The sequence below is a fragment of the Equus quagga genome, chromosome 17 (assembly GCF_021613505.1).
Source record: "Equus quagga isolate Etosha38 chromosome 17, UCLA_HA_Equagga_1.0, whole genome shotgun sequence".
NCBI classification, from domain to species: domain Eukaryota; kingdom Metazoa; phylum Chordata; class Mammalia; order Perissodactyla; family Equidae; genus Equus; species Equus quagga.
The window spans coordinates 15,060,166-15,132,254 of record NC_060283.1 but is presented as its reverse complement, the minus strand read 5'-3'; the positions used below and the strand labels follow the sequence as shown (position 1 = coordinate 15,132,254).

General features: G+C 44.9%; 1 protein-coding gene across 1 annotated transcript; it reads left to right on the top strand.

Annotated features, from left to right (window-relative positions):
* The first annotated feature begins 46,699 nt into the window (after window positions 1-46,699).
* Window positions 46,700-55,625, top strand: LRRC55 (leucine rich repeat containing 55). Its single transcript, XM_046643258.1, has 2 exons — window positions 46,700-47,441; window positions 51,404-55,625. The coding sequence occupies exons 1-2, from the start codon at window positions 46,721-46,723 to the stop codon at window positions 51,637-51,639; spliced, it is 957 nt and encodes a 318-aa protein (XP_046499214.1). The 5' UTR covers window positions 46,700-46,720; the 3' UTR covers window positions 51,640-55,625.
* Window positions 55,626-72,089: the final 16,464 nt, after the last annotated feature.

Sequence of the window (72,089 nt, the reverse complement as noted above, 5' to 3'; positions counted from 1 at the left end):
ATGCTTTTTCCTTGCCCTCTGCCTGGTCATTATTGAGCCTCGTTATTTTAGTCAAGAGGAGAGCAAAACCAAAACTGGCTTTAGCTCCCCGTGAGCAAGAAGCTGACAGAGGAAACGATCAAAGCTGACATTTACTGTATGCCAGCCACTGTTCAGAGTGCTTTACAGGGATCATGGCATCTCGTTGCAACAAACCCAGAAGGTAAATGCCATTATTAAAATTGTTCCCCATTTTACTAAAAACACATTGAGGCACAAAGAGACTACAAGCTATTGTTTAAGTAACTCTACCCGGTTGGCAGAGATGGGATTTGAATCCAGGCCATTTGATGCCAAACCCAAATTCTTTTTTGTTTGTTTGTTTTGGTGAGGAAGATTCTCCCTGAACTAACACCTGTGCCCATCTTGCTCTATTTTGTATGTGGGATGCCGCCACAGCATGGCTGATGAGTGGAGTAAGTCCATGCCCAGAATCCGAACCCGCAAACCCAGGCCACCAAGCAGAGTATATTAAACTTTAACCACTCTGCCACCAGGCCAACCCCACCAAACCCACATTCTTAACCCTTAGGCAACACTGCCTCCGAGGAGGTACAGAAGCCCCACAGATTCAGAGTCTAGTCCACTCTGTTTCCTGTTAAGAGAAGATAAAAAGCCCTAAAGATTTGCTTCATTTCTTTGAATTGATTCAATTTGTTGGCTAATGTGATATCTGTCCATCCCTAGATTCTGCCTTTCTTTTGACCTCAGCTTTCAGAAAAGAATGCAAGGAGTAGCAATAGTCCATGCATTTATTTTCATCAATTATCACTAAATTAATACTTATCTACAGCATTTCCAGGAAGCACTTCCATATCCATTGTTGGGTATGATTTTTCACACCAGCTCCCTGCAGTACACAGAGAAAATATTACAAGGTTGATCTTACAGTTGAGGAAACTGAGACTCTAAGAGCTGAAGAAGTTTGCCTAAGACCCCATGCCAATAAGTAAATTGTGGATCTTGGATTTGAACCTGGTCTTTGAACCTCAGTGAGAAAGTACTGAGGGGCTCAACATGATCCAGGGCACTTGCTTCCAAAGTCATTCCCAGGCTGGCAGTGGGCAGAGTTATGAAGATATAGGTGTGAACTCAGACGAAACTGACCTGGAGAGCCTGGAACTAGGAAGGGAACGCAGCATGACAACTGGAGGGAAAGGAGAGAGGAGTGTCCCACTCTCTCTCTTCCTTTGTACTAGGATGGAGGGTACATCAGGAATACAAATACTCTTCATGCACTTGCTATTATTATGTTCCTTCTCTCTAACCTTCTGCCTCTTCAAGTCATTATCCATCCACCATTGTAGCCACCGCCCAAGTCATGGGACAGTTTATGCATTCACCCACAAACATTCACTGAGTGCCTACAATATGCCAGGTCACACTTATTAGACACTAGGGAGACTGAGATGGATAGGTACAAATCATTGAACTTTAGAGAAGGCATGACTGACTTCAGGCTCAAGAAAGACTTGCAGAGGTGGTATATTTGATCTGAGTCTGGACGGGTATGGAGGGGCTGTCTAGAAGGATGACATAAACAAGAAAAAAGGTTGAGCAACGAGTATTCTTGGCAAATGGAACATGCTCAGAGATTTGGGATGCTTTCTGATTGAAGCATGTGATGCACAGAGGACAAGTGTCAAGAGCTGAGGCAAGAAAGGAAAGTACGGCCAGATCTTGATGGGTCTTGAAGTCCAGCTGAAGACATTGAACTTCACCTTCCAGGCACTGAGGGAGTTTTGACTGTTGAGGACAGCTTCCTTTATACACTAGGGACAGTTTGGAACCTATCTTTGTTCTCCTTCTCTTCCCATACCAAGTCTTCTCAAGAACTCAGAAACTGATGCAGAAATCCTCATTGTAATTAGAAAGAAATGTGAAGATCAAAGGAGAGAAAAAAAAATATCACTCCCCTTGGTCAAAAAGGTAATCATAACTTAAGGAACAGGGGCACCATGCCATGAGGTCAGGATGCCAACAGGAGTAGGCAGAGGTCTCCATCTCTTGCCTACAGCCAAGGAAGCTAACAGAGGTGGGTCTGTAAGACAGACCCTCCCCCCTCCCATCCCTCAGTGTGACTCTGTGCGTGGAAGGAACATGAGTGCTCGTCCTCACATCATTGCTAATGAAATCAGTCTCCCCATCTGAAAAAGTGAGTGAACAGGGGGTGCTGAGAATCTCAGGACATGACTGATGCCCTGAGCTCTCCATCCCCTCCAGCCTTGGGACAGCGGTTACACTGAGTGCTATGCACAAACCCGGCACAGGGAGGCAGTGTGGACCCACAGTCAGCCACAGCCCAGACACCTTAGAACAGGGAGCTGGGACAAATAGGCAAATGGACCCAGATAACAAAAGCAGGAGTAAAGGGAGGGGAGTTTCTACAACAAATTTATTGAAATTTGCTCTTACGATAAGAAGTTGTCCTCAAGGAAGTAGCCCTAATCTATGAACCCAGTCCTTTAAATCTTACAACAGACTTGACAAGCAGAAATCTGGTGAAAGTCCTCAGTCCTTCCTCATTTCCTGGGACTGCTGGTTAATACCACTGCCACCTGGTCTCAACCTACTTTACCAGTTTTCTTATCCCTGCTTTCCCTCACAGGCAGGATGCTCAGGCCAACTTCTCTTCCCCATCCAGGCCCTTGTCTGTGCCTGTGTCCACATTGTTCTCTTCACCTGGAACAGCCCTTTTCAAAACACCCCTCCTCCATTTCTGATCTAATTCAACTTTCACCAACACTATGAAGCCTTTCCTGACCCCTTACAAGCCAGAAATCACCTCTTGTTCTTTCTCTCTCTCTTTTTCTTTCCCTCTCTCTCTTCTGTGCCTCCCACAATATTCTCTGCCCCTCTCTGCCACCTGCCACCCTCTACCTTATGTGGCAGTCATTTGTATATACGGGTAGAAACACTATTTTAATGTTTCCACAGAGTATCCTGAATGTGAGCTCTGCTCACATACTACCCTATGAATGTACAAAAAAGGAGGTGAACTTCTGCCTGAGGAATGGCCAGGGATGCTCCTGCCTGTCAGGTGACCTTTAGTTTTCTAATCTAGAGAAGGTTAAGATAAAGAGGTAGGTCAATTAGGGACTGGTTAACTAAATTATTGTATATTTATACTACAAAAAACTACACAGCTTTTTAAACGAATGAGAAAGTCTATATATGCTGGTATGGAATGATGCCCAAGATATATACTTTTAAAAAACAAAAATAAAAGGCAAACTACAGAATAGTATAATGATATGACCTTATGTATTTAGGAGGAAAAAAATAACAAGATTTTCTTTTCTTTTTTTTTTTTTTTTGAGGAAGATTAGCTCTGAGCTAACTACTGCTAGTCCTCCTCTTTTTGCTGAGGAACCCTGGCCCTGAGCCAACATCCGTGCCCATCTTCCTCTACTTTATACGTGGCGTGCCAAGCAGTGCCATGTCCGTACCAGGCATCCGAACCAGCGAACCCCGGGCCGCTGAGAAGCAGAACGTGCGAACTTAACCGCTGCGCCACTGGATCAGCCCCAGATTTTCTAGACATACATATAATCATACATACATAGAGAAACTCTGGAAGAATAGTCAAGAAATACTAACAGTGGTTAAATCAGAGAAGAAGGGCTAGAGTAGGAAAAGAAGAAATACTTTTCCTTTCTGATTTACATCCTATGATATTTTTACTTTTTGCAATTGATTCATTCATTCCATAAATACTTGTTTAAAACATTGTTCTAGGCACTGGAGTACCTGGATATTATTAAAGGACCTTTAATCTTTCTATAATAAGTAAAGTAATTTAAAGATGGAGTGAGAATTTCAACCTTGTCCCCCTGCTGAAAACAATGATAAAATTGGGCAAAAGTATATGAGTTAAACATTTGCAGATATTACACAATAGGCAACAGAGACCTATGATCCTTGAGAGGTGAGCCCACAATCACCCAGCTCTCGGACTGCACACATTTCCCTACTTTGGCGCAGGGAGGTGGAGCCCAGAGGGGGCTGTCATCTCACCAAGCTAAAAAGACAGATATAGGTGTCCTGGGCAACTGAAGCATCTGGAATTTTCAAGGTCAATGAATCTGCATAGGGAATAGCCCAGATATCTATATGGGAGCTCATGGAGAGTATTCTTAGTGACAGGCTGGACTGTGTATGCACAGGGCAAGACACTACAAGGCTGAGCAAAAATTGATGACAGGCTAAGAGCTGAATGGGACTACCAAAGTGGAGGAAACTTACTGAAACCTCAGGCATTCGATGAAGACCTCAAAACAACCCAGGCCTTAGAAATAAGGATCATCCCTTAGAGTTAAGTCCAAAAATGAAATAGACCTAGCCTAAAAAGGAATAAAATCAAGCCTGCCAGGATCAGATAAATTCACCAGCAATTTAACTACCTCCAATCACAAAAATCAACACCCTATAAGAGAAAATGAGAAAATGACATAATATAAACTCCACATAGTGTCATCCAAAATAGTTTACAATAAAAGATTACTATGCATGTGAAAAAGTAGGAATATGTGAACCATAATCTAAAAAAACAATTCAAATAAACCTCAAGAGGACTCAAATGGTGAAATTAGCAGACAAGCACTTTAAAACAGCTGTTATAAATAGGATTTAAAGGAAAAGTTGGTTGTAATCAGTGAAAAGCTAGGAAATCACAGTGGAGGAATGGAAACTATTAACAAATAGATTCCAGGACAGAAAAGTACAATACAACACTTGAAATAAAAACTCATAGGAATAGAGAAAAAACATTTTAAAAACTGTACAGAATCCCAGTGGCCTTGGGGGTCACTGTTCATCCTCCCTTATGAACATAGATGCAAAAATCCTCAATAAAATATTAGCAAACTGAATTCAACAATACATTAAAATAATGATACACCATGATCAAGTGGGATTTATTCCAAGGATGCAAGGATGGCTCAATATCTGCAAATCAGTCAATGCGATACAATACATTAACAAAATGAAAGACAAAAATTATATGATCATCTCAATAGATGCAGAAAAAGTATTTGACAAAATTCAAAATTCATTTATGATAAAAAAAATTTTTTAAACTCTTAACAAGGGCTTGCCACAAGGCATAGTAGTTAAGTTCAGCACACTCCGTTTTGGTAGCCCAAGTTCATGGATTCAGATCCCAGGCACAGACCTAGCACTGCTCATCAAGCCACACTATACCCGCATCCCACATAAAATGGTGGAAGATTGGCACAGTTGTTAGCAACAATCTTCCTCAAGCAAAAAGAGGAAGATTGGCAACAGATGTTAGCTCGGGCCAATCTTCCTTACATACAAAACAAATTAAAAATAGAACTACCATATAATCCAGCAATTCCACTTCTAGGTGTTTATGTAAAGAAAATGAAAACTCTAATTCAAAAAGATATATGCACCCCCATGGTCATTGCAGCATTATTTACAAGAGCCAAGATATGGAAACAACCTAAGTGTATATCAATAGACAAATGGATAAAGAAATTGTGATATATATACAACAGAATATTATTCAACCATAAAAAAGAATGAATTCTTGACATTTGAGACAACATGGATGGATGGATCTTGAGGACATTATGCTAAGTGAAATAAGTCAGATTAAAACAAATATCATATGATCTCTCTTTCTTGTGGAATCTAAAAAAACATTCTAAGCTCATTGATACAGAGAACAGATGGGTGGTTGCCAGAAGCAGAGAGTGGAGAGTGGAAGAAATGAATGAACTGTTTCTGTGTTTTTTTTAGTTTAAATAAATTAAATTAAATAAATATTTTAAAAATTAAAAAGTGTACAGAATCCCGATGACCTGTGGGATGATATTAGGCAGACTGATTTACATATAAATGGAGTTACAGAAGGGGAGAAGAGAAAGTGGACCGAAAAAAAAAGTCTGAAGACATAATGACCAATATTTTCCCAAATTTGATTTTTAAAAAAATCAACTTCTAGATACAAGTAATTCAGCAGTCTCCAAAGAGGATCAATACAAATAGAACCATATCTACACATATCATAGCCAAACTGCTGAGAACCAAAAAGAAAAAGAAAATCTTAAAAGCAACCAAAGAAAAAATAAGGAATAACAATACAAATGTCAATTGACTGCTCATAATAAACAGTAGAGGCAAGAAGACAAGCGACTGATAACTTTAAAATACGGAAAGGAAAAAAAATGTCAGCCCAAATTGCATATGCAGTGAAAATATCCTTCAAAAATTAGAGTGAAATAAAGTTATTTTTAGGTGAACATAATGTGAGAAAATTCATTGACAGCAGACTTGCACTATAAGAAATGCTAAAGGAGGTTCTTCGGGCTGAAGAAAAATGACACCAGATGGAAACTTAGGTCTATAAGGAAAAAATAATAGCGCTTTACTGTGCGGTAAATTACTTATGTGTATTTAATATATGTGAATAATAGCACAGAAGATGGGTTGGGGTAAGTGATAGTTTACTGTTGTAAAGTTCTTGCATATTACATTAACTGGCAAAATATTAATTCAACGTAGACTTGATAAATTAAGGTTACTTGTATTGCCTAAGGCAATGCTAAAAAAAATACAAAGAATTATAGTTAAAAAGTCAACAGAGAAATTAAAATGGACTGCTAAATAATAATTGATTAACCTAAAGAAGGCAGGAAAGGAGGAAAGAGGGAAAATAGACAAGAAGGGAGACTTAAAACCAATCATATCATTAATTATTCTAAATGTAAATAGACTAAATGTTCCAGTCAGATGGAATGTGGGACTTCTGGTACCACAGAATGAGATCAGCAAATCCCCTCCCTAAAAGCAACTATAACACTAAAAACAAAATTCTCAAAACAGCTATTTCAGGGCACTGGAAATCAACCAAAGTCATACAACAAATTCATGAAAAACTACTACACTTTGAGTAAGAACTGTGGGCGTCTATGGTTTTCCTGCTTGAGACGGCTTTCATCCTCCCCTCAAACCCAGCTTGGTCCGTGAGGTAGTTAGCAAAGAGTGGGTGTGGCTGTGAGAACCAGCAGTTTTGCTGCCAGAGGGGCCTCACTTGGTTTGGAGAGGAAGGCAAAAAACCCATGCCCACCAGCATTCTCAGTAAAACTAGCAATCTTGGTGGCAAATGAATGGGGAAGCCCAGTGGTTCTACCAACCTGAGACTCCAGTCCTGGTTGAAACAAGCAACAGACCGGAGGATGAACTAGAAATTTAACAAAGTGATCCAGGAATTAAGACAGCCCTAAAGGGGCTTGATAAACCCTCCATATATCACTGGCTGACCAAGAGACTGAGCACACAGCAGAGAAGATACAGGATGGCCTAGTCAGCTAGGCCAGGGTATACTTGAAAATGGCTTGAACTTTGATCAGCTCCCCAACCTACACAGGCACAACAGAACTGTGTGGAAGCCTTACTGGCTTGAGAGGTTCAGTAGGCTGAATAATGCTCCCTGATCCCACAAAGATGTCCATGATCTAATCCCAGAACCTGTGAATGTTACCTCACATGGCAGAAGGGACTTTGATGATGTGACTAAGGTTAAGGACCTTGAGATAGAGAAAGATTATTTTGGATTATCTGAGCAGGTTCAATCTAATTACAAGAATCCTTAAGAGCAGAGAATATTTTCCAGCTGGGTCAGAGAAACGCGATATGAGAAGGACATGACCCTCCATGCTGGCTCTGAGGTTGGAGGAAGTAGGCCATGAGGCAAGGAAAAGACAAGGAAATGGATCCTTCTTCCCTAGAACCTCCGGAAAGGAATGAAGTCTTGCCAACACCGTGATTTTAGCCCATTGAGACCTAAAGACAACTTCTGACCTACTATTTGTAGGATAACAAATTTGTGTTGTTTTAGCCACTAAGTTTGTGGTAATTTGCTATGGCAGCAACAGAAAATCAGTTGAGCACAGCCTGTATCAAAAATTGGCTGACCACTAAACCGTGAAGAAGCAGAAGCAACCCCTAGGAAGCCAGGCTTAAAATGAAAAACAAGATTTTTAAAAAGTGAACAGAGATATCAATAGCCACACATCACAGGGGAGACAGAATCTACTGATTTAGACCAGGTAAGTTAACAAACAAACAAGCAGCAACAACAACCTTCAAGAGAGATCAGAATCAGGAGTTGCTACAATATATTACCTAAATTATTCAATTTTAAACAACAAGAAATTGAGACATGCAAAAAAAAATGGGGAAACGTGACCCATACTCAGGAAAAACTTCAGTCAACAGTTGTCTCTGAGTGGACCCAGAGGTCCACTTTCTTTAAAACAAATAAGTATATTTAAAGAATTAAAGGAAACAATGTGTAAAGAATTAAGAAAAATATGATAATGACTCAACAAATAAAGTATATTAAGAAATAGATGGAAATAATTTAGGGGCCAGCCCCATGGCAAAGTGGTTAAAGTTCTGTGTGCTCCACTTTGGCAGCCCAGGTTCATGGGTTCAGATCCCAGGTGCGGACCTACTCCACTCATCAGCCATGCTGTGGAGGCATCCCATATACAAAATAGAGCAAGACTGGTACAGATGTTGCACAGGGCTAATCTTCCTCAAGCAAAAAAAAGAGGAAGATTAGCAACAGATGTTATCTCAGGGCCAATCTTCCTCACCAAAAACAAACAAACAAAATACATGGGAATTATTTAAAAGAACCAAATAAAATTCTGGAATTGAACAGTGCAACAACTGAAATGAAAATTTTTCTAGAGAGGCTCCACAGCAGATTTGAGATGCAAGAAGAAAGAATCATTGAACTCGAAGAGAGATGAAGAGAAATTATCTAATATGAAGGACGGGGGGGGGAAACATATTTGAAGATTAATAAACAGAGCCTCAAAGACCTTTGTGACATTGTATTATTGTCCTAGGGCTGCTATAACAAAGTGCCACAAACTGGGTGGCTTAAAACAAGATAAATTTATTATCTCACAGTTCTGGAGGTTAGAAGCCCAAGATCAAGGTGTCACAAGGCCATGCTGTCTCTGAAGACTCTATGGAAGAACCCTTCCCAGCTTCTAGTGGTTGCCAGCAATCTTATCCTTCCTTTTGCAGTCATGTCACTTCAATCACATAATATTCTCCCTGTGTGTCCTCATATCACCTTCTCTCTGTGCATGTCTCTCTGTTCAAATGTCCCTGTTCTTATAAGAACACCAGTCATTGGATTAGGGTCCACCCTAATCCAATATGACCTGTCTTAATTTGATTACATCTGCAAAGACCCTATTTCCACATACGGTCACAGTTTGAGGTTCCAGGTAGACGTGAACATTTGGAGAACACTATTCAGCCCAATCCAGACATCATCAAGCATCTCAGCAAGCTGTCAGGCAGGCCCAATGCAGCAACACAGTGGCTAACAAGGCTGCAGGAATTCCTACTGTAGTTTACCACAGTCTCATAGATTATGCCAGTAAAGTGCCAAAAAGCCCAAATGTATTCAGACAGTTTATTATTTATACAGAAACAAGGCCAGCTTAGTGTCATCTCCCTATGTCCCTAGTTCCACAGGACATCACCAAACTAGAGGGGCTAATGACAGGCTGGTCAGGCAGTGGGTAGATCTGCTACTGAGGAGCTTTCTCTAAACCACAGCCAGCAATTTTATGAACATACAGAGAAGCCTGCGGCTCTACCCTAAGGGGGTCAAAGTAGAAAGTCTTGTGCTCAAATGAAACGCACAGATGGGTAAGAAACAGCTTTGTGGATTTCTCCTGCAATTAGGGAGATGCATGATAAACTTCCTCGTGGCAGCTCCCTGCAGGGCTGTTTACCCTCCTTCATTCCACTAGGAATAGCAGGGGGTTCCACCAAGACTTGGGTCAGACTACAGCTAAACATTGCCTACGTGGCCTGTGTGGACATGTGGTAGGATATCAGAGCACCACAGCAGAGCTGACCCTCTACATATAGATATAATAGGAATCTCAGAAGAAAAGGAGAGAGAGGAAGGAGTGGAAAAAATATTTGAGCAAATAAATGAGCAAAAGTCCCCAATGAATGCCAAGAGGATAAATACAAAGGGATTCATATCTAGACACATTTTAGTCAAATAGTTGGATGCCAAAGACAGAAAATATTGAAAGCAGCAAGAGATGTTATTAAACTCATCACATATAGAGGAACAGCAATATGATTAATGATGAGTTTTCCATCAGAAACAACGGAAGCCAAAAGGTTGTGGAAAGACATATTCAAGATACTGAAAGAAAAAAAAACCATCAACCAAGAATTCTATAATCAAGTAGTCTTTCAATATTGAATGTGAAATCAAGACATTCCTGGATAGATAAAGATTGAGAAAACTCAGTGCTAGCAGATCTGTCTTATAAGAAATATTAAAGGTCGACCTTCAGGCTGAAAGGAAATGACCGCAGATGCTAGCTAGAATCCACCAAAAACAAAATAAAAAATAATAAAATAATAAAAATAATATTAAAAGTTAAGAGAAAAAAATTTGTAAATATGTGGGCAAATATAAAAGACAGTTTACACATATTTTTCTCCTTTCTTCTCTTAACTTCTTTAAAAGACATAAGATTATATAAAGCAATCATTTTAACACTGAATTGTTGGGTTATAACATTTATAAATGACATATGTGACAATAATAGCGCAAAGGAGGGCAAGTATTCGATGTTATACTGGAAAAAAGTTTTGATATTTTACCAAAATTAAGTTAATATTAATCTTTAATTAATTTATTATGTTATCATGGTTATGAATTAAGATGAATGTTGTCATCCACAGAGAAACTACTGAGAAAATAAGTTAAAAAACATAGCTGAAAAAAATCAACAAAGAACTCTGCCAGTTAGGAAGCAGAGATTGACAGACCAGTGAAATAGCAAGATCCAACTATATGCTGACTGCAAGAACTGTGCTTGAAATACAAAGACACATATTGTTTAACAGGATGAAAAAGATACACAATGCAAATGCTAACTAACAAAAGCTTTTGTGGCTATACTAATATCAGAAAAAATAGACCAGAGTACTGTATTACCAATTCTCCCACATATTAATAAGAGCCCAGGTGTTAAAGACAGTGAGACTGGCATTCGAGCCCTGCTGAGTCAGACATTAGGCAAAAAAATGATAATAAGAGCTATAGTATCCCAAACACTCTACATGAATTATCTCTACTCCTCACAAAACACTATAAGATCAATATTATTATCCCCATTTTTCCAAATGTATAACAACCTGGTAGATAATAGATGCAGAATTAATTATAGTAATAGTAATAATTATTGTTATTCTTGTTTGTTCAATAAATTATTATTACATACAAAGTACCATCCTAGGCACTAGGAATATCGTGGTAACTAAGACAGACAAAGTCTCTAATCTCATGGAGTTTATTTCTAGTGAAATGGAAACAATCAGAATAAAAAAGTTTAATCAGATAGTGGTAAGTAAAATGCAGAGATTTAAAGTAGAGGGATACTCTACAGTGATAGGGTGGGCAATTTAGATTGAAGAAGTGATATTTAGGGGGCCGGCCCCATTGCCAAGTGGTTAAGTTCAAGCGCTCTGCTTCGGTGGCCCAGGGTTTCACTAGTTCAGAACCTGGGCACAGACATGGCACTGCTCATCAGGCCATGCTGAGGCGGCGTCTCACATAGCACAACCAGAGACACTCACACCTAGAATCTACAACTATGTACTGGGGGGCTTTGGGGAGAAGAATTTAAAAAAAAAAAAAAAGATTGGCAACAATTGTTAGCTCAGGTGCCAATCTTTTCAAAAAACGTGATATTTAAGATGAAATCTAAATTACAAGAGATGAAGATGAAGGTTACAAGAAGCCACATGAAGATGAGGAAGAATAGTAGTGCCAGTAGAGGTGAATCTAAACGAAAGGAATGTGGGTGGAGATAGCAGTGCAAAAGTGTGGGGCAGGAACAAGCTTGGCATATTGCAGGAAGGGTCACTGTGGCTGGAGATGTAGTGTGGGTACCAGGGAGAGTAGTATATGTGATTAGAGAGCTAAGTGTGCAAGGCTCTGTAAACCAGAGTAAGACATCTATGTTATTCTATGTGATAGGAGACAGATTGGAGGGTTTCAAGTCAGTCAATGATATAATGTGATGTACATTTTTAAAGAACACTCTCACTTCAAAGAGGAGAAGAGAGCACAGGGCAGCAAGAACAGATGAAAGGAGATCACCTGGGAGTCATTGCAGCAGTCCAAGAAAGAGGGGTGGCAGTGCTTGAAATAAGGTAGTGGTTAGGTAAATAGAAGTGGAAAAATTTGGGATGGATTTTGGAGGCAGAGATAATTTGGTGATGGATTAGATTTAGGATTGGGGAAGAGAAAGAGACTAATCAAGGATGAGACTCTTAGGTTTAGAGTTTGAGGAACAGGGTGGATGATGATGCTGTCTACCAAGAAGAGGAAGACTAGGGGAGGAATAGAATTGCTCAGGGCAATGAGAGAGACGTGGGAGGTGGAATCAGGGGTACTGTTTTATCTATGTTAGACTGGAGAGACTTCTCAGTCTTCTTAAACTATTTGCTAAGTCTAGTCAACAATACAAAGATGACCAAAACAAGATTCCCATCTTCCAGGAATTCACAAGTCTAGAAGGGGAGAAGTATGGATACATAAGAATCCAAGAAAAACTGCAAGTACCTTTTACAAAAGATAATATGAAAGTATGGAAAAGAAAGAGATAGGATCCAACAGGTGGGCAGGGCATAGACATCTGGGAAGACTCCATGGAGTATGGAGGCTCTGAGTTCAAACCATAAGTACGGACGAACTTGAACAAGCATCACTGGAGCGTGGAAAGATTCTAGGCAGAGAGGAAAAACTTAAACTGAGTTTCTCCAGAAGTGAACCACACTCAAGGAAAGCTGAGCAAACAGGTGTTACTAAGGTTTAATGTGTTTTAGGGGAGGGTGATGGAAGACCCTGGAAAAGTAGGTTAGAATAAAATTATGACAGACTTCAAAGGCAGGCTGGGGGCATGGGTTTTATCTTGTGGCCCAGAGTGCATGGTGAGATATAGAGGACTTTTAAGTAGAAAAGTGGAGATATGCATTAAGGTCACTCTGGCAACAGTGTCTGACAAGTGGTGGTAATGGATGGCAGAGAGGGGAACAGGGAGGAAGAAACAAAGCAGGAAGCCAGTTCAGAGATTATCCTATAGTCTAGATGAGGGGTAAGGAAAACCTGAAGAAAAGCATTAGGAATGAAAATGAGGGGAAGGATGAGGCACCACGGAGGCTTAAAGATAGGATTTGGTGATTGATTAGATTGTGGGAAAAGAAGTCCAAGATAACTCTGGGATTGAGCAGGAGTGTCTGGGAGAATCCTGGTGCCAAGAACCAAGATAAGGGACCCGAGAAGAGAAACAGGATGGGGGAGACAAGGAGGAGCAAGGGGCATGATGAGTTTGATTTTGATCATGTTTGGTTGGATGTGTCAATGCAACGTCAGTTTCTAGGTAGAAACAATCACTCAGTAGGGGGACATTTTGGCCCATGCTCAAGAGATGAGTCTAATCTCAAAGTAAAGATTTGAGAGTATTTGGCACCAGTCATAACAGCTTATTGTGCATCAGGAGCTGAGTTAAATCCTTCACATAATTATCTCATTTCCTCCCCCATAAACAACCCCATGAGGTGAGTTCTATTATTATTCCCATTTTACAAATGAGGAAGTTAAGAGTTCAGGGAAGTTAAGCCCCTTGCTCAAAGTTACACACACTCAAATGGTGAGGTCAGGATTTGAGCTCATGCACCTGGGTGCTGCCCTACGTGGCAAAACCAGGGGTAAAAAGGAGGTCTGGGGTCTCACAGGTGACCCTCATTGACACTGCTCAAATGTCCATGGAACTTCTGGACCAAGCGGACCTTAGAGATCACTGAGTCTCAGTCTCCCAGCTCACAAATCACAGTGACTGAAATCGATTTACCCAAGATCACGATGACGTTCCAGCAGGCTCTCTCTTAACGGTTGGTATAAAATCTGAACTCCAAGTTTCTGCATACTCTGACCTCTCCACCTCTCCAACCTCATTATTTCATTCCTGCTCAAGCCAAGCCCACTCTCACCTCAGGGCCTTTGTATTTGCTGTTCCCTCTGCCTGGAGTGCTCTCCCTCACATATTCTCATGGCTCCTTCCTTCTCAACAGTAGGTCCCAGCTCCAATGTCACCTCCTTCCAAACTTGTGCTCTGGCAAGCCAACCCAATGTCACTACCACCTATCCACTCCCTGTCATTGTGCACGATTTGATTTTCTTCATGGCAGTCATGGCGATCTCAAAGCACCTTATTTATTTATTAATTTTCAGTCTCCATCTGCCAGAATGTACAGCAACCTCTACTGTATCCTCAGAACTTGGAACAGAATTTAGCAGTGTGTTTGCTGAATGGATGAAGTGAGAAAGAAAGGAGGGAAAGAAGGACAGAAAGTGGGAGGGAAGGAGGGAGTGAACTCTCCTTTGAACAGAGGGAGCGGGAGGGAGTTTGTCTACTACCTTTATTAGTGAAGATCCAGACATGCCTCGTTTGAGCCCCCACCTCCTCCACCGGGATATTGGTTCCCCACAGACCAGCTGAGAGAATCAGGGCCCGGGGAAAGCCATGGGCTCACTTTTAGAATGAAGAGAGTAAGATCATGCCAGATACCACAGACAGGCCTGGCCAACTGGGACCAGAGCCCCATTCCCACACATCTCGCTCTAAGTCTCCCTCCATGCACTCTCTCCTCTTATCTCCTTCTCCTTCTCTCTTTAATGCCCACACCCCCATTCCCCATGGGCCACCTCACCCTGCACCTTATCTGCCTCCTCTCCTCCATCAGCCTGCTCCCAACTGGGCTTCTCCCTTTTATCTCCCCCTTCCACTTATCTTTTCCTTGCCCCCAGACCACCCACATCTGCCTCCTTTCAGCTCTCCAGCCCCTTATCAGATGTCCCTCTCTCCATCACTGTCCCCTTATCTGCTCATCCCCTTGCCCACACACACTGTTATTTTTGTCTTCCTGATAGAGGCCCACAGTAAACAGCAGAAGCTCAGAGACTTGCATTCCAGGCTCTGACGGACAGGCTGAGGGAGTGAGTGGCAGACCGTCAGAGTTGGGAGAGAGGGCGTTCCTGGGAGCACAAACTCTGACTTCACACACAAACCAGGATGCAGGCTTTAGAATCAGTTTAGGCTAGAATCCTGCCTCCGGAGCTTGAACTGTTTTTCCACCACGTACTTCCTGAGAGATGTTGGGCAAATGACTTCAACCTCCCTGAGCTTCATCTGAAAAACAAGGCTGAAGAATATCTCCCTCCAAGAATCCCTGGAGGCTAAGGATAGTGCATAACAAACACTGGACGTGGTTTGGAGGCTCTGTGCTTCTGAAGGCATACCGAGGTCCCTGTATTAATTCCTGGACACCTGTGTAAGATCTAGCAACCCTACATTACTGTTGACATTCTACAGATGATGGAACTGAGACCTAGAGAGGTCGACTGACTTGCCCAAGGTTACAAAGTCTGACCCCAGTTGGCCTTCAGGGGATCCCTCCACCCTTCCACAGAGTGAAGTAGCTCTCAATAATACAGGAGGAACCTCTCTGCACCCCCACCCCACATTGTCTGCCATGAATCTAAATTCCAAAGCCAAATGAAGCCTGCGATGGCCTTTAGACATCTCACCTGGCACATCTGCTTGGTTCTCAGGACAAAAGGTGAAGGTGAGAACTAAGCTTCCTCTAAAGAAATGGGAGGATCCAACTTCTTCCATTAGGACCTCAGGAAATGACTTCAGCAGTCCCACTTGGCCAGCTTTCTGGTGTTAATCATTTTCTCACACCCAAGAACACCTCATCCCCACCTCCTGAGCCATATCCACCTCGTGAGCCCTACTCTTCCTGCCTATAATTAGGGATGTCACCCCGGTGTTGCTGTGGAAAACAACACTGAGAGCCCTTCACACACCTGCTCTGGGAGGCAGTGGCAGGCCCAGCCCTGAGCTCAGCAGAGAACCAGCTACTGCCAGCTTTCCCTGCAGGGACAACAGGCTAGCAGAAAGCGTACGTGTCATTGCACTGCATAATGAAGCAGCAACAGGCAGCTGGACTTGCTGATCACACTTCTGGGGCCAGTCTTGGGTACTAGAGAGAAAAGGTCCTTAGGGACCACCTACTGCAACCAGCCACATTGCTTTTTGGATGAGGAAACTGAGGCCCAGAGAGGGGAAATGCCTTGCACAAAATCACACAGCGCTAACTTGCTGGTATGAGAATCCAGGTTTGCTGCCTCCCCAGCCCATGTTCCCCATTCCCTGCCCCAACCTACATCTAGGACAGTAGTTCTTAACCAGGGTCATTTTACCTCTCAGGGAACATTTGGCAATGTCAGGAGACATTTTTGGTTGTCTCAACTTGAGGGGAAGGGCGGTTAGAAGGCAGGGTTGCTGCTAAACCTCCTACAATGCACAAGACAGCAAAACTCATCTGATCGAAAATATCCATAAGGCCAAGATTGAGAAATCCTGATTTAGAAGCACTGCCACAGAGGCCTGTGACTACCAGTCACATCAAATGCCCTTTTGCAAGTGTCCATCAGGCCCTCTTTGGCAATTGTTGGATTTGGACTACAATACTGGGGCAGCGTGTATTGACAACACTGGCTCCCATGTGGCCCAATGACTCTTAAGGAAGATCATTCTGGGAGTCATCTCTCCACTTCTGGACTCCAGCAGCACTTTAGCAATACCCCTTGTGACACTTAGAAGAGCCTACTTTGCATTAGAGTTAAAAGGCAGTATAATTCGACGTCAAGTTTATGGGCTCTGGAATCTAAAGTTCTGAATTCAAATCCTGGCTACCTACTTCCTAATTGTGTGACTTTGAACAAGTTACTTAATTACTCTAAGCCTCAGTTTCCTTGTCTGTAAAATAGGAGTGAGGGTGGTAATAGTGCCTGTCTCATAAGATTGCTATGAACATATCATTACTTAATCCATGTAAAGCAATTATAATCCCTAACATGTGATTAGTGAGCAGTGAAAGTTAGTGGTTATAATTACCATACAAGAATTAATCTTGCCCCTAATTAGACCATGATCTCCATCAAGAAAAGATTCTACAGTCCCACCCCACTGCCGCTTTACCTAACACATCACCCTGCAAATTACAGTGTTTTTTTAAAGAATGAAGGCAAATGAGAAATGGAAAGAGCAAGGATATTTAAGTATCCTCGATCATGGTCATACACGACATGTAATCTCCTTCACGTCTGCCCCTGCTCAGTGTCTTTAAAAAGTTGCCTTGGCCCATACTGATACACACACACACACACACAAAAAAACATTTGGTGCATCTCCCATCTGGTCTGATCACTGGGACACAAATACTTTTCTGAGCATTCTTAGGTAAGGAAGGAATTCCCTATAGCAAGATTTCTCAACCTCATCACTATTGACCTTTTGGGCTAGATAATTCTATGATGTGGGGGGCTGCCCTGTGCATGATAGGATATTTAGCTACATTTCTGGCCTCTACTTACTAGATGCCGTCAACATCAGCCCCACCTCCCCATTGCAACAACGAAAAATGTCTCCAGACATTGTCAAATGTCTGCAAGGGGGCAAAACTTTGCCCATTTAAGAACCACTGGTCCAGGCCGTACATTCTCAGTGGGGGCAATATCACCCCCAAGGGGGGAAAAATTGGTTCTTGGGGAACAAAAAACTCATCCTTTTTATAAAACACAGATATACATATAAGGCACATATAGTGAAAGCTCTGAGACCTAGAAACTTTCTTTGATGAGACCTGGGTCTCATAGCTATGAAAAGACAGAACCAGGACTCAAAGGTAGGTCTGTCTGACCCCAAAGAGCTGGTACTTACCCACTAGGCCACTCGGTCATGGAGCCTTTTCCAGATGGCTCCATACCCAGGGTCACTTATGCCCAGGCCTGGCCTTGGGACCACACTGTAGTTTTCAGGGCTTTGAGAAAATAATTATGGCTGATAATCATTGACTGATTTCTCTAAGCTAGGTACTTGTGTGAATTCATGTACTCCTCCTAGCAACCCTGTAAGTAGATTCTGTTATTGTTGACTTTCTATGGATGAAGGAACTGAGACCCAGAGAGGCTGTGTTACTTGCCCAAGGTCACACCACCAACAGACAGAGCTGGGACTTGAATCCTGGCAGTGTGGATCCAGAGCTCACAGCACTCCTGAGGCCATCCCTACACCTTCTACACAGGCGCCCAAGGATTGGGAAGAATTTTGAATTCCTCAAAATAATGTCAGCCCCTTGTAGTTCCAGTCCACCAATGGGCAGTGAGGGCCTTGCCCTGTCCGTCATCCACACCCTGGTCAGGAAGGCAGGGAAGGCAAGAAGGTGGGAAGGAAATGTAGAAAGGGAAGCTGGGCAGATGGGAGGGAAAGTGAAGGAGAACACATGAGGGAAGGGGAAGAGGGAGGTAGTTAAGGCTGGCCTGGAATGGAGGGAAGAGAAGATAAGAGAAAGGAAGCTGAGATGAGGAGCAGGAGCTCAGATGCTGGGGATGAAAGGGGAGGAAGGAGCAGAACTGCTGAGCTATTTTTATGAACCTGAGTGCTGCTGATTTGCATGTTTAGCATCTCTTTGCATATTGAGGTCAGAAGGTCCCAACTCCTCATGTGAGAAGGAAGGAATTCATTAGTGCAGGCTTCTGGAAGGCTCTTCAAGCACACTGTGCCCAGCTCTTCTCTAACAGAGGAAAAGTAAGGGAAGGGGGAGATCTAATCCATTGTCCCACAAGGGAATAGCGTGCACTGGATGAGGGGCACTGGACTCTGAGTTAGTGGCAGCAGGACACCCACACTGCCCCTATTCATGGCATCTCCTTGGGCAGGTGGCTTGACCTCTGGGGCCTCAGTTTTCCCATCCATGAAAGGAAAGACAGTAGGTTAGGGGCTCTGGAAGGAGCCTAATCAAGTTAGGCAAATCAATTCATAAATTAATTTGTAGACAGAGCTCATACCTTAAAACAAGATGGAGTCAAAGGGAGTTGTAGGAAAGTAATCAGCCAGGCATCTCAGATGCTTTACACTTTCACCTGAATCTTTAGGTGTGAAAAAGGAAGGAAGGAAGGAAGGAAGAAAGGAAGGAAGAATTAAAGCAAGGAAGAGAGGGAGGGAGGGAAAGAGGGAGGAAGCTTTCCGACCTAACTTATGCACTTGTCACTTGCATTATCCTCAAGCTACCCTAAGAAGTAGATACTCAAATAGTCTCCATTTGTAGATGAGGAAACTGAGGCTTGATTTGGCTTAGTTACTCGCCCATAGTCACAGTATCAGGGGCAGAGCTGTGATTTGAACTCAGAGCTCTCTGAGTCCGTAATGTATACCCCCAACTACTACACTCTACAGATCCAACAAACACACAAGGGCAGGCAGAAAAGGAGAGTTAAAGCACATGAGATGGGAACAAGAACGAGGGAAACCTCTTATGACCCACATTGCCTCTCCCTCTCTCTCTCCCCCTTTTCTCTGCACATCTGCTCTGTTAGATTGAAACAGACGAGTTTGGGGGGTTACTTAGGACTCCTCTGTGCCCCCAAACCTTTGGCTTACATGCAGTTTTGATTGGTCATGGCAGGAACTCTGACCCAATTTTACATGACCTCTTGTTTCAAGTCCCATCATCAACTAACAGATTTAGTTCCAGTGTCACTCAGTTCCAATTCTCCACAGACAAGATGCTAGGTGCTCAACACAGCCTGCGGACTCATTCCCCTTGGCAGGCCTCTCAGATGTCCACCTCTGGTCCACTTAGGTGAGGCCTGGAGAAACAAGGACAGGGAGTACAAACAGGAAAATTAGATGCCAGAGGTATACCAGGATGGGTAGATGGGATTGCACCTGAGAGCAATGGTTGGCTTCTCCAGGGGTTCACTCTTGAAGACAGCGACCTCTGCTCAGGGCAGCCTTTGCTAAAAGGGGGATTACAGTGTCTGAGCTGAAGGGGAGAATAAGCAGCAGAGACAGAAGAAGTTCAACAGGAAGAGGAGTGACTGCCCACATGGGAAGACAGGAAGAGCACTCGGAGCCCTTCCCTGAAAATATCTCCTCTGCCTGCTTGCCTAGTGCCTGAACATCTACCATCAAAGATTCTTATCTCCCTCTGCATGAAAAGTGTAAAGGGCAGCCCTAGACGTTTGCCCTGATGAGAGGCTGGGAAAAGTTATTAGGTGATTGTGGGCATGCCCATGAGTGTTGGAGCAGAAACTGCTGGTTATCTCCCCAGGATCCACTCTCTCTTCCTTCTATAAACAGATGTCTTATCTGGGCACACTGCCACCCAGCTAAAAGCCATGTTTCCCAATCTTCCTTGCAGCTAGCTGTGGCCAACTGCTGGGATTGAGGCCAATGCAATGTGAGCAGAATCCACGGTCAGGCCCTTAAAGGGAAGGTGCTTTGCCATCTATCCCCTCCTGCTTACTGGAAAGAGCTGAATCAGTCATCTTAGCCGCAAGACGAAACATGCATTTTGAGGATGGCAGAGCAACAAGATAGAAAGCGCCAGGTGCCCGGACTGCTGGTGCTCGCATTGTTACATGGATGAGACTTGAATTTCCTTCTTGACAGCGTTATTTGGCTCTTAGCATGTCAGTCAATGTCTTTCCTGGCCTCAGTTAAAAGTGCCCCTTGTGCCCATTCCCATGCCATTTGGTAAGCACAACTTGGTGCCCTTCACAGAACTGGCAAGCGAGGACATGGGCAAGCACAGCTCAGGGCCCCACCCTCAAAGGCCTCTGCTGCCTCTGCTGGGGAGGCTTTATTTTCTGATCCATAAATCAGGACCTATTGTCTGACAAAAGATTTGGAGGCATCTTTGGGGAATAAGAATCATTCTAGGAGATATAGTCTGGGCGATAAACTGTTGATATTTATGGGATATTTTAAACAAGTACAAGAACACTAGGAATCTTAGATGCTGAGTTACACTCAAAAATCCAGGATGTACAATGTTTTGTTTAGGAGCAGCCTGTACTCACAGGCCTAATCCTTCTCTTTTGTCTTTCACTCCCCTCCCTACCACCACACATATTTAAGATACTTCTCTGGACCATGAAGGTATTAAATTTACAACCTCCAGTGTAAATGCATCAAAGTAGAAAGTGGCTCCAGGGAAGAGGCTAGGCTGCAGGAACCCCAGCTTAGACTTGCTTATAAGTTATCCAGTTCAGTCTTCAATGACAGGTTCCCCGAACGTCTCCATGCCCCCTGTCAAAGACTAAATAGTTAAAGTCCCAGGGAAGGAGTATCTGTTTGGCTGGGGTCACACATATGCCCACACTGGGCTTTTCCTAAGAGTAGAGAAAGTAGTAACTGGTCCTCCTTGGCTTACCTAGGAAAAGAAGGTGAACACTGGGAATCAGCTTCCCATTAGAACTCACACATATAATGATGGAAGGTTATACTTCAAAGATTTGGGAAATGATCTTGGGAAAAGCAGTGAATACTGAATGCCCAACAAATGGAAAAATGCCCACTAGACCCACCTCTCCCTATCAAGAAATAAAAGTGAAATCAAATAAAACAAGAAAAGAAGAATGAAACCCCAGAGAGGAGCTCTGGAGCTGAGGGAATTTCCTTTCCCGCAGAGATATTATCACCAGTGGCATAATTTGATTTTCCAGTAACACCTGGGATTTAGTAAACAAGGAATTGACATTGTTAGCACAAGTCACAGGAGAACATCATATGACCTCATTGTCATCCTCTAGAGGAGAGCCTTGAAAGAGAGGGCAGAGATAAATTCCCAGGTGTCAGAGTCAAGGCAGGGAAAGCACTACCTAGGGAACAGGACTGTTTTTGCTATTTTCCAAGACTTTACACTCTGGCAAGTTTCCATGGTGTGCCCTCTTCCACCTGGACCTAGTAGGGTATCTCTAGAAATGTAGTTTATCTTATTACACACCTGAATGCCGCTCAGTTGTTCTTGCAGACAGAAGGGACTGTGTTTCCTGTCATTACCATCTGGCCACCTGCTATGCTTCTCAGTAATGTCTCCTAAAAATACCCTTCTCCAATATCCCCTGTGAATTTAGCAGAATAAAGAGAAAAATCAAAGTTAATCTGCTCAGATTGGCTTTCCATCAAGGGATGCTTTTTTAATGTGTGATAAGAGGGAAAGCAGAAGCTTTAGAGACAGATTTGGATTAGAATAGTAATAAGTACTTGTAGACTTATAGCTAACATGTATTATTACCATGTGCTGGCCACTGTTCTGTTCACATTCTGTTCACAATGGTCTATCTCACTTACTCTTCTCAACAACCCTCTGAGTTAAGTAGCATTATTATCCCCATTTTACAGACAAGGAAACTGACACATAAGTAACTTTACCAATGCCACTTAGCAAGAAAACAGCAGTGTCAGTCTGACTCCAAAACCAAGCTTGCAACCCCTCTGCAAAATTGCCTCTGGGTGAATGTTAGTGCCTTTCCCATCTCTCAGATCCTCGGTTCAGACAGACTTGGACAGGAAGCAACTAGACAGGTACGGAAGGGAACGAAGACACAACTTGAGAGGATAAAGGGATGGGAAACTGACAGCCTAGTTGTCTTGAGGACAGTCAGACAACATGCAGTACACGAACAGGGAGGCAGTTTGGGCATCCTCTGATATTCAAGGAAAGCTTTTGAGGCAGCAGACACTTCTCCTGGTTACACAGCTCTTGGCATCGTGGTTCTGGGCACCAACAAGGGCCAGGCAGGAGGCAAGCTGTCAGTGATTCAGGAAAGGCTCCAACCCCAGCATAGATAGATGATAAATGGTAGATAGATAGATAGATATATAGATAGACAGAGAGATAATTGATATATATGTAGATAATTGATAGATAATTGATCTACAGATAGGCAGATAGGTGGATAATTGATAGATATATAGACAGGTAATAAATGATAGCTAGAGAGATAATTAATAAATTGATGATAGATTGCTTGATTGATATTGGACGAGCATGCAGTAACAGACACTTAGCCACAGAGACAGAGCCATCTATGATAGGAGCATGGATGGCATGAGCTAGTACAGTATTACCAGGTACAAGACCCATGGCAGAGGGTGGGCTGAGGCTGCTGATCTACCTGCCCTGGTCAGGACAACCTCTGAAACGTGGACTAGCCTAAGCCTCCTTGCAGGGACATGGGTGACTCCAGCCAAGGAGAGCTTAGGTTGTATGAGAGTCCACCTTCCTGCCCCCTCCTACTTCTGTGCTCAGTGTGGGGCTCCCATCACCTCTCTGGTCTTACAGAGCATCATTACTGTCATCATCCACATTTATCGAGCATTTACTTTGTGCATGGTTCAAAATGCCTCGCATCTGTTTCATCGTTAAACTATCACAATAGGCACATGCAGTACTATGTCATTTTCGGTCCTCAGGCTGCAAGTAAGAAACTGTCACCTCATTCCACTGCCTGACTCTCTCCTTGCCACAGCATCTTTGGAGGCCGTGAAGAGGATGTTTCAGAAAGGAGAGGTAAAAAATGGCCTAACTTCCTTCAGCCTTTAAGACAGTGAGAAATAGACTCGTGTTGTGTTAAGCCACTGAGGACTCAGGATTAATTTGTTATTGCAGCCTTGCCTGATTAACACACTACTCATAACTTCCTGGGCTTGTTGTGAGAATCGAGTTTATGCATGTAAAGGATTTATAACCTTGCCTGATGTGTAGTAATTTCTCCATAAATGTCAACTATTGTTAGTATCATTCTTGGATAACAGAATGCTGATATTGATCCCCAGAGGATTTGAGGTCTCACTGATGTTGGCATTTATTGCCCCAGCATGAACATCCACTCAGGTGCTGTTCATAACAGTATAGAGCTGGAGCTGGAAATGCTTCATGTTTGCAAATGGTTTTATTGCTTTTTTTTTAAGAATTATACAATAACCTCAGCTGCTCAGAGTTAAAAAGGATCATAAAGGTTATCTTTTCTATCTCTCACCCAGGGCTTAACTCACCTCTCCAACTTTCCTGCTGAGGGTTTCTTTAGCCTCATCTGAACAACCAAGGGGCCTTCCCGAGAGCTCTTGCTGCCGGAAAGTTCTTCTTTATGCTTGCCTGACTCTGTCTCCAGTAGTCCCTGCTCTGGCCAGTACACCTTCCCAGCCCATCCAATGGCCCAAGGACCATTCATCCAATTCATTCAGCTAACAGTTTTTGAGTTCCTGCCTTGTGCCTGGCCTCACTGCTTCCCATGACCTTAGGCAAGTTACTCACCCTGTCTGAGCTTCCAATGTCTCATCTGTAAAATCAGAGTAGTGAGCCAGCCCTGATGGCCTAGCAGTTAAAGTTTGGTGCACTGCTTTGGCAGCTCAGGATCAGTTACGGGCGTGGAACCACACCACTCATCTGTCAGTAGCCATGCTGTGGCAGTGGCTCACATAGAAGAACTAGAAGGACTTACAACTAGAATATACAACTATGTACTGGGACTTTGGAAAGGAAAAAAAAAGAGAGAGAGAGAGAGAGAAAGATAGGCAACAGACGTTAGCTCAGGGAGACTCTTTCCCAGCAAAAAAAAAAAAAAAAAAATCAGTGTAATAATAGCACCTAGTTCACTGATTTATTGTGAGGATAAATAAGGTAATGTATGCCGGGCACATATCACAGAGCCTGGCACATAGTAAACACTCAATAAGAATTAGTTTTCATGGTCACTGTTGTGGTTGCAAAGTATTAGGAAAGACAGAAGTATTGAGTTGAGTCAGTATTTACAAATTTGATAAGGACTGAAAAAGAGAAAGGATAGGGTGCTATAGAAACACTGAATGAACTTGAATTGGGTTTAAGTATTCCATATGAAGAGAAATACAGTTGGTTATTGGAGGACCCTCAGGAAGGCCTAGAAAACCAAGCTGAGGAATCCACAGTAGAGAGCTGAGTGAGTCCCCCTTGAGAGGCCCCAAACACACATGGTGGGAGAGCTGTTGTTCATGGGGTGGCATCAAAACCAGGAGAAGCTAAGAATTCAGTGCAAAGCGTCACCTGGAAGGAGGATGCAATGGTGTCTGGGACCTGCTTTTAAGTGACACAGAGCAGTCCTAGCAGCTTAAAGGAACTGGGCAGGACAAACACAAGGGGTGGAAAGCAGATGAGGCAGCATGACTTGCGTCACCTTAGTGCTCCCTGACAAAGAAGCAAGCACAGCCAAGGGATGCTGGACAGTGAGAGAGACAGAAACCAGGCTCCCTGGGTGCTGTCTGCAAATTGGGTTCCTGCTCAGAACCACTGCTTCTCCTCATGCTAGCAGAGGAGAAAGCTGGGGTAGGGGATGTTGGCCACAGGAATGACTGAAACCTCTTCCTCCCATCCTCGCCATCATGGCCCTGCCTCACTATGTCAGATCAGTCCCACAGAGCACACGTGGTGGGAGGCGATCTGCCCACTCCCACACAACGCCTTTCCAGAGCCTGGTTTGCTGTTGTTATTATTATTGTAAAAAGTCTCATTGCATCTGCTTTCTGAGCAGAGCCCAGGAGGAAGGCTTTCTTTCCCCGCTATGCGCTGCTGCTTGCCTGCTGCTCCATTGATTGTCCTTCATGTTTCCTGGCTGCAGTTGGGATGTGGCTACAGAGGGCAGGCCACCTGCCGTGGGTGGAGGCAGCTCCTCGTCTGAGTCACAGAGGATATCCCCCACCCCCGCTTAATTACCAATAAATCAGAAAGCACTGGCTCTCCCCGGGAGAAGGCGAAGAATCCTGCTAAATCCTGCTTAAAATAGGGTTTTTTTCTGTTTGGGATTTTGTTTTAATGATCAGGAGAGAAAGATTCTTTTTCCCTTTACAGAGCTAAATTGTTAAGTGGGGGCCCCTTGCCCCCACCAGAAGCAAGGACCCTAAATTGGTCAGGAGGGAAGTTGAAGAGAAAGTAATGGAGAAAGTCTATCCATTGAGCCACAGTGACTATAAACTGGTACTGCTTTCCAGTTGACAGCTCGATCCAACATTCAGGCACAGGGCCAGGCCCCAGTTAGCCAATAACAGGGACAGACACTGACAGTCTCCATCAGGTGACCAGCATGGCCCAGTGCTTCCACCAACAGAATGTGAATGGAGTAGAATGTTCTTAAGAACAGCGTTGAGTCATGGGGAAAGCCATGACCTGAGGTTGATTTTCAATTCCATTATATATGTTCTGTGTGACCTTCAGCGACTCATACCACTTCTCTGAGCTTTGACTTTCTCATCCACAAAGTGGAGCCAATAATAACAACCTGATAGGCCTCCAGGGATGATTAAACAAGATGAACATATATAAAAAAACTTAACACAGTGCTGAGCCCACTGTAAGCACTCCAAACTAGCAACTATTAAAATCTTTAACTATCGTGAACATGAGGCTGGCTGCAGAAAGCCTGTGGCTTCAAAAGGGAACAAGAGGCCCAGGTATATGTCACTCTCTAGAGTGTGATGACTCAGCTCCCAGAATTCTGGAGGCCACCCCATGGGAAAATGATAAAGATTCGGCTTGTTTTCTCTCCATGTTATTAGTTCCTCAGATTTAAGACTCCTCCCTCAGATCACTTCCTATTTCCTTTATCACAACAGTATCAAAGGCTTGTAAAGATCCCCAAATAGGTGGGCTGCAAAGTGGTGGTCTGGCAGACGCGCTTGCTTCCTGAGGTAGCAGACAATGTGGGAAGTAAAGCATCATGGATGCTTGTGTGGCTGGGCTCCTGTGAATGTCCTTAAAGACCCAGTGGAGAGAGCACACAGCATCTCAGCTGACATTTGCAAACAGAGCTAAATTGAGAGGTGTCACCTTCTCCAACAAGGTCAAAAGACTCATGCCTGCTAACCTGGAGAGGTGGGAATTGCAGACAGCAAACTAAATCGCACTGCCACTTGGAAACCTGCCAACTGCTACAATCAGGGTAAAAATAATTGGAAAAGGAAATTAGGTGTGAATCATATGCTGTGGCACCAAGTGGAGTGATGGAGCACTGTCGTTACCCCCTCTTCTTCTTGAGCCCCTTTCTGCCCTTGCTTCTAGGACATGGTTTCTGCCCAGTGTTCTTCTGGTTGCCAACTATCTCTGTCCCCTTCCCTCGATTTCCATTCCTTTACCATGGCCTAGGACTTGGTCCTTGAGACCCTGCTTCTCCGCTCTAATTGTATTCTCTAGAGGGTTCATTCTTATTGAAACTCATCTCCCCCCACCCCAACTTCACTGCTGCTAACTACCAAGCTAGAATCTCTAGCCCAGAGCCCTCCCTGCCCTGAGTCTCTCATGGCTCACAGGCCACTTTCTCTTGGGTGCTCCTGAATAAGACACTCATTCACTGGTTCATTCCATCAACAAATGTCTAGTGAATACCTGCTACATGCCAGGCACTGACCTAGGTGCAAGGAATAGAGAAATGAAACCCCCATCCTGTTGGACATTCTCTTTCAAAGAAAGAAAAATTAAAAGAAATTTTTAACAATTAGAAATTGTGGGCCCAGCCCAGTGGCATAGTGGTTAAGTTTGTGCACTCTACTTTGGCAGCCCAGAGTTCGCCAGTTCAGATCCTGGGCACAGGCCTGCACACCTCTCATCGAGTCATGCTGTGGTAGTATCCTACATGGAAGAACTAGAATGATTTACAGCTAAGATATACAACTATGTGCTGGGGCTTTGGGGAGAAAAAAAAAAAGAAGCAGATTGGCAAGAGATGCTAGCTCAGGGCCACTCCTCCTCACCAAAAAGCATACCTTTAAAAAGGAAAAAGAAAAGAAATTGTGAAAAATGTTACAAAGAATATAACGTGGCCTAATTTGGGCAAAATTGAGGGTTGACAAAGGAAAAAACATCTTTCTACAAAGTAAGACCACTCTGAGCCAATAGTGTTGAAGCTAACTCCTGAGGGTGAGCAGGAACTAGGTGTGCAGACTGGGGAGAGATCATTCCAGAAAGATGGAACCGCAAGAGAAAGGCCTCTCAACAATTTCTTTACAAAATAATTTGGCTTGTGTGGAGGACACGAAGTGGAGGGTCTGCAATGTGTTGATTATCAAGCAGAAGTTAAAAGCAGACAGATAGCAGCACTGTGATTAAAGATATGCTTCAGCCAGACATCCATATAATTACCTACATTGTCACAACCCTGCCGTTTATCACCAGCCTTCCCTTGGAGGTATGTAACTAGGAAAATAATGAGAAGAAAGTTATTTTGTAATTACCCAGCATGAATTATGACTCTGAGAGGCTATTTGCAGGGGTACTTTAGTGTAATTTAGTTCAGCATCATTGGAGTATAATTTAGTATGACATTATCGGTTCAGAGACGCTCTGGAGCCAGACTGAAAAGAATGGGATTTTCATCCTGGCATTCCTAGCCTTCTGACTGTGGATCCGAACATTGCTAAGCCTCAATTGCCTTCTCTGTGATATGGGAATAATAGTTCCTGCTTTACCTTCTTCCCGGGGAAGTTAGAAGAATCAAAAAAGGCAAAGGATGCAGAAATGCTTTGCAAACTGTAAGGCACTGTTGATGGGAGAGATCATTCTTCATGTCTTTCATTGAGGTTGAAGGACCCCTTTTGGTTGAAACTGACAAAAGAAATCCTAACTCAAACTGGTTTAAGGAAGAAAAAATTTACTGACAATAATAACAAAAAAGTCCAGGGTTGACTTGCTTTAGGTACAGTTTGATCCAGGGACCCAAATGATACCATCTGTACCCAGATCTCTCTCCATCTCTCAGCTCATCTCTTCATCCTGGCTTTCTTCTTAGACTCTTCATGGCGCCTGGCAGATGCTCTAAACCTGTAACCTCCCAGGTTCAAATCCAGCAGGAAAGAGAGAATGCCTCTCAACAATTCAAGGAAAGTCCTGAACCTGATTCTTACTAACCCCTAATGGGGTTATGTGACCATAACTGCACTGGCCACTGTGTCCAGGGAATGAGAAGCCTTGATGAGCCATTTCTGAGTCACATGACCAACTCTCAAACAAAAAGTACATGGACCAAAAGTGGGGAAAAGATAGATTCCTAGAGAAACCAAGAATGGATGAAAGCAAGTTGATTGGGTTTGGGGGGTGATCAAGGGTGTGTGACGGGGGGAGGGGGGTGATGGGGAAAGCTTCATAGAGGAGAACTGAACTGAATCTTAAGCAATGATTAAGAATTTGCTAGAACAAGAGGAGACAGGTCATTCCAGGCATGAATCTTTAGATCCAAAACTATTTTGATCTCTCTTTACAAAAAAGGAAAACTCTTTTCTCAACCCAGAAGTTGCAAACCAGTGGCCCGCAGACAGATCAGGCTGACAGATGTGTTAAAATTGGCCCACACAGCATTTTGTAGAATTTAAATTAGTTGCCAACATTTAAAAATGGTGAGGTTTTACATAAGGATCTGGATTTCCAGCTGCTCTTGAAAACTCAGGAGGTCTGGTGGCCATGGCCCCGAGTCCCCAGTGGGACAACAATTGACTGAGTAGCACCTGACCTCTTGAGACAGGGCAGGCGCCACACAACCTCCTGACATTATTCTCCTATGTCATCCACCTGGCCCCTGTTGACATTTGAGTTTGCGACCCTGTCTCAACCCAAACAACTAACTGTTTTCTCTTCAGACCATCTTCCATTATTATTATCATATTATATCATATCATATTAAACAATCCAATCTGTTTACCTTACTCCTTTACTTAAAAATCTTCAGTGATTCTCCAAATCAACAGAACAAAGTCTAAACACCTAATGCAGACTGGCTTGACCTCAATCACCCCCCTCTACCTTATCCACCCATTTCCAAGCCCTAACACCCCCTGCTCTGAGTGTTCTCCATTTCCTAACCCCATCCTTCCCATGACTGCATACTCTTAACCTATGCTGTCCCTCCCAGCTGCTCCCCACTGGACAAACTTCTCTCAGTCCTCAATGTCCAGTTGAGAGGTCACCTCCTCTGTACAGGCTACCCTGACTCTTCTAGGTAAAACCATCTCTCCCTCCTCAGGGATCCTGTGGCATCACTGTGTTCCTACCTCGGTTTCAGCACCTGCCATGTTTCTCTCTAATTATCTGTTTACATGTCTGCCTCCTCCACACCCACCCAGACAGATCCTTGAAAGCAGAAACCCTGACTGATTCATCTTTGTATATTCAGTGTCCTTCTGTATACCTTGGCAGATATCAGATACTCAATAAATTCTTGTTAAATGAATGAAGAGGGAAACAAACACACTGGGAACAAACTGGCATATGTTCAGGGAATGTCATACCTCAGCAATTGTAGTGAAACAAATTCTTTCCATTGAAGATTTTCTGTCTGCTCTGGCCACAAGTAAGTGTTGTCATCTCTGGATCCTGGTAGAAACAGTAGTCTGTGATAGATTCTAGGTGGGTTATTAGAGGAAGCTAGGAGGAAGGTCATATTCCTTGGGTATTGACAGACAGAATTACAGAGCCAGAAAAGGCCTCAGCACAGGTCTCTGGCCTTTCTAGCTCCTGGCAGTTACACACATGAAAGACCGTGAAGTTGTGGCTCAGTGCCCAGCACCCATTCTCATCTAGGCAGAGGGTAACTCCACCACTGACACCCCAGAAAGAAGGTCTAGGATAAGCTATTACCTTCTCACTCAGCTCCAGCCACACTTGGCCTACTTGCTGTTCTTTGAGTGTACCACCAACACCCTCCTGCCTCAGGGCCTTTGCACTTTCTATTCCCTCTGCCTGGAATTCTTCCCTTGTGTATTTACAGGGCTCACTTCTTACTTTATTCAAATACAAGATTGTATTTAACCTTAGAAAAGCCTTCCCTGATCCCCAAAGTAAAACCCTAAAAGTGTTTTGCCACCCCCACTCCTTTACTCCGCTATAAGGAAGAATTGTAAGAACCAGGGCATTATGGGCCAGAGAGAGCCAAGACTCAATGTCACCAAGACTCTCTCCTCTCCCCTCTTCATCTTTCTTATTTGTTCGTTCTACTTGGCTCTATTCTTTTCTTTCTCTCTATGGAGGAGCAGTCATGAGTCACATCCTTCAAGCTCATAACTGAAAGGAGAAGAGATCTTTCCCACTCATCCAGTGAGAACAATCTCAGAGAAATACCTGATTGGGTCACATACCTGTCCCTAAGCCATTACCCCAGTGAAAGGATGTGTGTTCGTGTTGGTCAGGTCTGGATCTGGCTTCAGGATTAGCTCTGATGGGTTCTTTCTGGTTTGGTTCATCCCCCAACTTCTCACTGTGACCAGAGGAAGAAACACTCACCTGCCCAAGCTTAGGTCACATGCGGACTTGAAGCTAAGACTGGAGTGAGCTCCATCTAAACCTTATGGTTAAGAGAGGTGAGTGGAAAATCAAAGATCAATTTTCCCTGTGACAGAGGTGATGAATGGATACTAGGCAGACAGGTATATCAACAGGTGATTGTGGTTTCACAGTTCCCAAAGCATTTGCTCCCATCCTTTACTTATTCCATTGAATCCTCACATCAGTTCTGGGTAGTTGCCCAGGCATTCTTAGCCCTGGCGTGATATTCAAAATTTTGAATAACCAGCATGATGCAGGCACTGGCCAGGCAGAAGGGACATGCCGTAGTTGGTGCAGAGCTGCTGTAACAAGATACCATAGACCGGGTGACTTATAAACAAGAGTAACTTATTTCTCACAGTTCTGGAGACTGGAAATCCAAGATCAGGGTGCCAGCATGGCTGGGTTCTCATGAAAGCCCTCTCCCAGGTTGCAGACTGCCAATTTCTTATTGTATCCTCACGTGGCAAAAGGAGAGCTAGCCAGCTCTCTGGCCTCTTCTTATCAGGGCACTAATCTCATTCATGTAGACTCCATCCTCATGACCTAATTACCTCCCAAGCCCAACCTCCAATGCCATCATGTTGGGGGTTGGGACTTCAACATATGAACTGGGGGGAGACACAGACACACAGTCCATAACAGGACCCTAGCTGTGAACCACTAGGATGGCCAGCCTGGTAAACAGCAGTGAAGCAACATCCTGATTGCCCTCATTTTACAGGTGAAGATACTGACGCCACGGGCGATAATGAGGCTTATGCTCAGGCATATGGTGAATTGGTGACAAGAACTCAAGACCCCTGACACCAACGCTAGGCCTCTTTCCACTGTCCTAAACTACCCCTCTGTCCTCAACCATCAGGGAGGTGAAGTGAGGCAGGATTGAGGGAACCAGAGAAGAGTTGCTATTATGATCCTAGCCGCTTGGAGGAAGAAGCCAATGTGCTGTAGCACACAAGGAGGGCTGCTTAGTGGGTGCCACGAAAACCTGGAAAGCAACGCCTGCCAGACGGTAGGGATAGGGAGCAGCCAATGGGATGGGAGTTTGCAGCCAGGATGGCAGATGCCAGGAGGGCTGCAGCTATTCTGGGATGCAAGCAGTGGCTGCTCCATCACCCTGGCCCTGCCGGTCCCCATTTCCCCAGGGTAGTAGGAAGACCCCCAATCTCTCTCCAGCTCCTTATTGATGTAGGGTCTGAGACCTGAGACTTTAGAAGCAAGCAGTCTGGCCAAAAAGAATCAACCCCTTACAGAAAAGAATATGATTAAATACCATCTCAAATCATGGTAAGTGCTTAGTCATTGTCCTTATTAGAACTCTAAAGTCACCCACTCTACTCAGAATTCATCTGGCCCAAATGTCCCATGTTATTACATGAAGACACTGAGCCCCAGGGAAGGGGATATGATTTGCCCCAACGTCCCACAGCAAATTTGAGGGAGAGTTGGGCATTGCCTGATTTCTCAATTCAGGACTCTTTCACCTGGGCTGCCTAAGATTGGGAGGTTGTCCAATTCTCATTCTTGGGGTTAACATCCACTTCATGGGGCCAGTTGAACCTGACCTCCATGCTGCCCATCCCTCCAGTAGGGCCGTGCTATAACTGCAGGCCCTACTACAGCCCCCTTCCCTGCCCTCATGCTCAGGGAGGACCTCACAGTGTTGTGAGGACCACACAACAATGCAGTCTTGGGCCCCCCTCTCTCTCCTGAATTCCAAAGCTGAGCCAGCCCCTATTCAGCTCTCTGGGCCAATGGCACCTCCCAGGCAGAAACACCTTAGCCCCAAAGGTTTCTCCTGGAGACAGAGAGAAACAAAAGAATGGATAAGAAAAAAATTATTCTTTTCTGCTCCTAACAGGTCTCAACCTTCGTTCCATTGGCCCCACTTTCTCAGCCTGGGTGGACAACCAAGAGTCTTTCACACAGCTCTGTCATGCCCTTCCTGTACAGCTTTGTGGTTAGACATACTAGAGTTGGAATCCGGCTCCACCATTGACTAGGTACCTGGCCTCTGCAATTTTCTTCACCTGTCTATTTTCTCATCTGTAGAATGGGGATATGGTGGTATCAACCTCAAAGGGCTGGGAGGTCTTAATGACATAAAGGATTTGGCTGTGTAGCTGGGATAGAGTTAGCACTCAGTGCTTGTCAGCAGTGGGATGATGGCAACATCTGCATAACGGAGGGTGAAGGGGGGATGTCACTGCAGCCACTACCACTTTCCTGGCTCCTCTCAGCCCATCCCAAGCCCTGCTTCTGCCAGGAGGCCTTCACTGATTACTCTCATATCTCCATCAATTTCTCTTTTCAGAACATGTATGCCTCTATTCTCCATCCAACTTAGTGCTGAATTAAATTCCATGTCTAATTATTCTGGGTTGGTGTTAGTCTTATTTCTTCATCTAAAACCCTAAACTCCTATCAGGCAAGACCAATGGGTTTTCTCCTCCCCCTGCAGTGCAAAACCCAGGACCAGGCACACAGGAGTGCTGGAAAAGGTAGCAATTAGGTGAGTGAACAGCTAATTGTTTGCTTTCATGGGAATGGAACAAACCCATCTGGATCTATTTCATCTTCTGCTCCTGCCATATCTGAGGCTTTAACATCCCGGGGCACATTCATAAGATCCTGGAGCCAGACCTAGAAATTTGTCAAGTGAGGGAGATCTAGAATGTCTCATTTGTTACCCAAAGGAAGGACAATTAACATCACATGTATAAAGCGCTCAATCGCATATGAAATTCTCTTAGCAATTCACTGAGTGAGGAAGCACCTTCTTCCACTTCCACAGAGAGAAACAGAGGCTCAGAGGGGTTGGGAGATAATCCACACTCACACAGCTGATAAGGAGCAGTCCAGGGATTTCAGCCCATTGCTGCTGGCCCTGGAACTTGCACTTTGCCCTCTCTACCAGTTGCCACATGGGGAAGCCATAGACTTATTTCTCCCGCTTGGCCACAGGTGGACTCAACAACCCCTTCCCCTTAACCAAGCAGGAGCCCCCAGTGGCTGCTTTGTTCACTGTTATGTTTCTCTAAGGCCAACTCCACTGGAATATTTAAGAAAACCCAACACAGTTTGTAAAGACCATCCCTGTGCCAGACCTCAGAGACACTGTTGTTGCCCAACCTCTCCCAGTCTCTGTATGCCCATGCCTCTCATCTCCTCTGGGCACCAGGCCTGAAGCAGACCCAGGAGAGGGAAGGTATGCCTGGGAAAGTGGTTCCCCCTCACATCCATTCACCAAAATGATGAATGTCCATCCACTTCATAGATTCTACGAGAATGTTCTGTTCTGAACCCTGTGTGATAACCAAGAGTATTCTTATCCCCACTTAACAGAGAGAAGACTGAGGTTCAGAAAGACAGTGTCAGCTTGGGCTTTGGAAGGAGGATGACTGGGTTAAAGTTCTTCCTCTGCCATTTATGAGCCGTGGGACTTCAGGTAAATTACTTAATTTCTCTGCTCCTTAATTTCCCTGTGTGTAAAGGATGGGGCTATCATGCTTACATTTCAGATTATTTCTGGGATTTTAAAAGATGGCGTATATAAAGCACTAAACATAAACTTAGCGTCTGATGAGTGACAGTCCTAAGATCTTCCACCTATTAACTATGTTACTTTCAACACTTTACCTAATTTATCTGGGCCTCAATTTTTTTTAATCTGTAAAATCCGTGATTTTAAAAAAAAAAAAAAAGGAAAAGAAACATTTCCCTCACAAGGATGCTGTAAGAACTGGATTAGTCAACCCGTGTAAAGCACATGACTTAGGACCTGGCACAAAGTAGGTGGACAACAAACGTCAGCTACGCATTGTTGTCCACAGGGGCAGAAGCAGAAAATAACAGCCACAGCTCTGACCAGGGTCTTCTGGCTCTAACCCAGCACCCCTGGGTGAGGGTAGTAATGGTGAGGAAAAGAAGAAATCAGCCATGGTGGCCCCACTGACACAGGCAGGAATAAATCATTCCAGATGTGGCAGTTTTTCTACGCCTGAAACACGAGAGAGACAGTGCACCTTTATCCATGTGGACAGGCAAGGCAGAGTGAAAGGGTGTAGATCACAAAGGTGGGCATGACTTCATTGCAGTTCCAAGGTATTTCCAGGCAAAACTTCGCTTGGCAAGACTGATTGTGAGTCATCCTATAAACAGGTCTTACTTCCCAGGGCCTGGGAAGAAAGCCTGCAGCTTTGCCCAATCCCTGCCTGTCATCTCTTCTTCCTTAGACACTGCTGCTCTCCTTTTGCAGGAAATTCCAGGGCAGGATCTGGGCTCCCCCCTACCATCCTCTTCCCGGAATGCTAAGGATGCCTGGGAGAAGGAGACTGCCCTGAGTGAAGGGGTCAGAGGGATGATTCAGAGCCAGTTGCTGGTAATAGGAGCTGCTCTGTGGTCTGGCTGTGGAGTCCAGGGCCTGCTAAGTGTATCTGGACAGCATCAGAATCACAAGTGGAAGAGATCTTGGGAGGACTCAGCCCCACTAGGCACCCACAAAAAAGGAATATGGAGGAAACCAGACAGGAAGGGGTGATGCTCTTCAAAGGCAATGAGCTTTCTTAACCTTTTTTTTTTTTTTTTAATTTCCCTACACAGCTAGGATACCAAGAAAGAGTCAAAGGAAGTTTCTAAGTAGAGCCTTTTCCATAGGTAATGACCAGAATAGTGCCAATAAAAAAAAGTTGGAAACAACTGGATATTTTTATCGGCCATCATGTCAGCATTGTTTTTATAGGCCCACTACATACATCTTACTGCGCTCTTGATTCATATTCAGAGGACTTGGGAGAAATAAAGTTTTCCTTATGGTTTCCTCTCGGTTTATTAAAATCTGTATTTCATAGAATGAAGCTCTTATCTCACCTGAGAGATGCAAGACTATAAAAGCATCTAAGGAGTAAAACTAAGCCACAAAAATGTTAACAATAAATAGCTTGTAGCAGCAGAAAAAGATTATCTAATAAAATTGATATCTGCAATTCAAAAGAAAAATAAAGCAGTCAATGAGCTTATGAAGAACACCACCTGACAAGGGAAAAGAGCTAGGACTGAACAAATGTGCCCAGAGAATGTGTGGCTTTCTCAGGGGGGTCCCTCCACCACCCATGTTAGCATAGAACCCTACTTTTCACTCTTGGACCACCCTGTATTCTCCTTTCGAAGCACTTTATGTCTTCATAATTATTTAAGATCTTTTTTTCCCTGTATCCATCCGTCCCCAAGCAGGAATCTTGACTGTTTTCTTGAAGGCTGTATTTCCAGTGCTCAGCATGGATCCTGGTGCAGAGTAGGAACTCAATAAATATTTGATGGCCAACTTATGAGAAGGTCTCTCTTTCTGATTCCCCTTGGGTAGGGCTATAGAGTCATGGCCAGCTGCTCCCACAGTCTCTTCATCACAGCCTATGAGGATAGAGGTCAAGCTGTCAAACTTCAGATCCATCAAGCCCAGGTTCTTCCTCATATTAGCGATGAAATCTCAGGCAAATTACTAACCTCTCCCACTGACCCCTGACTTGTTTTTCTCCACATCACTTATCATCACCTGCCGTATATTTGTCTGAGTGTGTGTTCATCGTCTGTCTCCTCCAACCAGAAAGTGAGCACTAAAAGAGCAGGGCCTGTTTTGTTCACTGCTCAACAGGGAGACAGTCAAAATACATAATCACCAGCCATCATGGACATCAACCAGTTAAAATGAATATTGGCCCCATATTCCATACAGGTGCACACTGTCTGTATATGGAACCTGGCTATACTCCAGTTCCTAGGACAGGGTCTGGAATACAGTAGGTGCTTAATAAACATGTGTTAAATAAGTGCGTGGATTTCAGTCATCCTCTCTGTAAAATGGGACATTATAGCTGCTCACCGTATATTGGATCCTTTCTGCCCCCATGCTGGTCAACTGTGGTCAACTAAGGGAGCAGTCAGACCCTTTCCTCTGGTCCCCAGTCTGTCTCCCACCAAGCAAATCTGACCTCCCTCAACAGGACCTCAAAGCGATAGCATCTGCTGCTTCCTCCTCCTCACTCTGCTGGAAACAGAGTGTAAACTGCAATCTGTTACTTCACCCCTTTACGTCCACTTCTCTTCTATCAGCCTCCAGAAGCTGTTACCACTAGTGTAAAGAGCAGTATCCTTAGACAGACATTTACACAGCACAAGCCTGCCTGAGCCAGAGAGCTTCAACATACTTCCAGCAAATGGGGCCCACAACAGGTGCAGCTGACCTGACATTTAAGAGTGAATTAGTTCATTCATGCTGCAAAGACTTGTGAGGTTTCCATGGTTATTATGAACTAGACACTGGAGAAAAAATATAAACAAAGCACTTGACCTGCCCGCAAGTTGCTCAGAGTCCAGCAACAGAGACAGACAGGCAAACATATAATTGCATTAACTCCTGAGAGATAAGAGTTTAAGAGGGCAGAGAGTTGCAATTCCTAACAAATTTTAGTTTCTTTTCTCATTTTAACAAAAGTAACTTTTTGGAGAAACACGTCTTGTAAGCACTTAGAGACTCAGGTTTTATAGCAGCAGGAACAATTCTGAGCCTTGTAGCTGCTTGGGACTTGCAGGACAGCGGCAATGACTCCAGCAAAGATTTGGCCAACAGACTACTGGGTGACAGAGGAGCTACCCTCCACCCACCCCTCATTTCCCATCTGTACCTGGCCTCCTCCCCTGTTTTCCTCCCCTCAAAGTCAGTGACGGGGGTGGGGGGCAGAGAACAGGAGCCAACTGCCAATCACATTATATATGAAATACACCTTATCTTGAGGCATAGAATTGTGAGATTTTACTATTTATGCCTCCAAAGTATCCACATCCACCCTCTTTGTCCCCTCTCCTCCCGTCGCCCCACACCACACACATCCATGCATGCATGCACACACTCATACCCCTCTGAGGTTGTCAGGAACCATGCAGGATGTTGGGTACACACCTGGGCCACCTGCACACACGCACACCCCTCTGAAGTGCTCAGGAACAATGCAGGATGTCAACAGCTAACTCCAAAGGGATGGTGTGGAGGATCACCAAAGCAGGGGCAGGAAGCAAACATCAAAAGAGCTCAAGAACAGGGCCAGGGATCCAGGAACCAAGGAGCAGAAAGAAAATGTGAGCTGGTCACAAGTAAAAAGGATGGGCTGGGGTTATTGCTATGATTTGAGGCGTGGTCCCATTATCACCTCTAACAACTTCCTCCCAAAATAATAAGAAGAAGAACAGTTAGATTTTGTCAAGAGCTGACTGTGTGCCAGGTACTACGACACCCTTTACATGGGTCATTTCATTTGTACAATAACTCTGAGTCAGGTATTGTTATCATTCCACAGACCTTGCTGTAGGGACTATGTTACAGAGCCTCCCACGGTGTAATATTGCTTCCCACATTGAATCAAGAGATTTTAAAGAGTCAAGAACAGAAAGCGTTCAATCCACTTTTATACAATGACGCTAACGTAATGGTAAGGGTTAATTCACTGAGCCTTTATAAAGGACCAGGAACGGTGCCAGGTTCTCCATATATTACCTCTTTCAAACCTTATGGTTGCCCTGTGAGGTACCTACTAAAATCGGGCCCAGGGGCCAGCCCTGGTGGCGTAGTGGTAGTGTAGTGGTTAAGTTTGCATGCTACACTTCAGCAGCCCGGGGTTCACAGGTTCGGATCCCAGGTGCACACCTGCACACTGCTCATCAAGCCATGCAGTGGCTGCATCCTACATACAAAACAGAGGAAGATTGGCTGTTAGCTCAGGCACAATGTTCCTCAAGGAAAAAGAGGAAGATTGGCAACAGATGTTATCTCAGGGCCAATCTTCCTCACCAAAAAACAAATAAATAAAATCACATCCATTTTATAGATGAGGAAACTGAGCAAAATGAGGATAAGGAACTAGCCCAAGGACACACAGCTAATGAGCTGGGGTCACTATGAGTTAATTGTTGCTCTGATTTATTCAGTTAACATGATTCTACACACTTTCCAGGCAGCAGTCTTACCCATCAGGGCACCACAGTTAAGGACGTTCTCCTTGGTGTTTCTTCTATATTAATATAGCATTTGCTTAGCACTCTCTGTTGCTGGGCATTTATATTATTTCTCTCTTTTTCGTTATTGTAAATATTCCCACTATGAATATTTTTGTCTGAACTAATTTCTTACTAATTGCCAGATCAAAGGGGCGAGCAATTTCCTAAGTGTGCCTGAGTAAGTTCCCAGTGCCTGCAGGCAGTGTACTTATATCTGGCTCCCTCATACCCAGCATGTGGAATTTTCCAGATGTATTTATTATTACTCATTTAATATATTATTGCAAAATGGTTTCTAAAATTACACATTTAGGGGCCGCCTCATAGCCGAATGGTTAAGTCCGGGCACTCCGCTTTGGCAGCCCGGGGTTTCGCCAGTTCGGTTGCTGGATGTGGACACAGCACCACTCATCAAGCCATGCTGAGGCGGCATCCCACAAAGCAAGATCAGAAGGACCTACAACTAGAATATACAACTATGTCCTGGGGGGCTTTGGGGAGAAGAAGGAAAAAAAAAGATTGGCAACAGATGTTAGCTCAGGTGCCAATCTTTGAAAAAAACTACTCATTTAATTGCTGGTGAAACTGTTCATTTTTCCACATGACCTTTGTGTTAGTTTTCTGTTGCTGTCTAACAAATTACCACAAACCTAGTGGCTTAAAACAACACTCATGTATCAGCTCATAGCTCTGTAGGTCAGAAGTCCTGGCACAGCATAGCTAGGCTCGCTACTCAAAGTATTTCATGAGGCTGAAATCAAGTTGTTGGCAGCTGTGTTGTCATCTGGAGCTCCGGGTCATCTTCTAAACTCCTTGGCAGAATTCAGGTCCTTGCAGTTGTAGGACTGAGGTGCCCATTTTCTTGCTGGCTGTTGGCCAGGTGTCAACCTCAGAAACTAGAGGTCCTTTCCTAGTAACCGCCCCCCACTCCCTCCGCCCCCCCCGATTCTCAGAGTTAACAATGGAGAATATCCATCAATACACTTTCAGGAAGGGGCCAGGCCCTTTTAAGGGTTCACCTGATTAAGTAAAGCAAACCTGGATAAGCTACCTTTTGATTAACACAAAGTCAACTGATTACCCTATCATAGTCACAGATTCTGCCAAAACTCAAGGGGAGGGGACTACATGAGGTGTACACACCAGGGAATGGGAACCTTGAGCATTGGATTAGTTACCTATTGCTGCTGTAACAAATTACCACAAACTTAGTGGCTTAAAACAACATGCACTTAGCGTTTTTTAGAGTTTTGGAGGTCACAAGCCTAAAGTGGCTCACCAGAGCTGCATTCCTTCTGGAGGCTCTAGGAGAGAATGTTTCCTTGCTTTTTCTAGCTGCCAGAGGCTGCTTGCATTCCTTGAGTCATGGCACCTTCCTCGTCTGCAAAGCCAGCAGGTTAACATCCATCATCACATCTCCTCTGACTCTTCTTTCTCTTTCTGTTTTAAGGAGCCTCATGATTACATTGGACCCACCTGGGTAATCCAGGCTACTCTCATCTCAAGATCCTTAACCACATCTACAAAGGCTGTTTCGCCTTATAAGGTAACATAATCACAGGTGTTAGGGATTCGAATGAAAGCATCTTTGAGGACCATTATTCTACCCATTACAGGGGTCATCTGATAATCTTGCCTACCACAATGTTTTGGGTTTTCTCTGGGGTTTTTGATTGAGGTATAATTAACATATACAATGCTTTATTTTTCCAAACTTGCATCAGAGAAATTTATGTATTATATCAATTCATAAGAATGCTATTTGTAGCATTTCTTAGTGTATTTTGCATGGATTTCAAATCACTTATGTCTAAAATCTATTTTTCCACTGATTTCTTTCCTTTCTCTCTGATTTCATTTTATCATTTTTTTGGCTCATTGAAACCTTTTGTCTTTCAGTGTGGAGTGTTTGACAAAAGCCATCTTGGCACTAATAACATTCTCCATTTCCTCAATACACAGAAAAATATCTTCTCTCCATGGCTAGGATAAATGTGCTATTCTGATCTCTTCCTTATTTACATTTTGTTATTGCTTCTTTCTCTCTTTAATTCTTTGGACTATTTGGAATTTCTTTAATATATTAAAATCAAGTATGGCGATAATGTCTCAATAACATTTCTTACTCTGAGATCACCGTCAACATTGTGGTTTTGTTTCCCACTTCTCGTGTTGTGTACTCTGCTGGTGAGACTCACTTTCTCAAAGTATAGTCTATCCCATGGTCGTTTTCCAAAGTGCAAATATTGAGTCATGCCATTAAATGATTTTCAGTTTACTATATATTTTTTTAATCTTTTAGTTAGGTAAGTCCACCATCATTACTTTTAAACATTTCCCATTACTGTCATCTTCTTTATTAACCTCAGCTGTGCATTCTTGCCCATTTTTCCTTCAGTTTACAAGATTCTGCTACACGCTTCATTAAATTATCATAATGTAGAAAGCAGAGTCATCTTTCCTATTTTTAAATGTTTCTAGCAACTAAAGAGATTAGCTTTCCATTTCTTCCTGTATCTTCATTCTACTAAGGTTTCATAATTTTCCCTGAATAAATTTCTTTCGTGGTAGATTAAATTAATTCTCACATATTTAAATGTTTTCTGTCATTATTACAACTAATTTACCGTGTATGTCAAGAAATCATAATAAGGAAAATGGTTTTCAACTCACTTGTATCTACAATTCTTAGATTAGTTTCTGTGTATTTTCCCAGTAGAATAAATCCTTGACCTTCCTAATTGAACAGTCACAGTTTCAATAACTTCCAAGAGACTCCAAAAGGCCATGATATGTAATAATTTATCATTTCACTGGAGTTCAAAATTCAATCATCATAGCAAAGCTGCTGTGCGGAGAAAGTCACTTTGCTAAAGGGAGCAGCAGCCACCCAGCATAAGAGTCATGCTGGATATTATACATCTTTCCCCAACCCTTCCCCTTGGAGAGTCACCATGAACATTTGCAATGAAAGACTCTGAGAAATCTTGCAATAAACAGATTTGTTTCATTTTGTCTAACACAATGTGTCTCAAACTTATCTGAGAACATTTTTCTCATGGTACACGGTGTACCATGAGACACCAGTTTGGGAAACCATGGTTTAATACTTAACTTCGAGAATGATTACAGGTAAAAAGTCATTTCAAAGATGTCTTCCCTCATTTAACCTCACTTTTACAGAAGACATTACATGCAGTGATAATGTTCTCGAGTCAGGCTTTTCTAAAGGTTTTGAGACCCATCTTGCACAAGAATACATTTAAATCATTTGCAGATGCGATATTTTCCTTTCTTCATTTCCCATTTTTGAGAAATTTGTTTTCCTCCTTGCATAACTATTTCAGCAATTTTATATTCTGCTATTTTTTATTTTATTTGTTCTTTTAACAAACACATCTGCAGTGCTCACTGTGTACTGTTCTAATAGATTTATTAATAACAACTCATATAACCTAAAACAGCCCTATGAGTTTGGTGCCATTTTTCTTATCCCAGTTTTACAGGCCAGAAAACTCTAGTTTCAAATGATGATGAGGCATTCTTGCCCAGATCCTATTTTTTAAGGAAACTGTCACAAATATTTTCCTTTAGTCATATTATTGGTTCTAATTATAAACATAAACTTGATGTTATATAAAGGGAGAAAACTTCCATTCTTTTTTCTTTATTTTTTAATGTGCCTTTAGTCAACATTAAATACTGAAATGTGCTGATTACCTTTCTCAGCCTTTATTGGGATAACTATGTTTTGTACCATTTTTCAGTTAATGTTAATAAGGTATTATGCTAGCTTTGCTATACTGAGTCCTTGTTTATAATGGATTACTTGTTTCAATGTGTTGCTGTGTTTTGTACTGTAAGATCAAGATGTTATTCCTAAGCTCATAAATGAAGTAAACAAGAATTCCCTTCTTTAAGGGAGGGGGCGGTGCAAATCATATTTACCTCATCTAATTCAATATATAAATATTAATGAAGTGGCTACCACGTTACTCTGCACTAGACACTGTAGAACATGCAAGATCCAAAATAAGCCTAATAGGAGAGAGGACAGTGCTTAGAAGCAGACCACATAAGAAAAAGTATTGTGTTCCAGAAAACAGTGATTTTGAGAACTTTGTAAATGCCTGGAATCCGCACAACCTAACACTTGGCTTGTGTTCCTCCACTTTGGTCTCCCCAGAAGAGTGAACACACAGGACTGACATTCCCCCTATGAGGGCAAGGTCTACATCCATCTTTCCAGAAGCTATATGCCCAGCACAAAGTGAGCTCTGAACAAATAATTATTAAAATGAAGAAATGAGCCAGCTCTTTGACCAAACCAACTGGTAAAACTGGTTTTCCAAATGCAGGGCAGCTAGAGACGTGCTCAAGGGATTATCAAGGAAAGAGGTGGTGTTGCAAGGACTTCACCCTTATCTGAAGTCAGTCTGGGGTAGGAGGGAGCAGGAAGCTTGGAGAGTTGGGAACAGGATGGCAGACAGAGTTCCTGGGGTCTGGAGAAGGACAAGACCACAAGGTTTTTCTGGCAGCTCCCACTCCCCCAGAGAGAGACCTGAGTGACCTGGACCTGGCACTTGGTTGTTTGCACCCCAAAAGCTCTCAGAGCTTGTGGGGTCAGGACTTAGAAATAATTAAGGAACACAGAAAAGGTATCACCTTCTTTAATTGTTCCTGACAAGCCCTGACCCAGTCTGGTGAGCAAAATACATTCAGACCCAGGGAAATAGATGCTGTATATGGAGTGAATAGATATATCCCATCAAGTGAGCAAACTTGTCACATGCACTTCTCTTTTCCTTCCCTCCACTCTTTTTCATGTCTTCATTGCCTCCCTCATTTTCTCCCCTACCTCCCCACTAAGTTCCTTTTTCCATGCCAAGCCATTTCTCTATTTTCCCTTCCGGGTCCGAGGCCCTTAAGTTCCCCCTCCATCTCGAATTCCAGATCCATGCGTTTTCCCCTACTCCAACCTGGGTCCTTTTGCCCTCTCCTCCTGCCTGCTCCTCATCCCCGCCCCTGTCCTGCTCTGTCTACCCACTGGCCCCTTGTTCCTGAGGCTCTATCAGTAGGATCCTGCGGGTGGCTCTGGATTCTGCGACTGCTTCGTTCTCTTCTCTCTCATCTTGGTGGGGTCCATAGCCAGTGCTCCTGTTGCTCAGAGATGTGGAGGCAGTTGCTAAGAGACAGTGAAACGTCAGTACCTGGCCCTCGAGGAAAAAAAGGGAGCGAAAAAGAGAGAGAGGAGGGGGAGAGAGGCAGGGAGGAGGAGGGAGGGGAAGACCTGGCGGAAGCCACACACCCCAGCAGCCTCAGCACCAGCTGAGTTTCGGGGAGAAGCATTCGGATTCTGTCAACTTTCTTCTAAGCATCCTCTCTCTGATTCACCTTTTGAGCAAGAGAAGGGGATCAGCACGGGGACTCACAGGACGGGAAAGCACCAAGGATGCTGCCCAGGGATTCAGGAGCCATGGAGGAGGAGAGGCCGGGGGAGGGGAAGAGCCGGGAGGCAATCTGTTCTCCTGAAGCAGCAAGCAGGGATTCCAGGATGAGGGAGGGAGACCCATGTCTGCTGCAGATTGATGACTGTGTCCTTGGAACAGAGTAAGTGGGCTCATAAGGGCCTGTGGGAGACCTTGGGACTCAGAAAAAAATGAGTCTAGATAAAGGGGAGCTGGGGTGATTTCCCAGTGGGAGGGATTGACGCTGGAATCAATGGGAAGAGAGGAGGTGCTGGACCAAGGAGGTGTGGGGAGGACAAATGAGGACAGCAGGTGAGTCCGGGAGAAGTGAGGGGCCACGGAGGGTGCGGATAGACAGTGGGTTAAGACACCGGGTGTGTCATCGCACTGTCTCTCTGCCTGACCAAGTGTGGGTGTGGGCTCAAGCTGGGGGGGGGGGGGGGGGGAGGGGGGGGGGGGGCATTTGTGGAAAAGGATGCTGGGATTAGGGATGCGCACTGGGGGTGAAAGAAGATGGGGGCAGACTGGAAAGGGGGCTCTGCAGGAGTGCATGTACAGAAGGAAACTGGAAAGAAAACTGGGGAGGTGTGAACACAGGGCAGGGCAAAATGTGGGGAAATCACTGAAGAACAATGTGCATGTGTGTGTGTGAGAGAGAGAATGTGCACATGCATGAGAGAGAGAGATGGGAGTGCTAAGTGTGTCTGAAAAGAGTGTGCAAACAGCCGGAGTGTGTATGCATTTTTTTCCTCAAGAGTTATTCAATGGTGGGGTGTTTGGTGCTGATGGGGGTGGGGCTAGGAGAAGAAGAAAATGTTTCCAGCCCAGGATAGAAACCTAGGAGGAAGATGGCTCAGGTGGGGACCCAGAAGGTTAGTGGGTGACAACAATGTGAGGATGGGATCTGAGCCCACTATGGCCCACACCTGGGAGATAGTAAGCAGAGAACTTTGTGATTGGTGGCTAAGAAACAGGGGGGCAAGGAACCTGGGAGAGGGGACAGCGGGGAGGAGAGGGCACTGGATTTCTCTGCCTGAGTGCTTTCCTTGTTGACAGAGGAAATTCTGCCTCCTCGTGCTGAACACAGAGCCCAGCTGAGAGAGAGGCCCTGGCTTGGAGAAGTGGCCAATGCTTTCCTAGCTGACCCCCATCCTGCACCTCCAGGACACATGGCTCTTTCCAGACTCAGTGGTCAACAGTGGGTGTCACTTGGAGTCCTCCCCTCCCTGGGGAAAGAAGAGCCTCTCCAGGGATTTCAGTAAACACTGAGGCTGAGGACTAAGGCTTTCAGGAGTTTCATGGAGACCCACCTCCCCCAGGGCTCCTTGCCCAAAACGCTCACCCCAGGTCCCCCTTGGACTCGAGCCCATTGGGCCACCAGGAGAAATGGCCTCTGAGACCTTGAATGCTGGAGACCCATATGCAACCCTGGCCTCCTAATCAGTCTCAGACTTGGGGCAGGGCTCGAGGTGTTTCAGATAAGCCAGGACCTTTAAAGGGCATCTTTCATGTCCTTACTCCCCTCTCCCACCTCTCAGACCTAGTACAGAAAGGAAGCACCCAGCAGTCATGGGTGAGAGGGACACAAAACATCTGCAGGGACCCTTCCTCAACTTGCTGGCAGTTGATCAAGCCCCATCCTTGTCTCCTTCCTTTTTCAAGTTTTGATCATCTTTGCAGACCCTGGGGGACCTCGACTGGCTTTATTGCCCTCTAGGCTCCAAAGGGGACTTCCTGTGGATCTCACCTAGGGAGCCCTCTGATGCTTAGAGGCTCTGGGAAAGACTTGAGCCATGATACCACGTGCTCAGAAGCCCCACCTTCCAGGGCTCTTCTCCCTGTAGTAGCTGCTTCCAGTGCCACTGACTCTTGATTCCATGGACACAGCCCCAGCCCCGATGGGATCCCTTCAGCACTGCTGTTGCCAGCTGCCTAAGATGGGTGACACCTGGTCCAAGCTGCCCTGGCCTGGGACGTCCTGCCCAACCGTGCTGCTGGTCTCCCTCTTCTTGGCAGCTGGGGTGATGCACTCGGATGCTGGCACCAGCTGCCCTGTCCTCTGCACATGCCATAACCAGGTGGTGGATTGCAGCAGCCAGCGGCTATTCTCCGTGCCCCCAGACCTCCCAAGGGACACTCACAACCTCAGCCTGGCCCACAACCGCATTGCAGCTGTGCCGCCCGGCTACCTCACGTGTTACATGGAGCTCCAAGTGCTGGATTTACGCAACAACTCCTTGATGGAGCTGCCCCCGGGCCTCTTCCTCCATGCCAAGCGCCTGGCACACCTGGATCTGAGCTACAACAACCTCAGCCATGTGCCGGCTGACATGTTCAGGGAAGCCCATGGGCTCGTGCACATCGACTTGAGCCACAACCCGTGGCTGCGCAGGGTGCACCCTCAGGCCTTCCAGGGCCTGGTGCAGCTCCGAGACCTGGACCTCAGCTACGGGGGCCTGGCCTTCCTCAGCCTCGAGGCTCTCGAGGGCCTGCCTGGCCTGGTGACCCTGCAGATCGGCGGCAACCCTTGGGTGTGCGGCTGCACGATGGAACCCCTGCTGAAGTGGCTACGGAACCGGATCCAGCGCTGCACAGCAGGTAAGGAAGGAATGCAGGAACAGGTAGCCATGGGGGGTGGAAGGGGTCTTGTCTCACTGAAAGAAAAGGCTCCAAAAAAGAGGGAGGGACTTAGAGATCTTGAGTGCCTACTGTTTGCCTTGATCTGTGCTCACCTCTCTGTACGTCAGTTCTTTCACTCCACAAATGAGTGTCGAGTCCTTGTTATGCACGCCAGGTGCCGGAGACCCCTTTGTTAATGAAACAGACACCGCCCTTGCCTCTGTGGCACTTATGACCTAATGAGGCAGACAGATACTAAACAAGTAAGAATAGCCAATAACAGTCTGTGTTTATTGAGCTTCCACCATGACCTATGAACTTGACATGCATTACCTCACCGGACCCCAGCTTTTATTATCCTCATTTTACAGGTGAAGAAACTAAGACTTAGAACAATGGAAAGACTTGCTCAGAGTGGCTCATTTAGAAAGTGTCAGAGTCATGGATAAGACCCAAGTTTATTTGACTTCTACTCCTCCAGACTGCTTTTTAAGTGTTTTAAGTGCTGGCAAAATTCTTGAAGAAATAGAAATGGCTAACACTATTTTCATACTTACTATCTGCCAGGCCCTATTCTAAGCATATGGCATATTTTAACTTATTTTTTCCTCACAAGAGGTCCCCACTCTAAAGAGGAGGAAACCTAGCCACAGAAAGGTTTAGTAACTTGCCCAAAGCCACACAGGCGCTATGTGTTGAAGCCAGGATTCGTACCCTGGCAGTCTGGCTGCCCTCTGACTATATCCCGAAGAGTCAGTTTCTAGGCTAAGAGGAAGAGTCAAGGCCTGAGTTCTGGGCTGGCCAAAGGGCCTCAGCAGAGTTCTGCAAGGTTTGGGCATGGGATAGGGAGCTGAGAAGAGAAAATGGGAGGTGGCATTTGACTAGCCAATCCCACCTGGGGGTAGACTGGGAACTGAAGGAGCCTGAATCACACAGGCTTGCTGGGCCCTGGCCTCACCCAGTGGTGCCCAAGCCTGACCCGGAGGCAGTCAATGTTCAGCTCTCCCCCCTAGTCACCAGCACTCCAGTGTGGCAGCACTGAGTCTTGGCATAATCCTCCAGCAGTAGAGTGACAGGAATAAGTGGGGCACTAGCCCAGGGGCTTTCCCAGAGCCTGGGCTCAGAGTGTGTTCAGAAGAAGCAATGCTGAATGAGGTAGGAGGGAGAAAAGGACAGAGTGGGGAGCCCAGGACCAAAATAGTCTGGGGGGGGGGCTGTGGGTCACGATTCCAGTGTTTCCACAGAGCTGTGGGAGGAAGTTCTCTGGGACCAAAATAGCTGGGGACTGAGACGGGGTAATGGTAGGGGGTGTGAGGGGGAGGCTGCCAGGAGTGATCTCCCCACTCACTCAACCCTTGCAAGCTGTACCTCCTCCCCTCTCTCCTGTGCTCTAAGGACAAAGGGCATTCTGGAGCGCTAAGCTTCCACCATACCTAGGGGTTCCTCCTTTTCTGTGATGCCTGAAGAAGATCTTTAGAAGAACCACAGACTCCCAGCGCTTGGGAGATGGGTCCAAGATCCCATCAGTGCAGCCTCACTCAGGACAACTGAGGGAACTGAGCTCCAGAGAGGGAAAGTGACTGTCTACAAGCTCACAGAGAGAAAGCAAACAGGCCACAGCTAGAAACTCAGGTTCCCTGTCCCTCCGTAGAATGTACTTTGCACCACATTGCGCTCTCCAGGATATTTTCTCTTGGGGACAAAGAACTGGCCAGTGGAGGTTGAACTGGGCGATCCTCTTCTCTGTCTTTTTCTGCTTTTTCCTCCCTTTTTCTTCATGGGATTCTCACTATCTGTGGTTTTTGGACAAATCCCAACAAAGAGGGATCTAAGGGTGCCCTCGGGATATAACTCAACTTCAAGACTGGTTCCTTGACTTACCAGAGAGTTTTGTCAGCCACTGAGCTCCCATCCTGCACTCCTGTGGGGTCCTGCCAATTGCGCTCAGAGCCTCCTCTGGTTGGTCCATACCATTTGCCCACATTCACCAGCTTCATATTGTCTCACCACCACCCCAGTCAGGCACACAATAGACTTTGGATTTCAGCATCTTTCAGTTCCAAGAGAAGAGCCCCTTGATGATCAAGTCCAGACACGATCTTTTCCTGGGAAGAGTCTGGAGTACTGTGCATACAGCCTATAGGGACCCCTCAACCTGGGGTTTGGGGCAGGTGGCATCCTCCTTCTGAAACTGACTCCCCATTTCTAAGGAGAATAATGCTCATCCATTTCTGCAAAGGGTCAATCCAAGTCTTCATTTTATTCTTTGCTCTCAATAACTACAGAATGAATAAATAGCATTTAAGCACCACATAATTTAGAAAACTCCTTCACATTGACTTTCTTGGACAGTTTAGGTAAGATTACCCCTTCTCATATATCCCCTTTCTTCATGAGAGCCAGAAAGGTAAAAAGGATTTGCCCAAGGTGAGAGCTTGACTAATATTTATACACTGAACAATAGAATGGCTGACTGCTCAAAAGCCAGTGCCTGGCACTGCACAGCAGAACTGCTACCTGCATCCACTCTAACTTCCAAGGCAGAGTAAAACAAAACCGTTGACAACCATAATGCATTTGTACAAGTGTCCCTGGAAGGATGGGGTGGGCCATCAATGATGGAGAGAACAGTAATCCCACTGAAGGAAAAGCCCCCTCCTACAGAAGTCTGTGTGCAGAATAGGACCCCACTGACCTGTCCAGAGAGACCAACCTAAGATAATGATAAACATGCAGACTTACATAGTACTTATTATAGACCAAGAATATATCATTTTCATATGTTAACTCATTGAATCCTCACTACAACCCTACGCAATAGAGACTAGTATTATCCTCATTTTACAGATGAAGAAACCAAGACAAAGAGGGATTGAATAACTTACCCACAACCACTCAAATAGGGAGGGATGTAGAGAGGATTTGAATTCAGGCCAGTAGCTCTAGACCCATAGTCCTAACTCTACACTCTGTGTATCTGGAAAAGCCACATGTGGTGGTAGGAAGACCCAATGCTTTTGAGTTTGACAGAGTCATTTATTCATAGATCATTTAACAAAGATTAATTGAGCACTTACATGGACAGGACACTGTTCCGATGCTGAGGATGCCATGGGAGGTGCTTATATTCAAGGGGGAAGAGACAGATAATGAACAAACTCTGAGACAGTGATAGAGACAATGAAGAAAAATTAGGTAGAATAGGCAAGATAGAGCCTGCCTAGAGAAAGGTGAAGTTGGGGGTTGCTGTTTTATATAGAATCATAAAGGAAGGCCTCACTAATAAGGTGATATTTGAGCCAAGTCCCAAAAGAAGTGAAGGACTGAGCTATGCAGAGATCCAGGGGAGAAGAATCTTCAGAAGGGTACAAATGCAAAGGCACCCCCTCCCACCCTGAAAGGGGACATGCTCAGGGTGATGGAGGAATGACCAAGAGATGTGCATGGATGGAACAGAGTAAATAAGGAGTAGAATGGGAGAGTTGGGGAAGAGTTCTTGTAGCCCATGTTGAGGACCTTGGCTTTGATTCTCTGGAAGATAGGAAGCCAGAGGAGGGTTTCAAGCAGAAAGTGACATAATAGGGCTTGAGGTTTGAAAGTACCACTCAGCCAATTGTGTTGAGATGGGTTAAGGGCAGAAGCCCAGAAACCAGTTGGGAGTCTATTGTAAGAGATGATGATGTCCCACAAAACCCCCAGATCTACCACTAGTAGTAGCTATTGGACTTTAGGCAAGTTATTAAACTCTCCAAGCAGTGATCTCCACATCTATAAAAATACTTGCCTTGAGGGTTGTTGAGGGTACTAAAGAAGGTAAGTATAGTTTTGGGCACATGGAAGAAATTCAATAAAAAATTCAACTTCTCCTGGGAGGGGTGGCGGCTCTCCATTTCATTCTTTCTCCACCAGGTACCTCACCATTCCTGGGTTCTGTATTGCAGATTCTCAGCTGGCTGAGTGTCGGGGCCCCCCTGAAGTCGAGGGTGCCCCACTCTTCTCCCTCACTGAGGAGAGCTTCAAGGCCTGCCACCTGACCCTGACCCTGGACGATTACCTCTTCATCGCGTTTGTGGGCTTCGTGGTCTCCATCGCATCCGTGGCCACCAACTTCCTACTGGGCATCACAGCCAACTGTTGCCACCGTTGGAGCAAGGCCAGTGAAGAGGAAGAGATTTGACATGGGTGCCTGGTGTCCCTCCACACTGCTGACAACCACTGCTGCTGACCCACCGGACACCCTCCCTGGCTGCCCACTCTGGCTCCATGGTGCCCTGGTCGCCTTCAACATGGCTCAAGCAAGGTCAGGAAACTACCTTTGTGTAAGCTCCTACTGTGCGCCAGGCACTGTGCTAGGAATTTGGAATGTTAGATGAATCCAACCTAGTCACTGCCCTCAAGGCACTTACTTCTAACAGAGGAGAGAGATTTGAAAACTATTCCCCTTAAGGCGATTTGTCATCACTCTGAGCACATAGTTATGGAAGCCCAGAGGAGGGGTCATCAACTGTGCCTAGAACAGTCCAAGAGAATTGCAAGAGTAGAGGTGATTTTTGAACTGGGTCATCAAAAAATGTCTTCTTTGTCAAGTATACAAAGAAGGGCAGACATAAGCAAATGACAGAGGCCATAATATGCATGGTGTGTTGAGAACAGTGAACAATCCTTTGTAACTTAAGTGTATAGAGTGGCACAAGACCAAAACTTTCCTGCTGACACTCAATCTGTCAGCTCTTAGTGTTGCCCACCACTGCCTATGGAGAGTGAGAATGCACACATGCCAGTTAGCCCCCTTGGCCTCCTACCAGCAGCTACCAAGTGAGACCACCTCATATTGACTGCCCCCCATACTACATCACCAACTGTAGCCTGCTGGCGAGGTCCCAGGCAAGTAGCAAGCTGAGGATGGATACCTTCGGTGCCCTGTCTCCTATCCCTTTCTCCTGCCTCTTACTCAAGCTTTGACTTCAGAAGAGGGAAATAGGAGGCCCAGCAATGGGGCAGCAAGAGTCCTGGCACCCTGGGACTGCTATTGCCATGGTGCTCACGCCAAGGGATCTCACCAGGAAAGTGCACTGTGAGCTACAGCCCTATAGCATGATGGTACCCAGGACTGAAGGGGGGGAAGGCCACCACAGTTGTGACCGTAGGAGGATCTGCTCTTTCTTTCTTCTAAGGAACTCACCCATTTAAGCATAAGGGTGAGAGAGCTATTAATTACCAAGCACTTATCAGTGTCAGGCACTGTGATAAGCTCTCTCCATAGACAATGCCCTTTAATGCACACAACAGTCTTTTGAGGTGAGCATTGTTGTTTTACAGATGAGGAAATTAAGGCTCAGAGAGGCTAACGTCACACGCTACTTAACAAGCAAAATAAAGTCTGTACTCTTTCTACTACCCCATTCAAGTTGGGGAACAGCACAGTTCCCGCTAAAGTTACATAAGTTCAAATTCAAGTAGTGCTGATGAAGCTCCTAATAAGGGCCAGGCACTCTCCTGGGTACTTTTATATCTACTGACTCATTTGCTTCAATTCTCACAGCAACACTGCCTGGTGGTTTTTATCATGCCCATTTTACAGATGAATTAATTGTAGAGAGCTCACCCAAGGTTATCTGGATAAACTCTAGAAGGAAGGCAATAGGCAGCTCCATTCAGGGAAACTGTGTCTAATCGTCAGTCGAAAACAAAGTAACTTCATGTGCCAAGCACAATTATCTCCATTGTTGTCATCATCTTCATCTTCCCCATCAGTTTCAACATTATCTTCCTTATTTCTGGTCAGCACTGGACAGTTCGTGAAATGCTTTGGCATCATTCTCCTTGACTTTTCACAACCATGTGTGAGAGGCAAACCAAATGCCATTACTCCTATTTTACAGATTGGAAAATAGAGCCTCAAGAGTGAGTGTGACTTGCCTAAGTGTCAACTCCAATTCAGTTCTCTTCCCAGTGTGTTCCCAGGTACTCGGGGAAGAGACTGCCTTGGAGGGCCGAGTAGGGGGGCCCCAGGATTCAGCAGCCATGAACATAAATAAATAAAGGGCAGTGAAAGTCAGCTGCTGTGCAGATTTAGATATGCTCACGGTAGGGCAAATCACAGCCTCCAAAATATGACAGATAAGAGCACAGATAACATCTGAATAGGAGACACCTGCTTGCAGTGTGTAAACAACACATTAGAACTGACGGCCATGGTGGCAGTCACGCAAAAAATAAGCGCTTTGGGAAACTGGAGAGGAAGCTGTGTCAACCCCTCCTACTCAAGCCTGCTGTGTTGTGTTGTAAGAGATACAAAGGGTGCAGGAAAGCTATGGGGTGAGAACCTCTGCAGCATAGGGGAAGACTTTAAGGCACAGTCCACCACGTTGGCAAGGCTGGCCTAGATGAGAATTAAAACAGGGGCTTTCTACCTTGCCCCCAGCTCCAGCAAGCTTGTGTCATCTCATCCTCCTGGCAGTCCAAAAGGAATAAAGGAGTATAACATATCATCTTCCAAGAAGTCTTCCCTTATTTATGCTTCCCTGAGCTAGTCAACCAAAAGAGTGCCCAGAAACTTTGCAAGACGTGGGAGTGGAACATCGTGTCCCCTGAATCTGGCTTACAACATCTGGGCCAGAGCCCTGCTCCTGTGGTATCTGGAGCAGATCTGTCTGCTCTCTTCTGCTATGTCCAGGAATGGGCAGACTGGAGCTGCTCTCCACCAGCCAGTCTGACAGCCTAAACTATTTGGAGATGAACTTATAGAAATAATAGTCCTGACACAAATAGCTAAGCCTCCCATAGAAGGACACCATATACATCTATGATAATCTGCTAGAGACTCTTGTTTGCTAAAACATAGTTAATACATTTAAGATATGTACTTTTTTTGTCCATAGAAGTAGAACCAAACAAGGCGTCAAATGCCCCTTGAGATCAAATATCCTTTCTAATGAGACTATTTAGCCCCCATTAATGGCAAACCTTTCTAAGTAGGATACATGGCTTTTAAAAAACATATGCTTCTCCAGCTGCTGGAAGGTCCGCAGTTCACTAAAGCACAATGAAGAAAGCCTTCGACTTCCCCACTGCCAAGGAATTCCACTTCTTGCCAGCCTCCCACTACCACCGTCTTGTGCAGACTATCAGAAGCAAAATTCTAGAGGCATACTTCTAGAGGTCATCTAACAGTCCTGGCTGGAACTGTTCCCACAACCCTGCTGACCAAGAACCCATGATGGTGTTCCTACAAGGCTTCACTAAGTTTTTTCCAGACTAGTCAACATGTAACTATTGGGGTATCTCTGAGTCTGTGTGTCTGTTCATGAGGTCCACGTGTATTGGGTATCTACTGATATGGGACCAATCTCTTTGAAACTGGAGTTCAATTTTCTGACATAGTCTACTCAGCTGTCTGTTTATTGCATCATTCAATACACTAAGATGGAATCTCATTAGAGTTGGGGTAGGTTATAGCTGCTCAGAAAATATAAAAAGAGAGAACTATGTGTCTGCTTCAGCCTAATGACAGTCTGAATGCTTCCCTCTGTTCTCCACCCCTCAGAGATTTGTCCTCATCACAGAAGCTTCCTTCATGCTGGGCCTGAGGATATTGAAGTTTAGCTAACCAACAGGGCTGTGATGATCACTGGATAGGGTCAAGAAAATTGTTCTTTAGAAAAGACCCCACATCTGCACCACATCACTCTGGACCAGTTGTCTCTGGTCACCCTATGACAAACCCTCATCTGTTTCTCTATTCCTACAGAGATTCCCAGGGAACCCTGAAAAATAGGCCCCCAGAGTTGCTTTAGATTTTGCTGGCTCCTTTCAAGGAGTTTGGTGTATGGAATTTGAATAGACCAAGACAAATATTTCTCTTCTACCATCAGGAAAGACCTACAGCCTCCAATTTCCCCATAGATGTCTTTGTTGAAATCACTCTGACATCCTTTCCAGTTCTAGAAGAGTATAAAGAGACACATTTGTCCAGTCCTCAGAAGAACATCTTCCCAAAGCTGGAGAAATTTGTCTATCCTCCCCACCCCAGAAGGAGGCAAAGGGAAGTGAAGGAAGCAAGTTGTGAGTTCCTTTGTAAATCACCATCATGTTCACCGCAGCACTGGGTGGAGAGCTCTGGATCCACAGAGATCTCAGCTTTGCTAAGTGCTGTCCTGTGGATTGCTGATGTCTATGGGTGGGAGGGCTAGGGAGGGGTTGGGAAAGGGAAGACGCAAACCTTTGTATGGAGATGATTTTTTAACCATGCACTTTTGTAACTGTGAATAACTTTTCATAAATGTACACTAATAATAAAGAGTGTATAGTTTAACAAATTTTCTAAAGAGTGTAAAAAGGAGTGGGGGGAGGCAGGGGAAAAAGAGAGAGAAAGGAACTAGGCAGAATCAAGAAAATGTGTGCCAAAATATACACACAAAAGGTCTATGAAGAGGGAGTAGATGGGAATAATTAGGAGATGTGCCAGCCATGGAGGGGCATGTGTGGGAGTAGAAGGAACATCACAGAAGCATATTTCTACCAGGCAAAAAAGAATATGTGTGTGTATGTATGCACACACCCCTATGTGTAGGCATATTTTGGTGCCTGAAATTACACAAAGAGAGCATATGTCTTATACATATTGGTGTTTACAGCTTAGGTCATCTATAAAACATGCCAAGGCAAGTGGGTGTGCTTGCCTAGTTAGCACTACTAAGCAGTGTGGTGTGCCAAGGAGATGGCTGACACCAGCCACGTGGACAAAAGGACACTAGCTCAGGAATACAGGTAAACTGGACATCTAAATGCATGATCTAGGGGATGAATGAGGCCATCACTGGTATAGGTTCAATCTCTGTTCTCACAGGTTAAGAAAAGAGAGAAGGGATTCGAAACCTCCTGAGTCTTGCAAGTGTTGCCTCCACACCTTTGGAAATACATGGTTGGGCAGTGTACCTTGGAAACAGAGATAGAAAAAGGAGGAGCAAAGTGTATTTCCATATGTACAATGGCAGCCATTTTCACCCAAGTAACTAAAAAGGAAGTGGCTCTAAGCAGGAAGTCATCTGAGCAGGAAGCTGTTCTAAGCAGGAAGTGGTTACTTCCACCAATAGGGATTTAACCTCCCACTATTCCTCCCACTCCAATTGCCACAGAGTACAGAAAAATACTGCATTCACAGAGTAAAGCCATTAAAGGGAACACAGATACAGACTCAGAACACTCAGACAAAGAACATGCCCAACCATAACCAGTGTTTCCTGAAGTAGATTGGAAGGATGCAAAACTTTTCTCTTAAAATTAAATACTTAATAGACATTATTTTGAACAAGTGAAAAATCAAAAATAAAGGTCATGAAATAATCAGATATCTGACAAAAGTCCAGACCTTGTATATCGCATTCAGTGCTATCCCTAGTGCCAAGCAAATACTAGCAATTTATGATGATGACAATGATGATGATGAAACATTTATTGAGCATGTACCATGTGTCAGATGTTGTGATGATCACTACACATGGATTAATTCTCACAAAAACCCAAGATAGATACTCTTATTATACCATTTACAAGTGAGGGAACTGAGGCTCAGACAAGTTAATATGTGCCCACGGTCACATAGCTAGTAAGTAGTAGATCTGGGTTTAGGCACTCAATAACGCCTGAGGACTAACTGACTTCAGAGGACAAGAACCACATAAGACATTAAAGAAAATCCAGTCTCAATCAGAAGTAGGCCTTTAGCCACAGATGGGCTCTACAATTACTTGGTGAAAGAAAATTGGAAAGTAATAGGTAAAACCAACACATACCCTATTATGTTTCATTGCATATAGCTTTAATTACTGCCTTTGTCATGGTAGGCTAATTATGATAATAGATGACCCCTAAATCTCAACAGAAGAAAGGTTTGTTTACTGGATTATTTAACATAGTAAAAGCTTATTTCCTGCTCACCTTTACATTCCAATGCATGTCAAAGGTTCTGCTCCACAGCTTATTCAGGGACCCAGGATTCTTCCATCTGCCACCCCTGAGGCCACAGAGCTCTCTACTGAACCCTCTGCAGTGTAGAGGATCTCAAAGGAGATTTTCAAGGGGGAAAGTTGGAAGTATTGTACATCAATTCCAGCCACATTTCATTGGTCAGAACTCAGTCCCATGGTTCCGTTTAACTTCAAGGGAGTAAACTAGCTATGCATCTAAAAGGTAAAGGAAACAGGGTCTGGTAAACCCCACTAGTCTCTAGCACATCCGCTCTACTAGTCACCAAATACCTGTTTCAATCTTCCTCCTACACTCACCTTACCCTGTCACCACATCCAGGTCAAAACTCAAGATCACCAATGATGCCATTAGGTCTACTTGCAGTCAAATGACCTATGAACTAAAGAGGAAAGTTACCACTCACCCACTCTAGACACAGCTAATACACAATGGTGGCACAGGGACAGAGTAACAGCAAATTAAAACCTTTGTTTGGAAAGGGGGGAAAAACACACACAGTAGTTGTGGTCCATAGCAATTCTGAAATCCTGATGGGAGATCATTATGAAGGCCTCAGATCATGTTCCTTTATTAGACCTTTATTGGATTCTGCTTTCTGGGAAGAACTTCTTTATCAGTCATTTTCTGTAGCTTCCAACTTTTCTTTCTGGGGGTCTCCCTTTTCCATTATCTGCCATGGCCATATCTAAAGTGGGTATTGGGAAGTATGCACTCTTCTACTAGGGGTTGCCCACCTTCTTCAACCAGCCTCCTGCAACGCAAGTATGCTGGCCTGAAATTTGTGTCAGGTTTCAATAGTCAAAAGCTGTTTGAATTCAAGCTCATGGTTTCTTAGCAATTTACTTCCCTTAAAAATTTAGTAGACTTTGGCTCTGTTTGCTTCTGCTAAGTTTCATGTTTCAGTATACACACAAAGTTCTTTCCTAAAAAGTGTTTTCAAGCCTACCTTGATCCCTTGCTTTCTCTTCCCCCATGCCTTCTCTCTTTATGGCAACGTTGTAATTATCTGAAACAATAGATGGGAAGACCACATTCTTGTTCTTACTTGTTTCCCCTTGGCTAAATTACTTTAACTGAAAAATTTTATCAGGCCTTGTTGCTGAAAGCCTTTTTCTGTTTTATCTCCTATCATGTAGGTCTAGAAACAGTCAGCTTTTCCAATTTTTTAGTGCTCCAGATTTTTCACTTCTTCCTTCTTCCTTTTCATCTCTAGTTTCCAACTGATTTAAAACATTAGAAACGTGATTTGGATCAATTTGGGCTGAGATCAAAAATGTTTGAAGTACAAAAACAGTGATGCAACATGAATTTCGTGAAGTGAATGAACCTCCTCATTGAAAACCGTCATTGTGCTGAGAGATAAGGAAACTGAGAAAAGGTACTACCACGCTAAAGAGTTAGCCTATGGCATTCGGATTTCAGGACACGTACCAGAAATCACTACTGCAGGGATAGGTTTGCCATTGGAGGGGTAAGAGGGATTGATGAGAAAGAGTCACTGCCCATGGATTGTGCCTAAGAGGCTATCAGAGGAGAAAATGTTGGCTATATTGTATTACTGATCACTAACCCCAACCCACTCACCATGGAGGACAGAGATCATAGAGAGATAAAAAAGCCACTACGAGAGGGTTATGAGAAAAAGAATATTATCAAATATGTTCCCCCTGGCATTATACTTAGCTCATGGAATCATTCAGAAATACATAGCATGGAGTTCTAGAAATACACAATAATGTGGCTGATTTTTACAAAACTGAGGATTCTACTCCTGTAGCTGAGCCCGTATTCAAAGGAGATCCCTGTGCATGTAAATTAAAAGCCAAAGCTATGGAAATGGTTGGTATGGGAATCTTAGCTGGTCAAGAGTTAGATTCCCATATAAAGAAGCAGTTTATGTCTTCATTCGTTCAAATACATTGATCGCACACCTCCTTTTGCCAAGCATGTTTCAAGTGCTGGGTAGACAGCAATGAGCAAGATAAAGTTCCCCCCCGTTGGTGCCTACTCTCTGTATGGAAGGGGGAGGGGGGGAGAAGATCAGATGATAAACAAGAAAAATAAATAATTTCAGATTGTGGTAAGTACTACAAAAAAAAAAATACAGCACTAAGTGGGTTGGGGGATGAGATTGAAAAAGTAGGCCCAGAACAAACAGGTCCTTGTGGGCCCTGGTCAGACTTCATATTAACGTAAATGCCATGGGAAACCACTGGAGGGTGTTAAGCAAGGAATGACATGATCTGATCATATTCTCAAAGACCATTCTGGACGCTGTATGGAAAATGTTTCAAAGGTGGGAGAGAATATTAGCTGGGACACCAGGGAGAGGCCTTCTGCATGAGTTCAGTTGAAAGATATTCTAAAGGGGTACCAGTGTACCAGTGTTGGTGGTGGATAAGGAGACAAATTAAGGATATATTTTAGAGGCAGAGACAATCGGACTTGCTGATGCCTTGGATATGAGGAGAGAGAACAAAAGAGGAATCAAGGATAAGTCTGTTTTTTTTTTCTTTTACTTCAGCTATGCTCAGCAAGACCCGAGTAGCAGAAAGCGTCTTAACTCTATGAAAAAAAAAAAAAAATAGCGACAGCCAACAATCAGTAAGTCAGAAAACCCTGATGAGTAAGTTGGAAGCAGGAGAGAGGAAGCAGATATACAAACAGACTCATAATGTCAGGAAACAGCCCAAACCCAAGAACCCGGAGATGGGGTAGAAAAATCTCAGCATGCAGCCTTAGTATTTAAACTAAGCATCCCAGTGGATCTTAAACTGAGCACTGGAGCCTCACGAACTGGAGTTCAAGCCTAAACAATCAGCAGCATCTTCAGAGTACAGCTAGATTTGTATCGACAGTGATGTGACAGAGGCAAAGCATCACCCTAAAGGGATTTCCGAGAAGGAAAGCGTAAGACTCCCTCGGCTGTACACAAAGAAGCAAATCCAGGAAAGAAATTACATTCAAGATAGGCCCAAATATGTTTGAAATGGGAATATGACATAGAATCATATTAAAAAAATGGGAACAAACAGCTTGTACTTGTCTTGTACTCAGCTTGTACTAAAAGACTATGGTGACAAGCTGGACCTCTCAGGATGATGCTGAGACTGTTAGCATAACGAGGCTAAGACAAAACCACTGCCAACTCTTGCGCATTTACATTGTACCACACACTGCACCAAGTGCTTCACCTGCCAAATCTCATTGAAATCTCACTGGGAGAGGGCTACTATTGAGAATGTAAAGCATAATTAGGAGCACGGACTAGGGAGCCACAGTGTGTCAGTTCAAATCCCAGTGCTGCCACTTGCCAGCAGGGTGACCTTGGGCAGATGATGTCATTTCTTTGTGTCTGAATTTCTCTGTGAATTTGAAGGGACAAGAGTAGCCACTTCATAGGATCCCTAAGAGGATTAAATGAGTTCATGTATGTAAAGTGCTTAGAGTAGGTGCCTGGCACAGACATGTTCAATTAGTGATAATGACTATTACTAGCTTCCCTCTTTTACATGGAAAGGACTAGAAGCTGAGAGATGTTTAAGCAACTTATCTAACATCACACAGCTGAAATGTGACAAAGCCTGGGTTTTAATCCACGTCTGTCCTCCAGCCCTACTGTGGTAAACCACCATCATATACCAGATAGATGGTGTTGGTTATCTGTGACAGCTGGTCTCCAAACTTGGAGCCAAGTGAACCATGCCTCCAATACTCACACCCTTGAGTAGTGCACTCCCACACTGAATCTGGGCTGGCCCTGTGGCTCGATTTAACCAAAGGAAGGTAGCAGAAATGATGCTGTGCCAGTTCCAGACCTAATGCTTAAGAGGGCCTGGCAGCTTCTGCTTTTGTGCTCTTGGAAGCCCTGAGCTCCCATAGACTAAGTCTGATCTGTGGAGATGGAGAGTCCACACGGAGAGACCATGTGGAGAGAAAAGAAGCTCAGCCATTTCGATGTGCCAGCTGAGCCCAGCTTTCCAGCCATCCCTTCCAGGCACCAGACACGTTAGTGGATCCTTCTTGAACATCCCAGCCCCCGCCACCCTCTGACCACAGACCCATGGGAGAGCCCAAGCAGGACTAGCAAAACAAGTATCCAGCTAAGCTACAGTGGTGATGACTGTTAAAACTGATTAAATAAGAATGTCATTAGACTGAGGTGGCTTTGATGCCTTAGTAGCCTATATCAACAAACCCAAACCAAAGCCTGTCAATGCATCAAGGTTAAGAAATCAGAACCTAAGAACCAATCACAAGCAGCCAACTAGGTTTTCCCAAATAAGGCAACTGCTTAAGCTACAGCTAATCAAATAATTTTGTTGCTTTGTTTCTACGCCTTCTCTATAAAAGTCTTGCCCCCAGCTCCTGTGGGTGGAGTGCTCCTAACCACTTCCAGTTTTGATTTTTGCTCAAATAACTCTTAAAATTTTTAATATGCCTCAGTTTCTCTTTTGATGCAATTAAGTTATTGTTTTAAGCCTCTATGTTTAGGGCTATTGGTTGCAACAATACACAACTGAAACACCAGCCTATGAGGAAAATGACTTATTGGGGACAAAAATGTCAGCAACATAAGGCTGAAACCCAGAGTAACCATTCCATCCCAGAAGCAAGCTGTGTAATGGGTATATACTGCCCAAGGTCAAGTCCAGCTGTGGCCACTTTCTAGCTAGATAAGTCACTCAATATTTCCCTGACTCATTCCCTTCTCTGTATAATGGAATACTACCCATCTCACAGTGTCATAGTAGTGACTCAATGATATAATCCCTATGAATGAGCTTAGAATATTGCCTGGCACATAGTGAAAAATCAACTAAAAAATGAGCTACTGCTATTTTTTTTATTATTAAGAATAATTTTTCTAGATACAATTAAATTGGCCAAGGCAAGGAACATGTGAAATATCCAGTTCTAGTTTCTAACTTTTCCAAGAATAATACCGCTGGAAATTTGTATCACTTTCCTTGGCTTTAGGAAATGCCAGTGCATAACATGCTAAAGATGTGACTACTAAAAGAGTTTGGCAAGGACCACAAAAATTAATAAAGAGGAGGATATTACAACCCATCTCATACTGGTCCTGAAGCATATTGACATCCCAAGCGACTACTGCATGGTATTGTTGTTACAGAGAAACATCATGGCGGCATGTTTTTCCCCAACAGAAAAGTCATTTACAAGTCTTACGCAAAACAGTATGTGACTCCTTCCATGCAAAGAATTTAAAACGCCATCCCACTCCATGATAGTCAAAGAATATTGGGCTTCCAGAAATAATGCAGCATCCAAAAGAAGCACAGATGCAGACCCTGACCCTGTGATTTATGGAGAGGAGAGCAGCTGCCCCGCACAGTCACTATTTTGATGAACAGATAAGGGAGAAGCAAAGTCTTCCTTAGAAATAAAGGTTTCTTCTAACAATTACATTAAGCAAATGTTAAATCAATAATAAAGCCCCTAAAGGAAGAACCAGATATTCTGATAGAGATCGGATTTCAGGGGGCAAGAGCAACATGGAACACCCAGAAGACATCCAGGCTAGACAGAACAGAATGATCAGCCACAGAGATGAGACCTATCGCCAGAGCTTTGGGGAAGTGGAGCTGGGCACTGATACTTAAACCTGTCATATATCCTGTATTGCTTCATCAAAAATCTTCGGTCAATTGAAAATTGTTCCTTCTTTCGGTACAGACCTTTCCCTGCTGTCACTTGTGATATATGGATTTCTGGAATGCATGAAGTTTTTCTCATTATTAGAGTCTTGGGATTATGTTGTCCAGAGTTGGTAAAACCAAGGATACAGCCCACTCTGAATTTCTCCTTAAGGAACTTACTTATTTCTGTCTCAAAGTGCTACGAGTTACTCGAGGAGGCCGGTAATTATAGAAGGCAGCTTTAGTGAAGTAGAAGGAGCTCTGGGCTGGGATTCAAGAGACTTAGTCACTCAACAAACACTTGCCGAGGGCTTGGTGTGGGCAAGGCAAAGTTAGGTACTTAAAAGAATTACTGAAGGCCAAAGAGATTGGGATCCCTATTTCAAATTTTATCCACAGTGCTTCATACAGGACTGGGCATACAGCAGCTTTTCAACAAAGGTTTGTTAAACCAAATTAATCTTGCCACTAACTCATGAGTCAATTTCCCTCTCCAGGGTTCAGATGCCACCTCTCATTAAAAAAATAAAATAAAAATAAATAAAATAGGTTAGAGCAGTACTTCTCAAACTTCAAGGTGCATAACAATTCCCTGGGGATCTTGCTAAGGTGCAGATTCTGTATCACTAGGCTTGGAAGGGCCTGGGAATTGCATTTCTAACAAGCTCCCAGCATTGCTGGTCCATGGACCACACTTTGAGTAGCAAGGAGTCAGACAATCTCTCAGGGAGATTCTAGACACAAGTGAGGGGTCCTCCAACTCCACATTTTTTAAGTGTGGAAAACACTAGAGATTCTAACTATGGAGGAAAAAGGAAGAGAGGCGAAGGGGGCTGGGCGTGGTGCCTGGGGTGGGTCCAGGAGGTTAGTAGAGGCTTCTCCCCGTGGCCAGCAGGAAAAGACCACTGTTTTGTCACAATGCAAGAACAAAGCTTTTGGTGTCTGTAAAAAGAATCAGCAATAATTTTACTGGCTCAGGAGGCTCTGTCTCTTAATGATTCTTCCTGTTTTTCTCAGCCTGATCCAACAGAATAAGAAAAGAGCCCTGGTGACGGTCAGCAGAGGTCAGAGACGTCCCCAGAGAGGGCTACTTTCAGCCGACACTTCGGGGAAAGGAGGCAGACAGAGGCCCACTGCCTCAGCCCTGCATAATTCTAGTCCTACTCCTTGACTAATCCAGCCCAATACCAGAATACTGGGGTGACAGGGGACCCAGGATGGGGAGCTATATACCACATTAACTCCATTCAATTCCACAGTCATCACAACTGGTGTATGTGCCATGTGCCAGATGCCCCAGATGATGTCAGGGCCAAACAGGGGCAGGGCCCGCTAGGAGCTCCTGGTCTAATACGGGAGGGATGGTACAGTCACAGGGAGACAGATGACAGTGTAGAATACAATCAAGGGCATCCAAAAAGAGACCCACAAGAAGTACAGAAATTTAGAAAAGAGAGAGATCAAATTCCTTAAAGGCATCAAGGAAAATTTCATGGAGACAGGGCCATCTGAAACTTGAAGATGGGTATGGGCTCCTCAAGACAAGATGGAAATGAGGGCATTCCAGGTGAGAGAGAAGGCACAGAGGGGAAGGAACGTGCACGGTCAGCGTGGCATCCAGTGTGGCTAAAACAAAGGGAGCTTGTGGGAGAGCAGCCTATGGTGGAGGGGTTGGGATGCCATGGGAAGATTGTCATTCTTAGGGTCTCAGGTCTCTCTTTCCCATCCTAGGGTCTGAGAGAAGCCCCACATGCACACACACCTACCTGGCCCATTTTTAGGATCAAACCTGCAAAAATTGTACCCAGATTATCCATGGAGAGTCACTTGTTGAACAATTTTTTATTGAACCCCTGATATGTGTGAAGCGTTGTCCTAGGCCCTAGAAATACAACAGAGGGATAAGCCAGACAAGTTGCCAAGAGCCAGACAGACAATAAGTAACATGAGGTCATAGCAAGAACACAGAACCTGAAATCAGAAAAGTCTCGGATGCAAATCCCAGCTGTGAATAAAAGATTTCACATCTCTGGGCCCGGTTTCCACCTTCCTGATGGAGATAATTATACCTATTGCACAAGGTTGTTGTGGAAATTAACCGATGGGGAAGGAACTTCACACTGTGTTGGGCCATGGTCGGCATTCATTACCCGTGTGTTCTGTATTCAGCCATAAAGAAAGGAGCCTGGAATCATTCATCTCTGGGGTCCCTTTCAGCTCTAATATTCTGCTTCAGCAGTTCTAAGACTCTATGGCACCTGTAACTGCGCCCACTGACTAGGGCCTGGCACATCCTAGTGAGCAAGCCTCTACCCGTCCCTGGGCAAGAAGCTTCCCTGAGGGTGGCCTGAGATGAGGTCAGTGGATCGGGCAGCCATTAATCAGGCTGCCGCCCTCGCTGGATGTGGCGCCAGCAGGCTAGGCAGCTTAGTGGCTGCTTAGCTGCCCCGATCGGCTTCCTCACCACTCCACCGACCCGTTGCCATGGCAGTGAACCCAGGAGACATCTAGGAGTAGCCATAGCCAAAGAGGAAGGTTCTATTCTTCTGAATCAATCTGACTCAATCTTGGTTAATTTCAGGATCCTGAAGTGAGAAGTAACAATTTAAATTTACTGAGAGCTTTTTTGATGCTAGACAATACGTTAAGTGCTTTTCATCAGTTATTTCATACTCACAATGACACTGTGAAATAGGTATCCTCATCCCCACTCTGCAAAACAGGAAAGTGAGGTTCAGAGAAGTGAGTGCCAATGTCACACAGGTGGCAGTGAAGCCAGGACAACATTGTGCCCCTACTCCTACCTTTCCACATGCCACAGTCTTCCCAGTCACCTGAGCCTCCACAAAAGCTCGTGCCATTGTCCCACTCGCCTGAAGGTTCCTGAGGGCTCAAGGGCGCAGCTGCAGAGAACTGAGACCCTGAGTCCCTCTAGGACCCAAGGATTCCTCAGGGACAAAGCCAGGTCACACTAACAAAGAACTACTCCGACAGCTGCCAAAAAATGCGTTCTGGGATTTCCTAATGCAATCCCCATTTCAAATATTCAGTCCGGTTTTCTCAGAAAAACAAAAATTCCAACATTTTGGTGTCCACACTAATGCATCTCCCGAATGATCTCTTACATCTGGAAGCAGTACAGTATTTGATAACATCTGTCGGACCCTGTCACAACATTCAATTCTAAATAGCAAGATCCCTGTATTTAGGCACAAGGTGGCGACTGGCAAGTTCTGGCTTTAGCTGCAGGGCTCTGCCTGACTGGAGGGGGGACATTCAGGGCACCCAAGGAGATCAGCCCTGTCCCTAAACCCAGATGCTGAGAAACTCGCCAAAAGAACAGCTTGGTTTTCCTTCCCTGTCACCCACCCTACTCCAGCGTGGTTGCTGATCTGTTGAGTCCAAACACTGGAAACTCATGACGTGGGAAAATCCGGCTGGCTTCGGTGGCCCCAGACATCTGGATTCCCTAACCCCAGCAGCCAGCTGAGCGAGGAGCCAACAGGCGCAAGGGAGCTTGGGAAAGCATTTGGAGGGACTTCTGCCAAGTCGTCTCCCTTCTGAACAAACACATGTCCCACTATCTGGGGGTCAACAGAGCCATGTTTACAGATGCCTAGATCATTCAAGTGATCGATTAATTAACTCCCTGGGTGGCCTTTGGTCCCTAAAGTCTTCACCCCTCAGGTCCTCAGTTTTCTTGTCTATAAAATGTAAGAATTAGACTAGTTGAGTTGTAATGTTTCTGCCTGCTCAGGCTCTTTCTGATTCTAGGACTGTCCTGAGGAAGAACAGGATGAACGTAGGGTTTGGCTCGAGCGCTAGCTCTTCTCTGCTGGCATGGGAAAGTCCTTCCACATCTCCGAGCCTCAGTTTCCCTGTGTGGTCAGCTGAGGCTTTGGACTAGATGACCTCAGTCTTCCACAGCTCTGTGACCACAGCGCTCCCTCACCATCTGCACGCACTCTATCACACCTCCAAAATTGACACACTCTCAGCACCTCCACTGCCACTGCTAATTCGCGCTGCCCTGATTTCCCACCCGGACCACTACAGTAGCCTCCTGCCCGGTCCAGCAACATCCACGGCCTCTTCCCACCCATTCTCCTCCAGGCATCTAGAGTGATGTTTCTTTACAAAACAGAAATCTGATCCTATTAGCCCCCTGCTGGTATGGATCCCCATTGCTTTTCGCGTAAATAACAAAAGCCTCAGGGCAGCCTGCAGGACCCACAGGGCTAACCCAGCCAACCCTTCAGCAGCGTGTCACTCTCCCTCCCTTTCCCTCTGCACACCAGCCACCTGGACTTTTACTGCCTTCCTGGACAAGGCTGCCTAGTCTCAGAGCCTTGGTTCATGCTATTCTTCGTCTAGAATACTGCTCTGCTCCCTCTCCATCCACCCCATTCTTCAGCTAGCGAACTTCTTCTCTTCCTCTAGATCTCCCCTCAAACATCCCCTCTCAGGAGTCCTTCCAGGAACTTGCCAAGCCAGCTCAGAGTCCCTGCTCAGCCTCCGCCATAAGACCACACCCTTTCCTGCACAGAATTCCTATCAGTTTCCAAGTATGTTCATTGATCCGATTATTTGTTTTCTGTCACTCCTGCTCACCCTGTAGATACGCTCAATAAATAATCCCAAAATGGGCAGACGGAGCCGACTGTTCTGCCCTTGGGAAGCCCCTGAAGGGTGTATGGCATCTCTTCCAGCAAGCCCCAGCAGAGACCAAGGCTGTGTCGTCTCTGATTTAAGTCTTTGAGGCTCCCCAGGAGACATCCTGCTGACTGCTGGAAAACTCTCCCCAAGGCAAGCTTGCGACTTAAAGTCAACTGTGGGCTGTGCTCAGAGTTCATTTCAGTGGAATATGCTCAGAAGTCCACCCCCAAGCCCTCTGGTGCTGGCTGCCCTTCCACCCAGCAGGCAGACAGAGGAACCGCTCTAGAGCATCAGTCAGACTCAGGGGAGGAGGGAGGGTGGGGAGCCAGAGTTTATGCTGCAAAAGCCAGATGTTAGATTCCCTGTTCTCTGGAAATGTCTAAAGTACTCCCTCCCCACAACATCCTTCCAGCAACTGATTCGCACTGATCATTCAAATGTGAATGTAGCCTCCTCCTCCAGGAAGCCTTCCTGCACCTCCCCAGCTGGACTAAGGGCCCTATAGCTGTGCCTCCACACCTCACTCTGGCATTCCTTTAGCCCCATGCTAAGTCCACTACACTGAAAGTTCCACATACGTCTCCCCACCAGACTGAAGTCTGCCTGAGGAGAGTGACTTAGTCTTTTTCATCTTTTATCACCAGCACCCAGTGCCCAGAACATAGCTATCACTTGGAAAAACTCTGTCATTGTCTAGCTGAGGAAACTAAGTCCCTGAGAGGAAGACTGACACATCCCCCAAGTCAGATGAGCTGTGAATATAACCCAACTCTCCTACTTCAAGTTCACATCTTTCCCCGTTGCCGCCCTGCCTTCACAGGGATGGGCCCTATTTATGATTCTAAGGACCAGGGCCTCCAAAGACTCAGGACGGCAGTGTCCTAAGAGCAGGACCCCTGGACTCTCCAGTGAGGAGAGTAGATGCAGCCTGTATGTCCCCTGCCCACCAGCTGGAGAGGCTGAGCACACTCAGGACTGAGATTAATGGAGAATCCAACCTCAGTTCCAGCAGGCGGTGAGCACTTTGTGGCAAGCCCTCCCTTCTCCCCTTCTCGGCATGCATAAAAGCCATTTTCCAGGACATAGACTTATAGTCTTCTCCCCATCCCGTGTCTCTGATCAGAAACTTTCTAAGAATAATCAGCCAGTATTTATCAAGCGTACTGTCTCATTCAGTCATGCACCCCCAGACCATAAGCTTCTTGAGGACGGCGAAACTTATCTTAGATTTGCATTATAGAATATATTTTCTGAAAAAGGCCTTTAGGATTCACCTGGTTCCATCTTTTTTTTTAATTACCCCTGGGCAATGGGGTCCAGAGGGCAAGTGACTTTCCCAGGTCACTGTGTGAATGACTGACAGAGCCAGGGTCTGAGCTCTGGGACCCTGTGTCCCACGCAGATCCCTCGCCTCCACTCCACTGGACTCTAGCTCTGACAAGCAGCTTCCTTGATCTCCTCCAGGCTTGAGAGCAGAGTGGGTCCCTGTGAAGGTTTGCTCACTGACGGGAGGGGACATGTTAAGATTCAAACCACAAATCTGATCGCATCACTTCCCTACTTAAAAGGCTTCTGTGGTTTCTCACTACACTGCAGATGAAGTTCATCCTTCAAAGGCTGACTTTGTGACCCGCCCTCAAAGGCCCTGGCCCTGGCCTTCTCTCCAGCCACAGACCCCTGAAACGCTGAGCTGCAGCTCCCCCTCAAGCCCTCCTCAGCTCCTCTCACATTCAGAGCTGTTCCCACCTCTTCACATGGCCAACTCCTGCTCATCCTTCAGCTCTATGCCCATCTTTCTTCACCATGAAGCCTTTCCTGGTGCAAACTCACCCCTGACCCAACCACAAAGTACCGTGGACTCCTGGAATTCCATTCAGCTCATTTGTTGTATTTGCTCATCATCTTTCTACCCCACCCAACTGTAAACTCCCCAGGGGCTGAGATGGTGTCTCTCTCCATCATCATTGTATTTCCACAGACAAGCTCTGTCCTCAGCACACAGAAGGTCTTCAACAAATATTGGTGTTTTGACTGGCAGGTGGGGACCACTCCCCTTCACTGGTCCTGCTCCTTGACTCAGTAGAACCATGAGAGGCCACTAAGCATGGACCCAGAGGGCAGCTCCAGCTGAGGTAGGGACAGTGATGGGGTGCGAGCAGCTCACAGAGAAAGCACTAACAATCTGTCCAACAGGAGAGTCCAGACAGCTGATGTTCCAGCCCCCATACCAGGCCAGGATGCATGTGGTGAGGGAAGTCTTCATCTCCCTCTGATCCCCGCTGCTACTTCCTGAGCCTCTTTAGGACTAAGGGAGCCGCAGGCAGGCTGGCGGCCAGTGCGGCTGCCACACGCTCCCACCCCCAGCACATATCCTGTCGCTGCCTCTTCTGGCAGGATGTTATTGCAGAGTCTCAGGCTGTTATTGTCAGGAGATGGGCTTTCCTGAGCTCATTAAAAGGCCTCTGTCCTTTCTCCAGGACCAACCCCCCTTTTCCTTTGTCCCCAATCAACACTGAGAGAAAGGGACCCTGGGGCAACTCCAAGTGGAGCATGAGGGCTCCCCTTCCCTCTCTCTGCTTCTCTACTTGGTTGGCTGATAACCATGATCATAGATGGTGATGGGACCCATTGGAATGCTTTTGTACACCAGGCAATGCTGGGCATTGATGACCATAGTCTAATTCAACCTTGGCAATAATCATGTAAGATAGACATTATTATTATTCTCAGTTTTACAAGAGAGTGAGCTGGGGCTCAGAGAAGTTAAATGATGTGCCCAAGGACACACAGCAAGAAGGAAACAGAACAGGGACTCAGACCCAGATCTATCTGACTCCAACACCCACTGTCTTGCTCCATCCCCTTGCTGCCTACCTAGCTCATGAGCTACTTTTCTTTCTGTGTAAGTGGAGAACTGCAGGGAACAATCAGGAAAAGGCCTTCCCAGGAGCCAGCATTTCCCCACAGGGAATCTAGAGGCCACAGGATCTTCCCTCATCCTGGGAAAAAACTAGAACTAAGATGGCATCATGAGATAACTCCCATCTTGTGTTTTCTCAGGGCTTAACCAAATCCAAACACTTCCACCCCTGGAAGAGAAAGGCTCCTCACCATTTGTGGGCTAGGCAGAAGCATGACGATGACCAAAATCTGGGAAAAATAACAAGCGCAATTTCTCGTGAGTGATGCTACATTGGAAAGAGCAGAAATGCAGCAGCCAAAAGACCAAGGCTTCTTCCACGTCTACTGCTACTAACTGGGCAACCTGGCATATCCCATCTTCCGGGGGCCTCACTCTCCTGATCCAGGAATTGAGATAACAACTGCCACCACCCAGGGTATACTGTGAGAATCCAATGATTCCATGTGCATGGAAGTACCTTAGAAAGTGAAACATCCAAAACTCTTTTTCCGTTATGTGAATATTTTTTCTTTCTTTTTTCTGTTTGGGTGACAACCTAGAGTAACAGCCTTGGGACCTGAACCTGGGTTCAAATCTCAGTTCTGTTAGTTACTAGTTTCGTGACCACAGATGAGGGTTTTAATGACTCTAAGCCTCTGTTTCTAGGTGTGGAAAATAGAGAGCAATAATACCTGCCTCGTAGGTTTGCAGAAAGAATTGAACACATTAACATATAAAGGACTTAGCACAGTGCCTGGAGTTCAGGCTCTCAGTAAATGGCAGCTGCTGCTTTATTACAAATTATTGCTATAGTTTCTATTAGGGTTTGTACTATTCTGCTGAAGTTGTATTTGCAGTCCTGCAGCACTGGGGACTTGGGGCAAGGAGGCAGCCTGGGTCCACCTGGTCAACAGCAAGAAGGCTTACTGACTCCCCATAGCCAGCAGCTAGAGCCACAGCAGGAAGGAACAGAACCAACACTCCCTCACATAGAATAGAACAGAGACAGACAGACAGCGACAGACAAAGAAACAGTAAGAGAAACACAAAAGATTCTCTCAAAGTAAAGATGTCATGAAAAGAACAAACGAGCCTAGAGTGGTACTCTCTTCCTTATCGCCAGAGCTAGGTCTGTTGGATGCTAATCTGAGGCCTGCAGCCCCACACAAAGCCCGTTACCTACATTATCTCACTTAATCACTGCCATACCCCCCAGAAGGTAGGTACTGTTACTGTTAAGATTCCCAGTTTACAAAGAAGGAAATCGCCTTTGAGAGTTTTAGTGACTTGTCCAAGGTCACACACTTAGTGGCATGGTTTGAACCCCAAATGACTCTGGAGCCCACCTTCTCAAACACTCAGACTGGGTCCAAAGTCCAGTGCCAGCACTTAACGGGTAAGTGACTTTGGACAAGG

Bases quoted from the DNA above. Each gene is read 5' to 3' on its own strand.
- LRRC55 (XM_046643258.1), top strand. From the start codon at position 46,721: ATGGACACAGCCCCAGCCCCGATGGGATCCCTTCAGCACTGCTGTTGC. The intron at 47,442-51,403 runs GTAAGGAAGGAA...TCTGTATTGCAG, and splicing joins GATCCAGCGCTGCACAGCAG to ATTCTCAGCTGGCTGAGTGT.